The sequence below is a fragment of the Terrapene carolina genome, unplaced genomic scaffold (genome assembly GCF_002925995.2).
Source record: "Terrapene carolina triunguis isolate 2854851 unplaced genomic scaffold, T_m_triunguis-2.0 Scaffold139, whole genome shotgun sequence".
Classification (NCBI taxonomy): Eukaryota; Metazoa; Chordata; order Testudines; family Emydidae; genus Terrapene; species Terrapene triunguis.
The window spans coordinates 11,323,010-11,395,098 of record NW_020664490.1 but is presented as its reverse complement, the minus strand read 5'-3'; the positions used below and the strand labels follow the sequence as shown (position 1 = coordinate 11,395,098).

Sequence of the window (72,089 nt, the reverse complement as noted above, 5' to 3'; positions counted from 1 at the left end):
TAGTACAACACTACTTCACAGTGGCTATCACTAGACTTGGAAATTGCCCAATTCTGTCTAATGCAGAACTCACTACAGCTATTCCCACGTTCCTCACTTCCTGGCTAGACTATTGTAATTGAATCCTGATTGGTCTTTGCTTGAATCTGATCCAGAGGCTACAATGGCTGCAGAATGCAATGGCTCTCATTTGCTTCATGGCATAGGGCAAGGCAGTTAGCGATGCCTGGTTTCCACATTCTGCCTGTAATCCATCTGATTCATTTCCAGGTCTTGCTGACTGTATATTAGTCTAGGCCTGTGTGCGGCTGTCTCTCCCCCGTCAAGGCAGTTGAGGTCAGCTAGTGTGTCTTTGCTCTCCATCCTCACCAGGATTCCATGTGAAGCGGGCTGGGTTCAGGGAGCCCACTTATGGAACTCCACCCTTAAGATGGATGCCAGTCTCTTTCCATGGAGTTTGGGTTTGAGGCCAAACTAGGACTGGATGCAGACTAACCAGTGCCAAAATCAAAGCTGAAATTTCTGTCATCTTGGGTCACATCCAATCTGTATTTGGAAATTAGGGCCTTTCTGCCTTTGGACCTGACACAGAGTCTAAACCGTAGGGACAGGTTCATCTCCAGAGATTTGAATCTGAAACAGTCTTGACCTGGAGTTTGAGGAGGGCAGAGGTTCAGACTCGGATTCTGTTTTGGACCCTTCTCTAGTTAAAACTATGCTGAAGTAGAGTTGAATAGTTCCCAGGCAGACCTGGGTAGAATTTACCAACTTGCTGATCTCAGTGTCTTTCTGTTTTTTAGTTGAAACACCCCCACCTTACAATGCAAGAGAAACACCAGGAAACCAAAATGGACGATCAGTGGATGCAACAGCTGACAATCAGTTAGTGCTATCATTGCCCAATGGAGGTAAATCTGCTGCTGGAGAAACTGAAAATATACAAGTATTTGTACTGCTTCCCAGGGAAAAATTCTTAGCCAAAGAATTATTATATATTCTTCAGAGCAGGAAGGCCTATTGTTCTTTTTCGAGTGCTGGTCCCTATGTGTATTCCACATGTGGGTATGCATTTGCACCGTGCACCCGAGTCTGGAAATTTTTCAGAGCAGTGTCCGTTGGCCCGCACATGCACAGTAGATCTCCTTGTGCTCTTGACTTAGGGTATAAGAGGCAGTGAGGGTCAACACCTCTCCAGTTCCTTCTTACTCCCACATAGTCTGAGTCAGACTCATGTCCTCCGGCGCTCAGTTGTATAACTTGCAAAGAAAGAAAATATTTGTAAATAATTATATATTTTAACTTAGTAATTAGTAGTTAAATTTGTAGTTAGCATAGAGTATTTCCTTTCCCAGGTTGGGGAACCTCCAACCTCAGGGACTATGCTCAGATTCCCAGGATTCAAGAATTGCATCCCCTGCCCTTGCTCTTTTCCATCAGATTGAACATCAGCGGTGCCTGTGTTTGTCTGGGTGAGGCACATATCTCTGCAAAGTGCAGGATCTGTCACTCCTTCCCACCCAGAACTCGAAAAGCCTGTGAGCTTTGCCTATGAAAGCACCTGAGGGAGAAGTCTAGGTGGCCCTCATCTGTGCCCCTCCAAGCACATGCTTTGGAGTGGAGCCTTTGACATATAAGCCCAAGGACTCTTCTTGTAGGGCTCCCCATGAGAATAGAGGGCACTCCTCATGGGCACAAGGACAGATCCCCGCCGAGGACTGTCCACAAGAAACACCCTTCCTCCCTGAGCCTGTCCAGGTGAGGTGAAAAGTCGCCTACAGAACCGGCTCTGCTGATGATCCCCAGATCGGAGGACAAGGCACATCTGTAACAGTGGGCTTTGCCAGATCTGAAGTTAAGGAGGCAGCCCAGGCTTGTCATTCAGTAGCAAGAGAGGGATTTAAGAATTCAGTGACTTAGGTACCAGGACAAAAGATTCTGATTTTATTTGCATCTGTGGGGTCACAAAAGTTAGAAGTATTAATGAAAACAAACACCATTATCCAGGTTGTAGTGATGAATATCAAATAAGAGATGAGGGGAGGGAGGAATGTGTAACGCAGCAAGAGCTAAGTCAAAATCAGGACCGATTTCTTTATTGACTTCAATTTGGGGTGAGTTACTTATCCATCGTAAAGCACTCTGTTCAGAGGCTTTAGTATTTCCATCTTTTTTTTTTAATGTCACATTGCTGTAATACATACTTATATTTTCTGAATAATAAGTAGTGTCACTAGTGCACAGAAAGAGCTTTACAGAAGGTCAGATCTTCCTCCCCATGCTCTGTGTGGGAGACCTAGTGAAAGCTGGGAGGGTTGTAAGCCCCCATCCCCATGCTAAAGGCTAGGGCATGGAACAGCTTTAGAGCCACTTTGCAACTATTCTTCTTCGACTAGTGTCCCTATGAGTTCTCAACTGTAGGTGTATCTATGTCCCTGCGCCTCTAATCAGAGATTTTAGGTAGCTGTGTCCGTTCAGCCCGCGCATGTGGTCTGCCTCAAGGCTATCTAGTGCTGCGTGGGCGAACCCCCCGCTGGGCTAAAAGAAGAGAAAGAACTTTAGTTTCCGTTGCCTGCCCTTTTGGGAGGATCCTCCTTGTCCCTCTCCTCACCCTCGGAGTCTTTAGAGGTTATTCTAACTTCTCTTGGTTTAAAAAAAAAAAGAGAGAGAGAAGACGAGGACAGAACATCTTTTTTTCTGCATTCCTCACTGCTAGAGGGTGATAGCTTCCACCTCCCCGGGGCATGGCTGGTTCTCCCAGCTTCAAGAGGTGCCTCTCCTGCAAGGAGTCGATTTCTGTAATGGACAGACACTCTCACAGTGTCCGGTGCCTGGGAGAGTCCCATATCCCTCAGAAGTGTTCCCTCTGCCACCAGCTAAAGCTGAGGTCTCGCAAGAACTGGGAGCTGAATAATAATAAATAAATAATAATATATGGAGATATTCTATCTCCTAGAACTGGAAGGGACCCTGAAAGGTCATTGAGTTCAGATCCCTAAGTGATCCCCTCAAGGACTGAACTCACAACCCTGGGTTCAGCAGGCCAATGCTCAAACCACTGAGCTATCCCTCCCCCCAAGTTAAAAGTCCTCCTTATGGAGAAGGCACTTCAGCTGCCAGGGGACTCCGGTGCCAACCCTGGATCCTCCCCAGAGCCTTCAACTTCAAAGGGAGTAGAGATGCAGAAAAACCAGCAGATTCCCCCCATAAAGGCTCGAGGAAAAAGGGCTCCAAGCACTGTTGGCCTGTCAGAGGGATTCCCCAGTGCGATCGGCCACCTCAGTACTGGCGGCTCCGAAGTGCGGTACCCAGAAGCATCAGGGTGCCTCCGCTGTGAGCTCAGCCGCACCGCCTAGAGAAGTCAGGGCTCAGGCTCTGAGGCAGTGGTTCTGTCCCCTGAGGAGAAAGATAAATACCGTATTGCCTCTAAAGGAGTGGCACTGAGTAAACCTTTGTTACCAAATGTGTCAAAACTCACATCTAGGGAGTGCTCTGCATCTTGGCAACCATCGGTACCAGCAATGTACCACAGACACACTCTGTGGTACCGAGTGAGCCGACGATACTGCAAGAGTTACAGTACCCTAGCGACCTGATGGTTGGTTGAAGAAACACAGTCGCCATTACTCAGTATCGGGGCCCCGGTACCGAGCACATCCCGGTGCCCGGAATTGTCCTCAGCACCAGGCCTTATGCCACCAATATCTCGGTCAATGCCATCCTTACCCAGTGATGAGCCTGACAGTGACCAGGAGGATGTCATTTCCCTAGCTTCTCACCGTGGCCTGCCATCACAATACAAGGGTCCTCAATTCCATCGAGCCAACCCATGCTATGGGCCCCCCTTGGGCTTCTCCGCCATCCATGCCTTTCCCTCGCCTATGTCTGTATTGGGATCCTTGGGCGACATACACATCCCACATGTCAAGGGTGTCCATTGTCTCTCAGAGAGAATCCACCAAATGGTCCCCTCCGGCCTCTTTGTCCAGATCCCCTGAGCCAGTGGAGGAGGAAACTTTGGAAGAACAGGAAGAAGGACTTGAAGGAGAAGCTACCCCTCCTGAAATCTTCTCCTTATCTTCACCAGACGAGGCTGTACTGCCCCCCCACCACCACCAATCACTTGGTGATGATTTTAAGACCAAGAGAGTGGCAGATGAGCTGTAAATTCGCCTGCAGGAGGTGACAGACACATTGTAAACTGGTGAATATTCTGCACACTGCCTCTTCATCCAGAATTGCGCTCCCAATTAACGAGGTGATTCTAGATCCTGCCAAAATCATCTGGCAGACACCAGCCTCCATTGCACCAATCTGCGAGAAAGCTGACAGGAAGTCCCTCCCAAAGAGGCAGACTTTTAGAGTCACGAACTACCAAGCTGCCATGGCCAAATAAGATTTTATTAATTATGTGAAACTCAGTGTATTTGTGGATCATCTTCCAGAGGTACAAAAGGAGCAGTTTCAGGCCATTGTCAGAGAGGGCCAGTTAGTAGCTAGAACTGTGCTACAGACAGCACTGGGTGCAGCCAATACAGCGGTCCACTCGGTCTCCTTGGCAGTGGTAATGAGGCCGGCTTCCTTGTTACACCTTTCCAGGGTTGCCCAAAGAACTGCAGACGATAGTGGAAGATCTCGTGTTTGAAGGGCCCAAGCTCTTTGCGAATAAGACATACTCCTCTCTCTACACCCTGAAGGATTCCCGGGCCCCATTACGCTCTCTGGGAATCTACACTGCAGGACAAAAGAGAAGATACAGCTCTCAACCACAGCAGAGGTCATGACCTCCTCAGTACCCACCGTCACAGCACGATTACAAACTGCAGCACAAAAAGCCCACAGTACAAAAGTGGAAGCAGTCAGCATCCCAATCCGCATCCTGTCTGCCTTCCTCTGCTGAACACTTTTAACGGGTTGGTTGAGGGTCCAAATAGCTATTTCTTGCAACATCAGATGCCTTCTGCCTGTCATGTCCCTTTGGAAGTCGCCTGGCCCTCTTTCACAGCAGTTGGGACAATATCCCCTCCGACAGATGGGTCTTTGGAGATTATTTCAAAGGGTTATGTCATTTAATTCCCTTTCCCTCTTCAGGGACCCTTTTCATGAGAACTTACTTCACCATGAAAATAGATGTATTACACTTAGGGGCCATAGAACCAATCATGACGCAACTCAGAGGCAAGGAGTTCTACTCATTATTTCCTGATTCCCCAAGGTGAAGAGAGGGTAGGGGCCCATTCTAGATCTAAGGGCACTAAACAAATACGTGAAGGCACAAAAGTTCCAGATGATCACCCTAGCAGCCATTATTCCAGCTCTGGAGTAAGGAGATTGGGTTGCAGCCTTTGACCTACAAGATGCCGACTTCCAGATCTTCACCTTCACGAGTCTCATAGGGACAGTCCAGTCCAGCCCCCAAACATCAGCTAGGAGCTTTCTGCAGCTGCTGGGTCATAGGGCAGCATGAACCTTTGTCACTTCAAATACCCAGATGTTCATGAGGTGTCTTCAGATGTGGCTCAGTTCAGTCAATTCTCCAAACAGGGACAGACTAACCAAACTGCTATCAGTGCCCTGCATAGTAAAATACTCTCTGGACAGGTGGAAAGACCCATCCAACTTTCAAGCAGGTGTTCCATTTGTGCAACCACCACCAACGCTGACTCTAACAACAGATGCTTCCCTAATAGGCTTGGGAGCCCACCTACATGACCAAAAGGTTCAGGGCAAGTGGTCTTCCACAGGAGCGGCCCTCCATATCAATCCTTTGGCCGTAACAGCAGTCAGGAACGCCTGTGCACACTTTCTGCCATTCATCAGAAATACCCACACAAAAGTCATGATGGACAATATGACTATATGTTTTACATAAATCACCCAGGGGTCACCAGATCTCTCTCTCCCTCTGCATGGAAGCACTCAAACTTTGGAATTGGTGCATCCATCACAATGTGCTTATCTCAGCTGTGTATCTGCAGACTGCGACAGCTGACAGTCTGTTGGAACTGTTCTCACGACTACGAATGGGAACTGAACTCAAAGGTGCTTCGCAACATATTCACCCTTTGGGGAACCCTGACTACAGATCTTTTTGCTACTTACTGAAACAAGAAACGTCCTCGCTACTACTCCAGGGTTGGCCTGGGGACACATTCACTGGGAGACGCAGTCATCCTCCTATGGGACAGGGGCCTTTTGTATGCCTTTCCCCCATTCCTTCTCTATCCAAAGTCCTGTTGAAAATCCGACGAGACGAAGTGAGAGTTATTCTGATTGTCCCCTTCTGGACAAGACAAGTCTGGTTCCCTTACCAGACACGCATGACGGTATACCCTCCGGTTCCTCTTTGGCCCATTCCTCGGTTGCTCTCTCAAAACAACAGGATGATTCTTCACCTCAATCTGCGGATCCTCTACCTCCATGGTTCACTCCTTCGTGGTTCCAAGACTAAGAGGTAGAGTGCTCTGATGAGGTGAAAGATGTGTTGCTATACAGCCGAAAGTTGACCACTCAACGTACTTACCTACAAAAATGGAAATAATTACAAATTTGGTGTCATTCTAATCACATATACCAGGCCTTGTCCTCTCTCCCTCTGGTTTTAGACCTCAAGAGGTCAAAACGCTCGCTCCACTCCCTTCAGGTACATCTTCAGTCGTAACGGCCTTCCACCATCAAGTAGACGGATACTCGGTGTTCGTTCACCTGCTGATGCATAGATTTCTTAAAGCATTGGTAATCTCTTCCTGCATATGAGACCACCCTCTCTGACCTGGGATCTTAACCTAGAATTAGACCTCCCTTTGAGCCCATGGCAACTTGCTCTCTCTTTCACCTGTCGATGAAGACAGCATTTCTAATTGCCATCACCTCAGGTAGGCGCATAGGAGAAATTGCGGTCCTGATTGTACACCCCCTATTTGTGGTCTTTTTTAAAGACAAAGTAACCCTGAGGCTGCATCCCAAGTTTCTCCCTAATGACTAAGGACTTTCTTTCATTCGCAGAAAGACACAAAGGTTCCGTGATATTGGCTCAAAGACTACCCAAAAGGGTCTTGGGTTGCATTAATCTCTGTTATCAAGGACTCAACCCGTTGCCTCCATCCGGACGTACGCACTCCACAAGGTCAATTTCTACCTCAGTTGCACTCTTTAAAGATGTCCCTATCTCGGAAATCTGCAGAGTAGCAACTTGGGCCTCTGCCCACACTTTCACAGAACATTATGTGATCGCTGGAGATTCGGCCTCCGACGTCATCTTCCGTTCCTCAGTACTCTCTGTAGTAACAGACTCCACTGTGAAGCCCCAGCCCTCCATGGGGGATACTGCTGTGAAGTCACCAATGGCGGAGCACCCATAGGGACACTATTCAAACAATAAAAAGTTATCTTGTGCAGTAACTGAGGCTCTTTGAGAGGTGTGTCCCTATGGGTACTCTACAACCTGCCCTTCTCCCCTCTACTTCGGAGTTCTTAATATGGGGCTCTGCGGTAGAGAAGGAACTGAGGGGGGGTTGCCTACGCTGCGCTAGAAAGCCTCGAGGCAGACCACAAGGGAGGGAGAGCGCATGTGCGGGCTGAACAGACCTAAAATCTCCAATTAGAGCCGCAGGGTCACAGATACACCTGCAGTGGAGCACCCTTAGGGGGACACATCTTGAAGAACCATCATTACTGCAGAAGGTGAGTAACTTTCTCTTTCTACAGTCTCTGGGCTGCAGTAGTGACTACCGACCTCAGCTTGCAGACCTACTGACTTGCTCCTCCCTTAGCCACACATTCACCTGTCTCAGAGACCACCACCGTGGAGCAGTGCCCCATGGAATCTATGGTATGAGGAGTCCTTCTGGTCTGGTTTCCTATGGCCTGCTCTGAGTGCAGTTGTTACGATTGCTCCTTGTACTGCACAGACGCCAGGTTCAGGGCCTGGCTGTTGCTGAGCACTGTGCAAACACATATTAAAGGACAGTCCCTGCCCCCAAAAGCTTACAATCTCAATTAAGACAGGAAGTAACAAGTGCATGTAGCAGACAACTGGAGGGGAGGGAGGATCAGGGTAACCATGCTAGGAACATGTGACAGCCACCAGGTTTCCAGTCATCTTTCCTCTCCTCTCCCCCACCACAAATGAATACTCCCAGAAACATTAAGGACATCATTGATTCCTGCTGGCCACCTGCCTAGCTACTCTCAGTTGGAAACATATTGTACATTTCACAGCAGGAGAGGGTTTCACTGCTTTTTGGGTCTTACATGCCCATGGCAGGGGGACAGGTTAACTAATGCTCATGGGACAAATAAGATTCAGTTCAAATAAGCACCCAGATGGATCCTTAACCAGACTTTGAGTCTGCAAAACTTGGGGTTCCAGCAAGAACGGCCTTTCGTGTGGCATTTTGGCATTTCTGCCTGTACTCTCAGGTGGAAGCAGGCCATCCTGAGGTGTGTGAAAATGAAAAATAAGAAATAAAACAGAGGAATGATACATGCAAACCTCCTTGCTTGGCGTTAGGTTTAATCACACATTGCATGAAGGCTTAGCTCACTTTTTATTGTAAAACTGAACCAGTTTGCACATTCCTGGCTCTTGTTGTTTGTCAGAGATACAGTGCACATAACTGCCCGGGCACTGCAAAGCTAACTCAACTTGCACATGCTCTACTTTAAGCATAAGGGTTGTCTCACTGGAGTCTCAGTGGGACTACTCACATGCTTCCAGTTAAGCACATGCTCAAGTTCTCTAATGTTCTCCCTTTGGGAGCACTAGTCAGCAAACTAAGAAGAAATGGAATCTGCTGTTGAGACTGCCCCTGACGAAAAGTGACTGATTAGATGGAGATCATGGTCTGAGAGAGTTTAGATAGAAAAACAAGCATTACTGTGACCTAGGCACCTGATTTATTTTATTTCCTACAGACTTTCGACCTGTTTGCTATGAGGAACCCCAGCACTGGTGCTCAGTTGCCTACTATGAACTCAACAACCGAGTAGGGGAGACTTTCCAGGCTTCTTCTCGGAGTATTCTTATAGATGGATTCACGGATCCTTCAAATAACAGGAACCGATTCTGTCTTGGACTGCTCTCTAATGTCAACAGGAATTCTACTATAGAAAACACCAGGCGACACATAGGAAAAGGTAAGAGCAAATTTCCTCTTATTGGTAAGGAACAGAACTTGGAAGAACGTCCATGGTCTAGAACTAGAAAAGTCTGTCTGTCCATTGTATCTGTCTATCTACCTAACAAACACGAATGTAAAGCCACCTGCTCGGCTTCTTTCTGAAGCAGTAGATGAGGCATTGGCTCTTTACTGGGAAGAGGGTAGCTTTTTACACAGATTATTTACTTGGCCTACATGGAACCCATAATTAAAAACAAAACTTTGCTCTAACTTAGAAGTATGTGTTTTCATTTGTATTTATCAGAACTTCTGGCAACTGAGAATATTGCCATTGAAATGTCACTAAAAAAATAATTATTGGTCCCTGGCTGCTGGTTTTTCTATCACCAGAAAGCAGGTGGAGACAGACAACATGCTAACTAACTGAGCTATAAATTTAGATAGCACTGCTAAAGTTTCCTCTGTTGCTTTTTTTTCTCTTGTTAAGGAAACCAGTTCAATCTGATTCTGTGTTTCTGGGAACTTTTACCAGTTAAATCTAAGAGAAATATAAGGTTCTTTTTCAAGTGATTGCCCACATGTATTCCACTTCCAGTGAAGTGCACATGTGTTCCATTCACACAAGACTGAATTCTTTTGGCCAGCAGTGTCCATTGGGGCCATGCCTGCACTCTGTATGCCCTCGTGTCCCCCTCCTGAGGCCAGAAAGAGCAGAGCAGGTCCAGCCGTCCATCAGTTCCTTCTGATCGCCTGTGACAGTAAGACCAAACCCCTGCAGTGTCCGCTTCACTGTGCATTGTGTGACTTTGCCTACTCATGTATATAAATTAATTGTAGATAACGTCATTAGTCTAGTTGTCATTTTTCTCTTACACCTGCTAGCTTTAAAACATATATATATAATTTTTTTTTTTAGTGTCCTTAGAGGCTTCTCTGGTATCAAGATTTAACTGCTGTAGCTGAAACAAAATCCCTGGAGTTCAAAACTTGCCCCTCCTGTGATGCAACTATTCTACTCAATGATGAGCATTTTAGGTGTCTTTTTGCCTTGAAGAGGGGCACATCCCCATCAGATTCTCAATCTGCCCACCCCTTCTCCAAGAAGACACAGAAGGCTGCTCCTTGCTGCAGCTCATCTCTGTTAGCAAGTTCCAAATTGGGTAAAGCTTGCCCAGTTGCCAGTATTTAGTGGAAACTTCTAGTCTGTGGCAGCCAGGTTGCTGGTCATCTCTTTGATCTGTCATGTCTTTCCTCCCTGGGAGCTTGGCATCGGGACATCCTAGCTTGCCTGGAGTTTTTGCAGTTGTTGCTCCAACAGAGATTTGACAGCCCTCAGCCCTTTCTGGGAATCCTCCAGATGCTGCTCTAATTTGTTTTGTGAAGCTTCCAGGTCTTGTTTTAAATTCCTTTGAGAAAACTCCAGCTCTGGTTGTATGTCTTGTTTAAAATCCCACTGGTCATTTTTGATTCTGCAAGCACCTCCTTTATTTGTTCTGTCTTGGTTCAACAGGAATCCAGCTCGCAGTCTCTTTCTCTCTCCTTGGAAACTGGATGCCGCTCTTGGCATCAGTGTGGCCCCTTTTCAACCCGAGCGGCTAGTCACATTTATGGGACCCTGAGGATGTTCCAGCTGGAAGTAGAAGTTGATGGATTCTGATATTCTCTTTGATGCAGTCTTGTTTATTTACTAGGAATGTACAAAGTCCTCCTTCTCCGAATGCAGGAGGAACCCAGAACAAAAGGAGCAGTTTCTTAGTTTACAGATCCAAGCCTCTTTAGTCAACAGCCCCAAAAAATCTCTCTAGCTTTTTCCAGGGTCACATGGTGTTCATAGGCTACTGCTTGGCCTTCTTGCTTTTTTGCCTCTCTCTCTCTGTTCCTGTCTTTTTCAGTCTTGTATCGCTTCTGCCATTCCGCTCCCTCCCCCATACACACCTACCCAAAACAATACTCAGCCAAAAGCTTTTGGGTGGATTCACACTCACCTACAGTCCTCAGCTTAAACCTCTCCAATGCATCATCAGTGATCTACAACCCATCCTGGACAATGATCCCTCACTTTCACAGACCTTGGGAGGCAGGCCAGTCCTCGCTCACAGACAACCTGCCGACCTTAAGCATATTCTCACCAGCAACCACACACCGCACCATAACAACTCTAACTCAGGAACCAATCCATGCAACAAACCTCGATGCCAACTCTGCCCACATATCTACACCAACAACACCATCACAGGACCTAACCAGATCAGCTACAACATCACCAGTTCATTCACCTGCACGTCCACCAATGTTATATATGCCATCATGTGCCAGCAATGCCCCTCTGCTATGTACATTGGCCAAACTGGACAGTCACTACGTAAAAGGATAAATGGACACAAGTCAGATATCAGGAATGGCAATATTCAAAAACCTGTAGGAGAACACTTCAACCTCCTTGGCCACACAATAGCAGATGTAAAGGTAGCCATCTTACAGCAAAAAAACTTCAGGACCAGACTCCAAAGAGAAACTGCTGAGCTTCAGTTCATTTGCAAATTTGACACCATCAGATCAGGATTAAACAAAGACTGTGAATGGCTAGCCAACTACAGAAGCAGTTTCTCCTCCCTTGGTGTTCACACTTCAACTGCTAGCAGAGGACCTCACCCTCCCTGATTGAAATAACCTCGTTATCTCCAGACTGATTCTTGCCAGCATATTTATACCTGCCCCTGGAAATTTCCATTACATGCATCCGACGAAGTGGGCATTCACCCACGAAAGCTTATGCTCCAAAACATCTGTTAGTCTTAAAGGTGCCACAGGACTCTGTTGCTTTTTACACTCTCCTTGTATCTTAGATGGGGATTTATGCTCATAGGCATGTTAATTGAAGGGTGAGTTCACACCTATCAGTCTCAATGGGGGTTTAACTCAACCCACAATAAGGTTTCACCCAGCTCATAACAATATCTTCCTGCCACTTCTGTGACCATCAAATGGATCACCAGTTTTAATCTTCTCAAAATAAAACAAAGCATGGAGTTTTGGATTTCCTTCTCCCTCTTCATAGACCACTGCTTTCTTTTTTGTTACTTCTCTCTCTGAGGGGATCAGAGTAATTGGGACATTTTAACCAAGGCTATGTCTACACTACCACTTTTGGCATAGTTACTGCCACTCTTGGAGGTGGTTTTATTATGTTGATGGGAGAGCTCTCTCCCACAGACATAGAGCAGCTACACAAGTGATCTTACAGCGGCACAGCTGCAGCGATACAGTGTAGACATGGCCTAAGGCTCAGTTAAAACAGGCTCCTACCGTCTACGGAAATCAACAAAAGTTAGAAGCCTAAATGCCTTTGTGGATTTGAGCCTAATGATCTTCTGTTCTGTGATTGGTCCTCTTCCTTGTTCACACAACCTTGAATCAGCACTTGCTATGAAATGATTGAAGATCAGACTGGAAACCAGGAACTCCTGAATTCTGTTCCTGTCTCTGCCACTAAGTCACTTGGATGAATTGCTGAAACTCTGTGTCTTGGTTTCCCCTCCGTAAAGCTGAAATAATAATACTTATCTAATTGACATTAGTTGTCTGAGGATTAAGTAGTTAGAGTCCGAATGTCACTTAGAAGATCTAAAACAATTTATGGGTAATGATGTTGACATTTATAAAAAAAATAGTGGAGATATCCTATCTCCTAGAACTGGAAGGGACCTTGAAAGGTCATCGAGTCCAGCCCCCTGCCTTCACTAGCAGGACCAAGTACTGATTTTTGCCCCAGATCCCTAAGTGGCCCCCTCAAGGACTGAACTCACAACCCTGGGTTTAGCAGGCCAATGCTCAAACCACTGAGCTATCCCTCCCCCCATTTAGTCTTATAAAAGTTGTGATATAGGTCACTGATGCATTGGCAGGCCAATGGCAGAAACGGAAGAAATGTGAACAAATTTGGCCCTGCCACAGAAAAATAAGCAACCCATCTCTACTACAAGTGTTTCCAGGAGAATTCTAGCCTTTTAAATAATGTCTCCTTTCCTGATTGGGATCCAGAATAATCAATAAACATACATGCCCCTGTTGGTATAATCCTAAATGCCTCTATTGCAGTCTGCATTTAAAAAGCAAACAAACTCTGAAGCGTTCAGTTATGGATTTCCCCCTTCCATTGGAATGGCTTCTGTTGGAGGACATAAAACAGCCAAATTGAACCGGACTATTCCCTGCTGAAGATACACTCAAGATTTTTCAGGTTGTAATTTATTTAGTTGCAGTAGTAAGTCTTGGTCAGAAGTTTTCATTCAGTAATGATCAGCTAAACTACATTTCCTTTTTTTTTTTTTTTTTTTTTAAATGAGAGTCTAACAGAATACAACTCTCAATGGCCCTACCCAGTTCCCAATCTCAAAACAATATTTTAATTGTCTCTAGTCCAGTCTTGAGACTGAATGATTGAATATGGTAAAGGCCTAAGCCAAGTAACAAATCTGATATGCTTGGTACAAAAAACAGCAAATCTGAAGGCCAAATGCAGGGATGCCGTTCCTCAGCCTCCCACCTTTCTACGTACATCTCTACCCCGATATAACGCGACCCGATATAACACGAATTTGGATATAACGCGGTAAAGCTGTGCTCCAGGGGAGCGGGACTGCACACTCCGGCGGATCAAAGCAAGTTCAATATAACGCGGTTTCACCTATAATGCGGGGGTAAGATTTTTTGGCTCCCGAGGACAGTGTTATATCGGGGTAGAGGTGTATTGTCCTTTGGAACAGTTAAGATGTTGTGATGCTTCGTGAAACCCCAAATAGTTAATATTTCTTTTTGAACAGTGGAAATGAGTCGTCCAGTTCCAGTTTATCTAAAAATGAAGACAAAGACTGTATAAGAACATACGCTAGTAGTGTGTTGTAGATCCATAAACAACAATTGCTAGGCCTCTCACGGTTAAGATTCTCATTTGAGGCAGCTAGTTCCTATGAGTTTCTGCCCAAAGGGGAAGAGAGGAAATGATCTCCAGAGCAGGAAGAAAATGTGGTAAACACTAATGGTTCTCATCTGTTCAGATTTGAAGATCTGTCTGTGTTGATAAAAAATCCTAGAACCTTACATTAGGAATCTACTCAAAGGAAGAAAGCTAATTGCCCACGGAGGATCCTGATCCAGCCGAGACTCTTAATTTCTCTGCATTTCCCTATTCATCCAACTTGAAAGGAAAATGCCCAGAAGGAGGGGAAATGCCCTGAGCACAGGACTGTAGGACAGGTCCAATGATTCATAGTTCCTAAAGCATGTCAGATAGACAGATGAAAGCTGTTGAAATGGATACAACTATCTCTTCTGTTAACAGAAAAAACAGTGAGTAAACAAGATTAGGTCACTAGGATAAGTGTATGTAATAGAATTGTCATCCAGTGTACCAGCATGAAACTGTTTCCTGGAAATACCACATCAAAGCAAGTAATAATCCAGAGCACAGTGCAATTATCTGCTAGAAATTGGTCCAATTTCAGCAGTCAGACTTCAAAGACAGACATGAGGCTTCTGATCTGTTTACTTTGTAGTACCGAAAAGACCTGGAGGATTCTAGGGTGCCAGATCTCAGGGAGCTGAAGAGATGAACGAAATCCCATAAAAGCATGGGAACTCCTGATTTGGGGATTCTGGAAGTGAGTGCAGCTGACTGGCTGTCATTGAAAGTGCTTGTCTCCAGTGAATGCATACTGGAGAAATGGAAATACTTACTGGCATTTTAGTTTCATTATATTCATGGGTTTTTTTAAAAATCCCCAAAAATAAAATACTGTCACCTAAATGTTCAGAAGTGACTTATGAGTTTGGTTGTCTTTCATGTTGGATGCTCAGTTTGAGATACCTTTAAAGGGATTTGATTTTCAGAGGGTGGGTGCTCTGCATTTTCTGAAAATCAGGTCCTTTAAGTTGTCTCAAGTTGGGCACCCAAAATTACTAGCATCTGCTGAAAATTTAAGCCACAGTGAATATTTCTATTCCCAGTTTTCTCTTCCTGCCCCGAGGCTGGTCAGTGGCAGTGTTCTCGCTCTGTCTGCCTATATCACATACTTCTATTGCCCTGTCACTGTAGTGTCTGAGCAGCTCACTATTATTACATGTATTTATCCGCACAACACCCCTGTTGTTCCCACTTTACAGATGGACAAAAAAAAGAGGCACAGAGGCTTGTCTTCATTGCAACAGGTAGCTCCACAGTTACTACACTTGAGATAGCTTAGCTTGAGTGAGAGCAGCCACACTGAGCTAGAGATTAACTCTAGCTAGTGCCTGTGCAACATTAATTTGGCTTCCTTATGCATGTGCGTTATGATACAGTCTTTAATTACGTGATCATATAGTGTGTTTTCCACAGAACCCATCTCATTCAATGCACAGGCTGGACCTGCTCTGGAAATGAATCAGGGCTGTGTAGTGAAGGCAACTGTTGTCTGTGTGACTCCTGCTTCATTTATTGCCAAAGTTGGAAGGTGTGTGGTGAATGAGGCAGGGGACTACAGGAAAAGAAAGCATGGTCTCATGTTGAAGGCAGTTGAATGCTGCCCTGAAAAATTGGATTCTGCCTCTGCCCCAGTGCTCCTGTGTGATGTTTGAACTCATAAAGTTCTATATAATACTAAGTAGGGCTGTCAAGCGATAAAAAAAATAAATCATGATTAATCGCGCGATTAAAAAAATTAATCACTCGATTAAAAATAGAATATCATTTATTTAAATATTTTTGGATATTTTCTACATGTTCAAATATATTGATTTCAATTACAACATATAATACAAAGTGTACAGTGCTCACTTTATTACTTTTATTACAAATATTTGCACTATAAAAAAAAAAGAAATAGTATTTTTCAATTCGCCTAATACAAGTACTGTAGTGCAATCTCTTTATCATGAAAGTTGAACTTACAAATGTAGAATTATGTACAAAAAATAACTGCACTCAAAAATAAAACAATGTAAAACTTTAGAGCCTGCAAGTCCACTCAGTCTTACTTCTTGTCCAGTAACCCTTGTGTTGCCAGGGGCCTGTGAGCAAGGGGGCATGGCCTCCCTTGGAGACTGATGGGGAAGGACAGACATGCAGTCCTACATTCAGGTACCAGCCCATTATTACTCCATCCATGTAATTACTGTATCTCACCCTAATGGTAGTTACTGTAAACTCACAAATTTCCTATACAGAATAATAAAATATTGCTACTGATACATATAAACATCTGCATACATACACTTTAAATATAACATATTATCATGCACAGAACAAACCTTTCAGTGATTTATGTCACAATTCTATTCCATACAAAAAAACTACATCAAAAGAACATTATTAAGGTTGCAAATTCAAGCATACTACAAAGTCAGGAAATGCCAGAATTAAGGTTGCCTGCGGAGTCTTAATTTCCTCCCCTGCACTCCCAATGCACACTTGTTATGCCTCATTCAGTACACAGAATGGATGGTGCTCTCTTACTGAGCAGCCATTCAACAGGTCGTTTTATCCTCATTGTTCAATGTGTGGTCCCTGCCTTTTTTACACTACTCAAACCCTGCTACAAAGACAACAGTATTAATTTCCTCATGCGTTTTCCACTCATTGCTACAGCATCTGAGTGTTTAAAAAATATTAATTAATTAACTAATTTTCCCAACACTCTGAGAGATGAGGGAGTATCACTTCCACCTTACAGATGGGGAACCGAAGCACAGACAGTATTCACTAATTTTGAGTGCCCCAGTCTCTGAGGCCCTGGCCCTCTAAGCAGGGCCAGGCAGCAAGTAGTCCAGGGCTCTGGCCTCAGGCAGGGCAGAGAAACGAGTGGTCTAACAAGCTCAGTTCCTCAGGCAGGGCAGAGCAATACGCAATCTAGGGCTCAGGCCTGCAAACAGGTTAGAGCACCAGTCTAGGGGCTCAGGCCTTCAGGCAGGGTGGAGCACCAAAGAGTCTTGACATCCTAGCTCTGGTAAACAGCAGACAAACGCAGGCTTCTTGGCCTAAAGTGGGGAGGCTGCCACGCTGGGGTGGGGTTGGCAGTAGGGGGGCCCCAGGCCCACCCTACTCCACCGGGTTCCAGCCCAGGGCCTTAACATTGGCAGGCCTTAACATGGTTCCGTCAATGGGTCGCGGTGATCCAGCGAAACATGCTGACCTGGATTCAGGCAACAACACAACTGGATTATAGTCAGCTGTCCCTGGGCTACTTGCCTTCACTGTGTACCTGGGTCTTGGGGTTGTCCTCAGTCTCCCCAGAATATGTCGCCAGCAACAGTCCCAGCAGCTCCTCGGCATCCTAGTTGGCTGGCAGCTCTGGTGATCCTGGTGAGTTAGCACAGTTGAGGTCCTCTTCAGGCTCCCGTTCTAGCAGCAGGTGGGAGGCATCTGTCTCCTTTGGTGGCTCTAGCCCCACTGAGCTTCAGAGCCCGCCCTTTATACTTCCTGTCCCACCCCTCTGCTTCCAGCAGGGTGGGCGTGGATGTCCTGGCTCCATGGACCAAGGTGTGGACGGGGATTCCTTCCCATTAGTCTCCGAGGGAGGCCACGCCCCCTTGCTACACTGTACAGAAGTAAAGTAGCCAAAGCATAAAGCCCTGATATAATATGTGTCAAGGATTACAGAGAAATAACTTGTGGTTTTGTCCTTTCAAGGTGTCCATCTCTATTATGTTGGTGGCGAGGTGTATGCAGAATGCGTGAGTGACAGCAGCATTTTTGTACAGAGCCGCAACTGTAACTATCAGCATGGCTTCCACCCAGCCACTGTCTGCAAGATCCCCAGCGGCTGCAGCCTCAAGATTTTCAACAACCAGCTCTTTGCCCAGTTGCTCGCCCAGTCAGTCAACCATGGCTTTGAGGTGGTGTATGAGCTGACCAAGATGTGCACTATCCGAATGAGCTTTGTTAAAGTAAGGATTCCTTTTCTTCTGTTGCCTTTCTGGAAAGAAAAGGGAAATCTCAGGGATTAGTTAACTGTGTTGATCTTTTCCAATAGAGTTTTGTCTAGCCACCAACATAAAAAAATGCATAAATGCTACTAAACAATTCACAGTCTGTAGTTGCTGTAGAATGAAAGTGATGGGGCCTAGCTGTGAGGTGCTGAACACCTTCAGTTTTCATTGAACTTGATAGGAATTGATGGTGTTCCACACATTTCTGATCTCTCGCCGCAAGGAACGAAGAGAATCTCTTCAAAGCTGTTCATCCATCCCAGCCATGTTCAGCTAATGAGTTAGCAGCTCCTTGTGATCAATAGTATTGAAGACAACTGCCCACTGACTTGAGGAGACTGTTGACCACTGAAACTATTGCTTTTCTGGGCCATGGCCTGGTCTCAAGCCAGACTAACTGCTCTCCAGAAACTTGGAACGTATCAGATTCTGCTAGAGTTGATTTTTCTACTGTCTTCTCAATGCCCTTTCCCAGCAAGAGGAGACTAAGGCCAGATTTTCACATCTAGGTACCCAGAGTCAGACTCCATAATCTGTATTTATGCACCTAGATAAAGGTGGGATGATTTTCAGAGTGCCCATCATTCCCATTCAATATCCTTTGGAGTTGGGGTTGCTCAGCACCTCTGAAAACCAGCCCACTGTTGTTTAGGTGCAGAGTTCGAAGCCTGACTTTAGGTGCCCAGGTTTGGAAATATCGACCTAAGTGAAAAATGGCAACGCTTAGGAGCAAGGGATAGAATACAGAACTTTTTGAGCTCTGCCGGCAGCTTGCCCTCTCATTTACAATTATAGTTTATAACCTCACAGGCCCATCCATCTCCCATTAGCTTGTCCTGACTAAGGCCATGTCTACACTACGCAGCTTTTAGTGACACAGCTGTGTTGATACAGCCGTGTCGCTAAAAGTCGGGCAGTGTAGCTGCTGTTTGTCGGTTCTTTTGCCAGCAAAATACTTTAACACCTCTGTTAAAGTTTAACACCTCTGAACGACAAAAGTTTTGTCGTTCAATTACCAGTGTAAGACATAGCCTAAGAGGAGCCTGGTGACTTTCAGGTGGTTGAACAAACCTCTCCCAGTGCCTCTCGAGCTTATGATTGCAGTTCTGGGAGAAAGCTAACCACAGAGGACTGGAAGTTTTTCTCTGCACTTCTTCAGCTCTGGAAGACTCCCCCAGTCTAGTGGATCTTGTTTGTAATAACTGACAGGTCTTTGCAGCTTTATACAAGAAGTGGTGCTGTCCAAATGACTGCAGTAAGCTGACTGTATTTATGCCAGAGGGGATGGGGCTTTGGGGCCAAGAATCAGGACTGATATGCCTAGAATGAATATCAGCAGGGTCAAACCCCCCCCCCCCCCCCTTGCAAAGTGTCTAAACAGCTTTCTGAGTGCACACCTTTCCTATAAAACCTTAAGGACCAAAGTCCTATCTGCATTTTGTGGACATTAAAAATTCCCTGGCCCTTTTTTCCTAAGGCAAAGTCTCCCAAACCATGACCTGCACTGTTCTGCTATGCTCCAGTTTGGAAAGGAATTGAAGTCTTGTACAACTCAAGTATTAGTAGCGAAAACAGTGTTCTTTGTTAGTGGAAGACATGAATGGGCCTGTTTGTTCAGGAAGTGCACGCAACACTTTCATTATCTCAGTAACTCGCTGGCGCTCTCTTTGATGTGTTATCTGGAATCAAACCTGAGTGGCAGGGAATGCTGTTGTGTTTTCATGCTGAACCAGACTGCTCCCATGTTATCATCTTGCGTTGTTGAAACAATTGTAAACACTATATCACCCTTTTGGCTCCCTATCATCAATGTGTGAGAGGTCCATTTCCAATCTTTTCAAACCTCATTGCTCCTTTTTATTTGTTCCTTGGAAAACTGCTTTGGGAGTCCTCTTATGGTCATTTTGGCAGCAAAACCTTGTCCTCTCCTCCACTGGGGACGGAGGGTGCAAGAAGCCACTTTCTGTCCCTTCTTCCCCCAGTGCACCCATGCAGCAGCTGGTTAGGATTACAACTGTAATAATACTAAGAACTTAACGAATGCTTTTCATCTGTAGATGGCGATGTTCTTTACAAAGGTGGGTATCATTTTCCCTGTTGCAGATGGGGAAACTGAGGCACAGAGAGGTTAAATGAGACCTCTACAATCACACAGCTTGTCAGTATCAGGAACAGGAATCAGGTCTTCTGACTCCCAGTTTGGTTCACTTCCTCTTGGACTACACTGCCTGAGGCCGCAGTACTAAGGAGAGGACCTGGAAAACACACTTACTGTGGTGCTCCACAGCTTGAAGGGACTGCATAGCTTGCTCATCTGGGGCATGGCCAAGCCCCAGGCTCCCTTCACGTAGGCTGCTGTTGACAGAACCTGCTGGGAGGGGCCTGTGCTGCTCCTACTTGGAGCCGCCAGTATGGACTTCTGCTGAGTTCATTGCCTCCAAACCCCTGAGCCATTTGCTCTATGCTGGCAAGCTGGCTCTTGGACCCTCCACTTAGTCACTGCCATCCCCATCGCAATCATATGGCAGTCAACAAGGCGAGGATTTTGCCCGTAGTTTTGATTTCACTCCCTTTCTAATCACTTCGGAGAGCTTCTCCGTCTGCTTAAGCTTCCAGCTTCATTTTAGTACTGGGAGCCAAGAATGCCAGCTGCAGCCCAGGGCAGCCCGTTCATAAGCAGCAGTGGAGTTGGAGTAACTTTCTTTGATAGAAACACAAGCAGAAGTCACAGTTCCTTGCCATTTTAGTCACGGTGGGTTTGAGTGTGCAGCATGAATAGTAACAAACCCATGAAAGAGCCTGAGAATGTGTTCAAGCTGCCACTAGAGGGAGCTGTCCAGCCACCTAAACATTTGGCTTACTGCAATGTAAGTCACTGTTCCATGCACCAAACTGGTCTGGTGTACACAAACTTTGATTTCCCCCTCCCTCCCCCCCCAGATTGGCAGTACTGCCAATAAAGTGAGGGGCTTAGGCACTTCTGACATTTGTTCTACTGTCTATGCACTTTCTGATGAAAAAAGAGTACAGAACACACCAGTATTACAGATCCAGGAGATCCGGTAGATAAACTGGGGCCAATGTAAAGAAAAAGAGTTTTTATGAAAACTTTTCCAGAACTTTAATGTAAACTGACTTCACTGCAGCCCAGAATGACACTAATTGATTAAAAGGAGCCTGTTTGAGGGGCCCCAAAGCTTACTCTTCTCCCTGTAAAAATTCCACCATATTAAAGTAAATGTCTCTTTGGTGATGACAAACCTATTAGCCCTCCAGATCAACAGCAACATAGATAAACCTCAGCATCTTTGCTCAGTGACCCACTAAAAGTGCCTGCTCCTGCCAAACCCACTCATGCTGACTAATATCTTAGTTTGTGCTTAGTCCTACTGATATTGGAGTTCTGTTCCTGACTCTGACATTGCCCAGAAGTGTGACTTTGAGCTAGTCTTGTAATCTCTCAAGCCACTTAACTCAGTGAAATCAGCACAGTAAGGTACTACATAGCCCCACTAGGTGTGGTAGAATTGGGCCTTCTGTGTTTGGGCTGAAATTAGGCATAGTAGCTCCACTAGATTTCATACTGAACATTGTGGTTTATTTTATGCAGCACAATAAGAACTCAGTTCTGCACCCATTGAAACAGACTTGCTAGTTGTCCTGGTTGCTCCAGGACTCCAGTGCATTATTAACTCCATCACACTCTCTTGGGGGTCTCTCAAACCCCAGCCAGAGTCCTGGGCAGCTGGCAGAGTGGACTCCTGCTACAGGATCCACGGTGGAGAACTGTTGAGAAGCCTGAGGCTTCTTGTATATCCTGTCTCCCTGCGGTGGGGTCTGTGAGAGCCAGGCACAGAGAGGAACGGAGAGAAGGTGTGTGTATGCCCCATATGCCTTATCTTAAGGTGAGGGTGTAGTTGATGGAGGAGACAGAGGGAAATAAGAAATGAGGGACATGGGAAGATTGAAGACCCAAAGTGAGAATGGTGGAGCAGGAGATGAAGGGATGATAAGATAGGGAAAGGGAACATACACAAATGGGTGAAGAAATGTTCCCCTCCCTAGAGGAGACTCAAAGAGAGGTGGAACCCCTCTACTCCCCATTAGAAGAAAGGCATGGGGAGAGAAACCCGTTGCCTCAAAAACCCAGAATGAGAAAGCTATGGAGCCTCCCCATAAGGGACAATTGCAGGTCAGAATCACCAGAAGAGGAAAGGGGTTGATGGAGGATGGAAAAGCCTATAAATAAACTAAGTGTAAATTAGAAGAGGCTCATGGGGCCTTGTAGGAGTCTCAGTATTCTGTCTGAACCACAGACTTTTAGATAATCGTGTCACCAATAATCTTAAATTCACTGAAATGCACAGACAGCTCTGGCCCTTAAGGCTCCCCACTTGTTGGAGAAGTTGTCCCTAGGAAAATGTATTAAATGCTGGCAACTTAGTTGACGTCGCTGGCCACTTTCCCACTGGCTGCAATGAAGCCGGGCCTTTAGTGGTGGAATTACAATGAAAAAGAAACTCACCTTTTGATCCTTTGGTATTTTTGTAGGGCTGGGGAGCGGAGTATCATCGCCAGGACGTTACAAGCACTCCTTGCTGGATTGAGATTCATCTGCACGGACCATTGCAATGGCTGGATAAGGTGCTCACACAGATGGGCTCACCTCATAACCCCATCTCCTCAGTCTCTTAAGAATCATCTCTAGTATTACCTATAGGATGGATGCTATTGCAGGCAGTGGCTTATAGAATCTCCAATTAAAAGAAGTTTCTATATGTAGATGTAAATATATATACATAGTCTACTATCCCTATTTTTTTCATGGTATGTTTTGTCATTTCTAGTTAACATGATGCTAGTATGACAAGGTTAGATTTCAGGGTTAGCATGTCTGTTCTCATATGAAATAAACCAGATCCCTGCAAAGAGCTAAACATTTCCTGTGAGCATCTTCACTTCCCACCCAAGTCTTCGAGAGGTGAGAATACTCAGCACGCCATATGGATTAAGAACCCTCAGCTGCAGAGAACCAACACCAAGCTGTGCACCACTTAAATCCATTTTAAATTCTGTGGGCTTAAGCAGGACCAAAGTGGCCTGCAGGATTTGTGCAGAGGGTGAATTGCAGCTGGTGAGTTAAAGGAATAAACAGCAGTTCCAGTCTGCCTCCCTATTTGTGACATTCCGCAGGGTACAATCTGGACTGTTGAACAGCTGTGTCCCCTCATTTCTCAACCTGGCGTTGCCTTTTACACTGCTTTGCTGTGAGAACAACCACTCCTGGCCTGTTCAAACACAGCCTCGAGCATGCAAAATCACTCCCAGCTGAAAGATATGAGTGTTCTAGCCAGTCACTCCTGAATTATATTAGAGTGACACCAGCAAATTCTCAGTCCCAAACTTGTCCCCAGAAATGTGCGGCTTGTACTGCCCAGCACCTTCCTGGACAATACAAGTTCATAGAAAGTCCGTCATTTCATTAATAGAAAATGATATGCACAAGCACTGTTATCTCAAACGGAGGTTCCCAAACACTTCAGTCCAAACACACTGGTTTAGATAAAACTAGTTTATTAACTACAGAAAGATAGATTTTAAGTGATTACGAGTAATGAGGTATAAAAGTCAGAATTGGTTACAAAGAAATAAAAGGTAAAATGCAAACTAACACCTAACTTATCAAGCTGAGTGAATTCAAAGCAAAGGTTTTTCTCACCACATGCTTTTACTGGCTGAACTCCTTCAGTCAGGCCCGCTCCCCCCATTCAGTGTTTCTTCAGGTGTCATTAACGCCATGAGCAGATGGAAAGGGAGGAGAGAGGTGATTTCTGTCCTCTGTTCCTCATTTTTATATCTTTTCCTCCTCTTAGAGAATCATCTCCAGCTGGGGTTCAGGTGGCAGCAAATCTGTCTCCCAAGATGAAAATTTATTGCTCACACCCTTCTTCCTGCCAAAGAATGGCTGTTTACCCAGGTGATTGTCCAATTGATTTTGTTGACACCTGGCAGAGGCGTCCATTTTCCTTTTGTGTCTGAGGAACTGGTTTGGGCTGCTTCCCCAGAATTGGAATATGCCATATAAGATTCCACTGTTCGATGTTACTAACTTTACATACAATGTTGCCAGACATATTCTATCAGGACGGTAATGATCAGCGAGTTATGAGTTTTCAAACAATACCTCACAAGGCATACTTTGTACAAGATTTATCATAGTTTTGTAAAAGTGGTGAACATACGAGTACAGTCTATCACACTATTGCAAAGCATTATGGGCTAGATCCTATGAGGAGCTTAGTTTTCCACATCTACCCTTGATTTCAGTGGGAGCTGCTGGCTCACAGGAGGTGTTCAGCCCTTCATTGTCAGAGCATCCTGGGCTAACCCAAGTAGTCAGATACTGCTGACACAGTAGTGTATGGTACTGTTGCACTGAAAAACAAGAACAATTTCATTTAAACAAAACCAAAATCTATGCATATATGTATATATATATTTAAAAATGAGTTAACTTCCACTGCTTTTTGCAAGATAAAAATAAATAAATACTTATCTGGCATGTAAACTTCATCCTCTCCACTGAGCAGTATTGATGTATTTTGTTTTTAAATTAGAACTATCTGTAGTTAGACTATTGTGCTGCTATCCATGGTACGTCTAAAAGGGACTTGGACTGTGAGTCACAAAAGGGAAGTGAAGTGTAAATTGTGGAATTACATAACTAGCTTATCATTCCCTTTGAGAGAGCCTCTGTACTGGGTACATGGCAGAGTTGGGAGCAGCAAACATACAAGGGTGGGAGTGGGATTGAGTCGGATACATTTACTGTATTGATCGTGCCTTGCTTCAGGGATTGATTCTGGGCCGCTGATTATTCAGGGGTTCAGCAGATGATGCTCTCAGCCAGTCTCAGGGGGTAAAGGACACAGTACCCATCCCTACAGTTGCTGGAACAAGCTGTTTACCATCTTAGCCATAGGCCTTGGCATTTGAACAGTGGTTTTGGCTATGCTGCAGGGAATGGCCAGGGCTGCAGGGGGAACAGGAAGTCCAGAGCAAAGCAGTGGGCAAAAATATTTTATAAGCTTCCAGTCCACATTCCCTCTGCAAGTGGGACATGCTGTTGCCTACACTCTGGTGCATGGAACCAGCCTGGCAAAACTCCACTCACCCAGGGCACATCACCTTTTCTGAAGGGCACCAATCCTTTTTCATGATCACCACCACCATGTGAAAGAGGTGAGCGAATATTTGATTATGCCTAGGCAGGACAGCTTAGCTAGCTGCCAGGAACCAGGTTGCTATAAGGGACAGAAACTCCAGTAACTTCATAGATCCTGCTTTTTACTATAACAGAAGTGTTACCCTGAAACTTCTATTGAACAGAATGATTTTTCTTTTCTCCTTTCATAATATCTAGAACTAAGCATTGCACTGTCTAATTGTAAGAAGAGGATTTCTGAAACCTTTAAGTATATTTTGCATAAAAGCCAAACGACATCTGTTAAAAATACTTCTCACAACTTCTAGAAGCTGTGTAATACCTATTATAAGGTGATAATTATGAATGTAGCATAAGAATTTTTAATAAACCAACAGGGTTACTTTCTTTGAATACAGCTTCAAGCATTTCCAACAGTGTTAGTGCACAGAATAATAAATGATCATTAAATTCTGTGCAAGATAGCAAATTTACATGGGAAATGTGTATTGGTGAAGAGCCCCATTCTGTCACCACTTGATAGCAGCAGCATCATTATCTGATAGGAGAAGCTTTATAATCTCCCACAGCAATGAAATCAAGTAATATTGGTACAGAGAAACTCTAGACATGCCATTTACTGCTTAGCAGAGTTGAGAAAATTAGTTTGAAAAGACATTTTCATCAACTCTATAATCTTCTCTACACAGCATCCTCTGTATCAGCAATGTCACCCTACTGGGGTCTTTGAACTGTGGTTTTCAAAATACTCATTGTTCAGTTTCTCCACCAATGTTTCTGTGCTTTTCTGACTGCAGCTCCCCCTCCCTTTTTAGCAACTGAGAATGGAGAAAGCCCACTTGTTCCATTTCAGCAGCTAGTTACTTCCCCCATTCTGTATCCCAGGTTTGTCCTTTCCTTCTGCGCTGCCCTTTTCAGTGAAAGACAATTGACTCCCTCCAGCCCAGAGGGCAGAAGTTGCAACCTCCTCCTCAATCCCCTGGTAATGCCTGTATAGAATGGACAGCTGGGCTTGATTATAGACATTCTCAGCACCTTCCTCTTCTACTCAGAGAGTGAACATGTCCCTTCCAAGGTGCACCTGGTCTTTGTCAGCTTTAGAATCCAGTTGTCTCCTGCTGATAGTGCAGCAGAGCACCTGACCAGCTGCACCGGTCTCTTTTCTAAAATATTTTTGGTTCGTAGGGGGTTTCACCTCTGGAAAGCAATGGCATTTGCATAGTAATAACCCATGTGATTTGTGTGTGATTAAAACACCAGTCACCTCAGGTTGGCTTTTTCCCTCCTGCATTCCACCCTCTGGGAGTAATCCTTATAAAAATAGCCCCATTGACTTTAGTAGGACTACACCCCTGAGTAAAGGCTGCAGTACCAAGTTCCTAGTGTGTAAATCCCACTTGCCTTGTTAAGGTATTTCATCAGATTTTAAAGCACTCACAGCAGACCTGGCAAAACCCTAAATTACACTCAGGCCAAATTTTACAAAAGCAGCCACTGATTTGCAGTGCCCAACTTCAGCTGCCTTACAGCAGATCCTCCAGGATACTTAGGTGCTTATCGCCATTAATTTCAATGGGAGCTAAGGGCCTAAACATCTTTGAGAATCTGGGCCCTTGGGCCTGAATTTCAAAGGGCCTCAGTGTGTGCAGCCCTCATCGACTTTAGCTGAGTGGTCAGCCTATTCTGAATGATAGGCCCATGTTGTCTGAAACTGGGCATAAATTTCCCATAACTTATTGCAAGGTAATTCTGTATTTCACTGCAATGTTTCCCCATTGTAAACAGTGATATTTTCTGCCCAAAAGTCCTCATGAATCTGTCAGCTAGTATGCAGTTAAAAACCTTTAAACAAACTCATAAATACTCCAGCTTTTGATAGGCTGCCAGAGAGATTTAAAAGCCACTTAGAGGAAAACTAATTCGCAAAGACAGGTTTTTTTAATGTTTTTTTTTTTTTTTTTAAAGCTTCTGGGAATCAACAATTCAAACCATGTTTAAGGTTCCTACTGAGAAGTGCAATGTATCAAGAGAGAGTTATGAGATTTGAGCTGCTGGTGGCACAAAGAACATTCATCATGGTGCTCAGACCACTTATTTTCCTATTAAGAAATCTGTGCAAGAAAATTGTTGTGGGTTGATGATAGTTTAATTGCTGCCAGTACTTCAGAAATACCAGTATTAATATATCACCTTTTTTCAGAGCCTGTTCAAGCAAACCTTGCATCCCCCATGAAGCCATCAGTTGGCCCCTTCTTTTTCCCACCCTTAATCCCCATTTACCCCACATCAGATGAGCAGGTATGTAGTGTGGCCAGACCTGGTCTGTGTGTGTGTTTGTGGAGAGAGTTAGGAGGTTTCCTGTTTAAACAGGAGCACAGAAGGCCTTGCAGTGCAATAGTTATGGCTGCAATAAAGGGGCAGACATCCTCATTCCCCTTAGGGCCCAAGGTCCTGTTGTCCCTGCTCCACAGAGGATATGATTGTGACACAGCTGCCAGCTAGGGATCTCAAGTCCAATCCAACACCCACAGAAGTCAGTATGTCTTGCCAATGAGTCCAATGGTTGTTCAGTCAGGACTATAGTCCTTTAAGTCAAACTGTAGTGAAGTGTCCCACGCATAGCTCTGCAGGTTCATCCCTGGTGGTGGCCAAGATGGTGGTTGCGACATTGTCACAGGAGAGCTCTGCTAAGGAGAGGCAACTTGTACTCCATACCTTATGGCACTGAAGCATGAACATCAGTGGGCCCTCCTCAACTTAAGGGTGGAGGGAGAGGCATCTGTGTCTAGCTTTGATCTGACCCTGCTCTTTCATGGCTGACAGCATTTATCTGCTTGCAAAGCTATGAGACTCAGGAAGCATCACTTACCACTTGCTGCTTAGAGAGATGTAGAGTTCCTTAGATTTATAGTGACTACTATGGGAGAAACTGCATCTGTTTCTTTTGGTTGAATAGAATCATTAATAAAGAAGCGTGGCTTAATTTATTTGTTCTTGGAATGAATCTCAAGGGGAAAGCCAGTGTTCTTGGCTCATTATGGACTTTTTTGTATTCAACTTTAAGAATACTTAAATTCTCTCTGATAAAGCTGGGGGGAGATCTATAGCCCATTTGAAATGTAATGTGTGATATCATCCCTAGCAGTGCAGGGCATTTTGTGCTGGAAGTCAAAACCATAGACAAGCATTTAATCCTTCTTCCTATTAATCTCTCTCTCTCTCATTACTGATTCCCAGAAAACTAGAAGCAGATGCGGTAAATAAAGATTGGGGTGCAATGGAGTAAACTCAGAACACTCACTAAAGTGTCATTTTCAAAGCTGAGGCATGTTGCCCATAATACAGATTGTGCCGTTACCTGGGAAGCTGGTTTTATCCTGGGCGTCTCCTGCTTTTGAGTTGGGACAGGCAGCTAGTCAGAACAGTCTGCAGGTGCAATTGGGAGCTTTAGTGAAAGAGCTGAGAAGGGTCCGTGTAGGGCTGCAGCTTTCTAAAGCTCTTAGGACTAAATTCTGCTTCACTGAGGGACCAGGAAGAATGGAGATGTAGCTCATGAGCAGAATGCCCCATTTCCCCAAGGAAAGGTGTGATGGTAGGGAGCATGCTGGACAGTGTTCTTCTGTGTGCTGCAGAAATGTGCAGCTATGCATGCCTCCCTATCCTTCCATCTGAGTCTGTGCATGGGCAGAAGGGCCTAACCATAGTCCCAGTCTGGCTGGGCACTGCACAAGGGCTATGGACGGCTAGCTGCCCCCACACTATTAGGGAGTTGTGTTCTGCCTGGCTCCTGGATAGAGGAGAGAATCCCTCTACCCTCTTTCACCCAGTAAGCTGCTGGAATGACTCAACAGGAAAAAAAACCAAGTCACAGTCAGCAAGGCCTGTTTCTTAAGGCATAACCTTTCTAACAAGAAATCAAAATAAGTTCATGTGAACAAAATATCTCCCCAGCTTGGGGGCTGCAGCATAATGCCATGGCTCCTTGTGCAGAGCGCTACCTTCTTAATGGCATTCTCCTCCCAGAACAACCATTCTCAGAGCCCCTTCCTTTGAGCACCTCTGCAAGAAGATAGGCTGAGGGGTAGTTAACCCTTTGTTTAGCAGGGGTCAGCTAATACTCCTGTCAAACACCCACTTTGCCCCAGAGCACCTGCACAAGACAAGACAACATACAGCTTTTATTTTAAAATCAACTGCCTGTGCAAATTAGATCAAATACTTCCTCCTTAAATTGATTCCCTGGGTTAGAACATAAGACTGGCCATGCTGGATCAGACCAATGGTCCATCTAGCCCAGTATCCTGTCTTCCGACAGTGGTCGATGCCAGATGCTTAGAGGGAATGAACAGAACAGGGCAATTATTGAGCAATCCCATCATCCAGTCCCAGCTTCTGGCAGTCAGAGGCTTAGGGACTGCCCGAGCATGGGGTTGCCATCTTGGTTAATAACCATTTTGGGGTTGGTTTGTTTAATTCTGTTTTAAATTACACACTGTGTCCCTTGAAGTCAGTTGCACTTCCCTCATTGCCAGTGTGAATACTTCCAACTAATTGTGAACTTTTTTCTGATGTGCAGTCTTGGGTTTTTTTTGTTACATATGTATACTGCTATTTTGTATTCTGAGTTAGTCCTAAAATGGTCATGTACAATAATAGCACAGGAAAACTAGACCAACCAGTTAATTTCAAATACATAATTCATCATAAATTGAAATCCATGGAAGTTTGGTTAATCCTAACCCCTTGCACTTTCAAATACATTATCATGTCATCTGAATCAAAATGTTTCTGATATTACAATGTGCTAAAATATTACAGTCTCATTAATTCACACTCATGCCTGCGAGACACTGCAGATTAGTGAGCACGGGAACAAATTTAACAAAGCAGGGATAAGTCATCACTACATTTTCTTCATTTATTTTGGCAATTTTAGTTGTTTTAATTATAATTCTTTCTAAAATACAAATAAATTTACCACAGCATATTTTGTAAAGATAATTCATTGTTAGTAATTCAAAATCTCATTACAGCACTGCCTCTGCTATTTAAATTTTGCTGATAAATGGGGAGATTAACCCCTTTCTGTGTGGATTATAAAGTGTGTATAGTAATGAAGGCTCTAATCCTCCAAAGATGTATGCATGTGAGGGGCAAACCTATGGATTTAAGGGGTTCTTTGCTGTTTATTGGTATGTATTAGTTATCATACTTGAGGGTAAAACCAGTACCAAATGGAATATATAAATATACAAAGGTTTGGAAGGATTAGATTTTTATTGGTGAATGTCAGTAAACATCAATTTCACAGCACACACACAAACCAGTGGTGAAAATATCCATCTATAATAATCAAAATTTACAGATAGGTGAAGTAAGAAAAATGCAGTTTGTGAACCTATGAGAGTATATTTACTTTGTATATTTTCATATGTGATGTTGAAAATGTGTGTTCTAGTGGTTAGGAAAGCTTTACTTTTTTGGATCTCAATGTCTGCTGTCATTAAATAATTATTGTCTGACACCCCCCGCCCCATAATTTCCTGCAACTGTGAAAATTTAAATTGATAGAAATTAAAAAATGCTTAAAACCCATAATTTTGTGCAATTGTGAAAGTTTAAATAAATAAAAATTGAAAAAATGCTTAAAATTAAACATTATCTGTCAAAATTATTTCTAAAACAACGAATTCTGCCAAGCCTAAATATACAAGAGTAAAATACACAAGTTCTCTCTCTGGTTGATTTCTGCCCTTTCTTCCTCCCACTATCACAGCCTGAGCAAAACTTCATCATCCAGTAAAAAGGGATTTAGGGTACGTCTACACTTCAACAATAAACCCAAAGCAGCAAGTCTCAGAGCTTGTGCTCATGGGGCTTGTGCTACGGGGCTAAAAATAGCAGTGTTGACATTCCCACTTGTGCTTGAGCCTGGGACCCACCCTCTTAGCTGGCTTTCAGTCTGGGCTCTAAGCCAAATGGGAACATCTACTCTGCTATGTTTTGCCCAGTAGCACAAGCCCTGTGTGCCCAAGTAAGTTGACCCAGGCTCTGAGACACACTGCTGCAGGGGTTTCTTTGCAGTGTAGACGTACCCTCAGTGTCATTCTCAGGCAGATGTCCTTGGCATTCCAAAAACTTGCCAGTGCAAATTAGTGCATGGATAGTGCCACTTGTACTCTTGCCTCTTGAGACAGAAGTAGTAGCCTTCATAAGCCTGGGAGTTCAAAGCCACGTTAAGACCTCCAACTGGCAAACTAGGCCTTGCTATCACATTGAGAAAAACATTATGCTTGCTACACAGTTAAGTAGCTTTTCCAAATCCTTTGTCCTGTCAAGGGTGACTCGGGCTGCCTGAAAACAATGTACTTAGTCTGATGTTTGAACAACACACTTTTTTATCAATCTTTCATTTCTTTGGATAGAATTATCCTAGTGTAATAGTGATCATACATGTCTTGTGCTTACTGTTAATAAAGTTACTTCCAAACAGAGAGCAGTTTTTTGGTGTGCATTTTTCTGTGTGGCTGAGATTTACAAATTAAACCTTGATAAGGGTCTAGGGCCCAATCCTGCTCCCATTCACTACAGGTGCAGGAGCACTCCCCTAAGAAAACTCTCAATCAGATGACAAGTATCAGAGGGGTAGCTGTGTTAGTCTGGATCTGTAAAAAGCAACAGAGTCCTGGGGCACCTTTAAGACTAACAGATGTATTGGAGCATAAGCTTTCGTGGGTGAATACCCACTTCGTCAGACGCCCACGAAAGCTTATGCTCCAATATATCTGTTAGTCTGAAAGGTGCCACAGGACTCTCTCTTGCTTCAATCAGATGAGTAAACCTTATACACATAGCCCACTGGAATCAGTGGTTCTTCTTCAAGTGCTTGCTCATGTCAATTCCATTCTAGGTGTGTGCGTGCCCCTGTGCACAGCCGTCGGAGACTTTTGCCGTAACAGTATCTGTAGGGTCGGCTGCGGCGCCCCCTTGAGGGCCGTGCTCATGCATCAGTATATCAGGCACCCCCGGCTGTACACCCTCTTAGTTCTTTCTTACCATCCATGACGGTTAGTTGGAATGCCTTGTCTTGCATTGCAAGAACGTTAGCGATTCTTTCAGCCCATTGTTCTGTCTCCTTTGTAGTTAGTTTTTAGGTACTTAGTTTGACCATTAAGTGTCAGATAGTTTTAGTAGTTAGGAGTCCCAGCTGGGAGTTCATAGAATCATAGAATCTCAGGGTTGGAAGGGACTTCAGGAGGTCATCTAGTCCAACCCCCTGCTCAAAGCAGGACCAATTCCCAACTAAATCATCCCAGCCAGGGCTTTGTCAAGCCGGGCCTTAAAAACCTCCAAGGAAGAAGACTCCACCACCTCCCTAGGTAACGCATTCCAGTGCTTCACCACCCTCCTAGTGAAATAGTGTTTCCTAATATCCAACCTAGACCTCCCCCACTGCAACTTGAGACGATTGCTCCTTGTTCTGTCGCTGCGAAGTGGGGCATGCCCCATGCTCCAGGCTTTAAGCCATGTTCATTGTGTATCCAGCTGATGCCCATCGTGACCCCCATAACAGCTGTTTCAAGTGTCTAGGGGAATCACACAGAAAAGACAAGTGCAGGATCTGCAAGAACTTTCGCCCTAGAACCCACACGGAGCGGGATATCCGCTTGAGGGCCCTCCTCACGGAGGCTGTGCTTCATCCTGCCTCAGAGCCCTCCGGTCAAACTCCACGCCTAGTACTTCAGCATCAGTGTGCAGTGCACTGCTGGCTACGGAACACACCCAGCACCATTCCCCTTTGCCGGTGCCCAAGAAACGGCTGAAGCCCAAGGGCCCGTGGGCACTGCAGGACAAGGGGACTTTGGGCAAAGGACCTGTGTTAGGCCACGTGCCTGCCCCAGAGCTACACAGGGGTACCGCTGTGGTCAGACCCCCTAGCCCAGCCAGGGATCCACCTCTGTCTCCCACAATTTTAGGTGTCTAACCGTCAGGCCCTGCTAGGCAGGTACAATTTCAACTTGTGGGACTCCATCAGCAAGTTCAAGAAGGGCCTTCCATAGGATTAAGCCGAGGAGTTTGCCACCTTAGTGGCTGAGGGTAAGCCAGTGGCGAGAGGCGCCCTCCAGATGGCCTGGGACACTACGCACTCGACAACCAGGGTGGTTGCCTCTGCAGTGGTCATGAGGCACAACTCCTGGTCACAGTCCTCCGGGTTGTCCCAGGAGATGCAAACTACCCTCCACGATATCCCGTTTGAGGGAGCAGGGCTCTTCTCAGAGCTGACCGATGCATGGCTCCACAGCCTTAAAGACTCCTATGCCACCCTCGAGTCCTTGGGCCTGTACACCCCTCAACCAGCTAGAAAGCCATTCCAGCCGCCGCCTCCATCTAAGTCGTGGGGCGTTTCCCGGTCCAGCTTCTACATGAAAGGAGAAAGACAAGGAGTTTAAGCAACAGCACCTTTCGTCTTCCCGCTCCTTTGCCGAGGTTGGCCCCTCTCGAGATCAGGGCAGCCAGAAGCAGGCATTTTGAGGATGCGCCCGAGAACGGCGCCCCAGCAACTGCCAAGGATCCACCCCCCTGCTTTTTCCTCGACCGTCTACCCCCCTTCCGTTCGGCCTGGTTGTGGCTGACCTCGGACCATTGGGTGCTCGACACAATTTGGTCCCGACTCGATTGTTCACTACACATCAATGTCAGGGAGCTCAAAGCGGTCCACTTGGCCTGCCACGCCTTCCTACCTCACCTGAAAAACAGGGTGGTCCAGGTCCTGACAGAGAATACAGTGGCTATGTTCTATATCAACAAGCAAGGCAGAGCCAGGTCATCTGCCCTTTGCCAGGAAGTTCTCGGGCTATGGACGTCTGTGTGCAATATGACTTCCATCTCGTAGCCTCACACCTCCCTGGGGCCAGGAACGCTTTGGCAGATTGTTTCAGCAGGACTTTCTCGTCTCGCCATCAATGGTCTCTCCGTCTGGAGGGGGTCAGCATCATCTTCTACAGGTTGGGTACTCTCTGAGTGGACCTGTTTGTGTCCAGACACAACAGGAAATGCCACGACTTCTCCTCCTTTCAGGGGTCTGACAGAGGCTCTCTATCGGATGCTTTTCTGCTCCCATGGTTGAAGGCTTTAATGTATACCTTTCCCCCAGTTCCATTGATCCACAGAGTCCTCATGAAGATCAAGCAGGACAGAGTGAAGGTGATCCTCATAACGCCAGCTTGGCTACATCAGCACTGGTTCGGCACTCTGCTGGACTGCTCGGTGGTGGCTCCATTTCAGCTACCGCTCCGGCCGGATTTTCTGTCACAAAACCACGGCGCCCCCCTGCACCCGAACCTGGCAGCATTGTATCTGATGGCTTGACTGTGGCATAGCTAAATGAGGAGGAGCAGGAGTGCTCGGCCAGAGTCCAGCAAGTCTTGCTGGGCAGCAGAAAGCCCTCCACTAGAGCGACTTACACGGCTAAGTGGAGACAGTTTACGTACTGGTCCTCAAATAAAGGCATTCGGCCCGGGCGGGCTTCGCTGCAGTTAATCCTGGACTACCTTCTGCACCTCAAGCTCCAAGGCCTGTCTTTGTCATCTATTAAGGTCCATCTGGGTACTATTTTGACTTTCCATCCGCCACTAGAGGGCAGATCGGTTTTTGCCCACAGCATGACTGCCAGGTTCCTCAATGGCCTTGAGCACCTCTATCCACACGTCAGGGACCCAGTCCCTCCGTGGGACTTAAATCTCGTGTTATCCCAGCTCATGGCACACACACCCTTCAAGCCTCTGGCTTCCTATTCTCTCCTCCTTTCTTGGAAGGTTGGGCTCTTGGTTGCAATAACTTCAGCCCGCAGGGTCTCTGAGATTAGGGCACTTACCTCAGAACCGCCCTATACAGTCTTTTACAAGGACAAGGTCCAACTGCGTCCACACCCAGCCCTCCTGCCGAGTTTCATAGGGGCCAGGAGATTTATCTGCCCATCTTTTTTCCAAAGCCCCATAAGTCTGAGGAGCGTTGACTGCATTCCCTAGATCTCAGAAGAGCACTAGCCTTCTACATTGAACGGACCAAGCCATTCTGCAATCTACGCAGCTGTTCGTTGCAGTGGCCAACAGAATGAAAGGTCGTCCGGTGTCTGCTCAAAGAATTTCTTCTTGGATCACTGCCTGCATTCATTACTGCTATGATCAGGCAAATACCTGGCCTGCTAATGTGGACAAACAAACTAAACTGATAGAGAAATAGGAAGCCTCTGTAGAATGTTTAATATAAATTGAATAGATCACTACAAGGGCTCAGCCCCTTTCAAGGACTATGGAGGCACCGTAGTGCCTGGCCTGAGAAGACTGAAAACTGGAATAGTAACCTGATCATCTTCTCTCACAGATGAATGTGACAGATTCAGTACCATAAACAATACTCCATATCCAGGTCACTCCATTCACTCAATGATTATACAGCCTGAATAGATGTTTGTGAGCCTTGATAGGCCATCTGGCAGAACATTTGATCTAGGAAATGGCATCAAATAATGGCTTCTGTGTGGATGATGATCAGCCAGTGTCACAGCATGCAAACACGGTAGAAAAGAGGTGGGATTGGACATAGATCAATGTGACCTGTTGTGAATCTGGTTTCATTTTAACAGCATGAGTATGTTGTTGGTGGAGCAGTAGTGCCAGTTTTTCCCAATCTGGTCCCTGACTTGGAGGAGTAGCGAAGACTCCTATGCAGCGGCGGCTCCAGGCACCAGCGCTCCAAGCGCGTGCCTGGGGCGGCAAGCAGCCGGGGGCGCCCTGCCGGTCCCTGCGAGGGCGGCAGTCAGGCAGTCTTCGGGGGCTTGCCTGCGGGAGGTCTGCCGGTCCCGTGGATTCGGTGGCGGGTATGCCGAATCCACAGGACCGGGGACCTCCCGCAGGCATGCCACCGAAGGCAGCCTGCCTGCTGTGCTTGGGGCGGCAAAAAAAGCTAGCGCCGTCTCTGCTCCTATGTACATAGAGTAAGTGGTGTATACATTTGAATGCTGGGCATGTCACACTCCCCCCATTCTGTATATCATCTAATGGTTAGAGAACTCAGCCAGAATGTAGAAGACCAGAGTTCTAATCCCCACTCTGCCTGTTTTGGGGCACACACTTGAACCCAGATCTTCCCTCTCAGACAAGAGCCCTCGCTACTGAGCTAAATCATATTCTGGGGTTGGGCTCTCTCAATTTCTCCAGTAGAAGCTGTATATATTTAAAAAAAAAAAAACACCTTAAATATGGAGAATGACTCTGTCGCCCCATGGTTGGCACAAACACTGGAGACCCGGTTCCAATGCCTATTCCAAAGACTATTTATTTTATTCAAAATGGAAGAGCTTCAACAGAAGATACTGAGAGAAATCCATAATGGAATATTCCATAGCCCAGTGGTTAGGGCATATAGGTGGGAGACTAGGATTGAAAATTCTGTTCCAAATCAGGCAAAATAGGGATTTGAATCTCTGTCTCCAACATCCCAGTTACTGGGAATAAAAGCCCACTAACTTGTTTGACCAAATCTTCCAGCGAGGCATCCAGTCTGATTTGAAGATTTCAAGAGATGGAAAATACACCATGTCCTTTCGTAGCTTGTTCCAATGATTAATCACCCTCACTGTCGAAAATTTGTGCCTTTAGGTAAGCTAGATCTATTAAATATACTTATTTGATATGTCAACCTCTGAAAAGTAACTATGAAACACACAAGAAAGACACTCTGCCCCAAATAGATGTCGTATGTGAGAAAATGAAGCTAACAGATACTAAAATAGCACAGTTCAGTCGGATTGCAATATGGTAGATAACAGATATTTGAGTTGTGATGTGCTTGCAAAATGGACTTGTATGCATACGTTATTATTCAAGGAAGTAGCCTATTCAACCACTGCATGCAAAATTCTAATTTTCAGATGCCAGTATATCTCCCACAGTTTAAGGAAGGCATATGAAAAATATAGCTTTCTTGTTTGATTGCCTTTGACAGTCTGAGTGAAATCTAATCACCAGCTGTTATGTCTATGTACTGGGAAAGATAACAGTATAACAAGTTATCAAGATAAGGATGACAAGCCTCACAAAGATGCTGCTAGTCCCAACATGACTTCATTCTGCTTTCCCTTTTTTATATTTTATTTTATTTTCATCCCATATATTTTATTATGTTCTGAGTTAAATCAACCTAGTTCTTGAAGCATAGTTCTTCTCACTGAAGTCATTTTATGTCACATCTTTAAATTGTAAGGCTCCTAACATGATTTGCAAGCTCAGTAAATCACAAACAGCAAACTACTTCCTAAGTTATCACTTCACCTTAATAAATTAATGTCAGATTGTTTTTAACATATAGGAATATCACACTCTTCTAATGATTTCAGCTTCACAATATCCAAATGCTGAAAGTTACTGGTAGCTGTGTACATGGAGGATTTGCTGAATCAGACATTTGATTTAAACATTCACAAACATAATTTAGATAGAATGAGTATTTTGAGTGACATTTTGGAAAGACACCATTAACAAATCAAATTCTGATAATTATGTATTATTGTAACAATTAACAATCATGTTAACTATTACTAAAAGATTAAAAGAAAAATTTCTAATTTACTTCTGCATTTGACAGCACTTTGTATAGTCCATTTCCAGATCTACTCTGTGTAGACCAGTTTCTTCTGGTTGCTCCATCTCAAAAAATATATTAGAATTGGAAAAGAGAGAGAGAAGGGCAACAAAAATGATTAGGAGTATGGAACAGCTTCCATATGAGGAGAGATTTAAAAGATTCAGACTTTTCAGCTTGAAAAACAGACTATGGGGGAGGGGGGAATATAATAGAGGCCTATAAAATCATGTATAGTGTGGAGAAAAAGCACTCTTTACCCCTTCATATACAGGGCTGGACCACAACATTTTGGCATCTGAGGCGGGGAGCACAAATGACGCCCCCATGCCCTCTCGCTTGGGCCAAAACTTTGAAAGGTCTCAATTCTGCCTTCTTCCTGTTCTACTCCTCTCATGGTACTGCTCTACTATCTACCCCCAATAAAGGAGAACTAACAACTTAAAATGCCTTGTTCAAAAATTTTAAGTAACACAACTTTCAAACGCCTGAACAGCAAATGTAACTTTTCTTGTCTCCATAGTAAACACTGGCATTTTTATCTGTTTGAATAATCAAAGTGGTGCTTTCTGTGCCTTCTTGGTTGCAAAGATTTGAACTGCTTCCTGCTGAAGGTCCACAGTCTGGGCCAGCTCATGCTCTATTGATATGGTTGCAAGGCCGACCAGCCTCTCCTGTGTCATTGTGGAGCGTAGATGTGCTTTTATTAACTTCAGCTTGGAGAAGCTGCGTTCTCCACTGGCAACTGTTACAGGAAGTGTTAGAAGTATGCACAGAGCAACAAAAGCATTTGGAAAGAGGGTGGTCATCTTATTTGTGCACATATATTCCAGAACAGCCTTTAGAGTTGATTCTGCTGAAATGTATCTTGAAAGGGCTTTCAGTTCATCACCTAAATCACTCGCATCAATATCGCTCATGTCATCATGTGTCAACGCTGTCTCTAGTGCTCTGCATTGCTGGTGTAGGTCTTCAGGTATAGTGAGGAGTTTTGGAATATCATACAACATCCCAAATATACTGCTGTGTTCCTTGAGCTGCATGAAACATTGTTCTGCATGAAACGTTCAACTGACTGTATTGCACAATCTAGCACCCGGTTAAAGAATTCAACTTTGAATTGTTGTTTGGGGTCTCTTATGGGATTATCCTGTGCCTTGTAATCAAAATGTCTTCTTCTTCGGTGACTCTTGTATTCTTGAATGGGTGGGAAAATAGCTTCAGTGTGAAGTTCCTCTGCCAACTTCTGTGCACTCTTCAGAACGTTTTGAAATCCCTCATCTGTCCGGTAAGACTGTAGGTATGACTTTGCTTTATCCAGTTGTTCCATTGCTCCAGATATATCAAGGTCAACACCTTGGAGTCTCTTTGCTTACAATATTTATTTCAAAAACAGTATGTCATGCCACAACACTAAGCCACACAGAAATTTGAAGTTATGTATGTTTCTGGTGATTCCATTTCCCTCTGCCACTGTTCTCCCACGAACAGTTCCTGTCATAGCATTATCCTCCATAATGGCAACTATGGCATCTTCTATCTTCCCAATTTGGTGTTTGATAGGCTTTATCGCCTCCACTTGACTTTCCCATTGTGTGGCACTCAGTGGTTTCAGTGTCAGAGAGGATGTTCCCAGATGTTGCTTCAAAATTTGCCATCGATGAGTTGATGCAGAGAAAAATGCTTTGAATTACATTAAAAAATTCAGCAGCCTCACTAGAAGCTGATGCTGCATCACTGACCACCAAGTTCAATGAATGAGAACTGCATGGGACAAAAAAAGCTCGAGGGTTTAACTCTCGGATCCATGTCTGCACTCCTCTGTTCTTTCCTCTCCTGGTGGCACCATTATCATAGCCCTGACCTCTCATGTCAGCTATCGCAATTCCTGTATCTTCCAACTTCTTAAGAAGCACATTTGTCATACCAGCTCCTGTAGTATCATCAATGTCAATACATTCTAGAAAATGCTCTCTGACAGTCACTACTGCAGGGACATTTTCACTAGGTTCTGTTGTTGTTACAAAACGCACCATTAAAGTCATTTGTTCCGTATGGCTGATGTCAGGTGTGCAGTCCAGAACAACAGACTTGCTGACTTCAGATCTGCCACAATCTTCTGTTTTTTTGTTGCCAGTAACTGTATGATCTCATTTTGAATTGTTTTCCCAAGGTGGTGGTGTGTGTACATTTCTTGGGTGGTGACTCTTCTTAGATGCTCCTGAAGTACAGCATCAAACTCAGCCATCAGCTCCACAATTTTAAGGAAGTTTCCATTGTTTGGCACATACAGCTGATCTGAAGTGCCACACAGTGCTAGGTTATGGGTAGCAAGCATTCTCACAATGGCAATGAGCCTTTTCAGAACATTTTGCCAGTAGAGACTCTGATGCAATCTTCTCTTGATGCTGATCATCTATGGTGGCCTTTAACCTTAGTCTCATCTCAAGCTCTTTCCACCTATGGAATGCTCTCTGGTGATTTGCTGCCTTCTCATGGCATGCCAGATTTCTAGCCAGATTTTTCCAGTCCTTTTGTTCCTGTAGAACCCAATGTGGCTGAAACATTAGACTGGAAGAGTTTGCAACAAACACAGTATGCAGCATTCTGGGTTTTTGAGTACATAAGCCATGGCCTCTCCACTTTATCACCATTGGGGATTTCACGCCAGTAGTGCGTTGGATGGAAACTTCTATTTTCATTGTCTTTGGGGAACATGAAGTTTTTCACTTGCTGTGGCCCATGCAGTACAAGGAAGTCCCTCAGGCTATTGCTCAAGTGGGTCCAGAGTCCTGGATCATCTAGATGTAAGGATCTAAACTCAGCAGCAGCTGCTTCTTGCGCCTCCACCACACTCCTCTGATCTACACTTTTCTTCAGGAATGTGCATGGTTACATCCATTTGAGATGGAGATATGGATGCTGCAGTAGCTGTCAGGTCACCTGCACTCCGACTACCTGGAAGATCAGGCATCTCCTCACCACTCACATCCTCACTGGGGCCAGAAGGCTCACCGTGAACATTCGTGTCTATGTATCTCAGGAGAGCTCCTTCCTGCTTCAATAGAAAAGCTTCCTTTGCTTTCTTTCTTTTTCTGAATGCTGCCCCAGTGGGGCGTTTTCTTCTTTCACTCATGACTGCTGTTCTGTGCCAGCTATAGTGGCTCTCAACACTCAATTGAAGGGGACAAATAAGCAGGCTGGTAGCAGGGCCTGAGTGAGGGAAGATATCAGCATCTTAAGGGCCTAACTGGCTCCTACTACTCCAGTTGACTGCCTGTTCTCCTTAAGTGGACTTCAGGGAAGCAGCAGGAAACAGGAAGCTCCCTGAGAAGCTGGTGTTAATCAGTCCAGACTTCTGGGAGTGCTAGAGAGGTACATAAGAGGCTCCTCTTCCTCTCTCTCCCTGCAGCTCCTGCTGCTTTCTGTTACTCCCTCTCACCTTTTCTCCTGCCTGCCATGTCTCTTGTGCCCTCCTTCCTCCAGCACAGCACTCCACCATCTCTGTGCATCTAGAGCAGCGAGAATACATATGCACCAGCAGCAGACAATTTTCTACACTCTGGGTCCTAGTGGCGTCCCCCCACAGTCTGGCACCTGAGGTAGCCGCCTCAGTTCGCCTCATATGAACAGGGCTGGCCTTACCATAACACAAGAGCCAGGGGTCAATGAAATTAACAGGAAGCAGGTTTAAAACAAAACAAAAAAAATAAGTACTTCACACAATGCAGTCAACTTGCGAAACTCATTGCCAGGGGATGTTGTGAAGACCAAAACTATAATGGTTCAAAAAGATTCAGATAAGTTCATCAATGACAATTAACCAAGATGACCAGGGATGCAACCCTATGTTCTGGGCGTCCTAACCCTCTAACTGCCAGAAGCTGGGAGCGGACAACAGGAGATGGAGCACTTGATAACTGTCCTGTTCATCCTCTCTTAAGCATCTGGCATTGGCCACTGTCAGAAGAAAGGATACTGGACTAGATGGATCACTGGTCTGACGCAGTATAGATGTTCTTATGTATGGGCCCAGCAAATTGTTAACAAGCCAGAAAACTTTAAAAATAAGAAAAAGAGATTGTATAAAATCACAATAATTGGCATGGGAGCTCTGGGGCAAGTGTAGTACCTAAGACTACTGTTTAAAAAAAAAAAAGTTAACTGAATGGCAAGTTGTCTCCCCCAAAATGTTTTCACAAAAAACCCTAAAAAAAAATTAGCCAAATTAGACAAAAAAAACCCACTACTTTCTTCTATATATAAATATCAGAATAAAAATCTATAAAATTGGTATTTATTTTTAATTTTCATATAACCATTTACACCCTGAAAACACAGTATCTGATTTTTTTTTTTTTTTAAATGTGAAGTTTCTCTCTCTGAAAGAACACAAGCAGTTTGGAAATGCAGCAAAGTTTAAGGCTACCTAACCAGAGCTAGCTATTTGAATACAGAGACAGAACATAAAAATGAATGTACAATAAGTTCAAAGAAGAAAAAAAATGAACATGAGTTTTTACAAAAGAGTTGCTCAAAGAACACTTATTGGTCCAAAATTTTTTATACAAAATTTCTTAAAACATATTTGAAATGAGAACCACCTGCACAATTCCAGACACACAATTGCTGTTTAATAGATCGCTATCTGAACAATTTCTGTAAATAAATATATCTTACACAACACCCATACAAGAGTAACAGAAATATTATTGAATTGATACTTATTAAGCTGTGACTTTGGTACAAACTTTTAAGGTCCACTAATAAGTACCTATGCTATTACTTAAAAACCCTCTACTAGAAAATTAGTTTTAATACTAAGGAAAACTCAGGATTCATTGTTTTGTGATATGTTTTGATTCTTAAACAGGTAAACCAATTGTTAAAATGAACAATTTTAATTAACTAGAAACCCGAGTGGATTAGATTCTATTTCTTTTGTATTAAGCTCTTTTTAAAAGGTTTGTTTTTGGAGGAGGAAGATTACTGATAAGGAACAAGTGATATGGAATTAACTTTACTCTTTGCATACAGCTGCTGTTATAACTAAATTCAACAACTTTAACTCTAAATATTTCATTTTATTCACTTACAGAGAGGAATGAAAGTCACTCATGGTTTTCAAATCCAAGACAAATAAATAATAATTAATATAATTCTTAAATTGGTTCATCCATGAGAGGTCACTTTATTCTGCTATCACTCAGCAAGCTATGGTCCACCACTATTGACCACCAGTTCTTTAAATATTACTTTTTGTAAAGTTCATGAGCATTGGATAGTGGAAGGCCATGTAAACAATGAAAAAAACTTAGGTTATTTTCTTTTTTGCCTCTAGTTCTTCCTTTAAATGGCAATTTCTCCTTTCTATTCATTCTGGGGCTATTTTCCACATCAATTCCTTCAAACTACCTATTACGCTGGTTACAGCCCTGTAGCACTTCTTTTAGAGAGAATGGTTAAACACTCCAATCCAGCTAGACTTGTGAATTATGGACACACCAACAGGATCAACCAATGATTTACACAATTAGCCATTAGTGCAGCTACTGCGTGGCATTATTTTGTCTTTAACTGTTAGTGCAACAGAAGCTAATGACTCCAAGCCTCCTATATCCCTGAGCAATATGCTACTATGTCATCTTACTGGGCTGGCTCAAAGTCAGTACTTTTTATTTCACAACTTCCACAGAAAGTAATTGCCTCTATTTCTTCAATGATTGTCATCAAAGAGTGACTACACTGAAGCTATGAAATCTTTCACATAGCAAAGTGTTTAGTTTATAATGGAAGACTTTGGTAGGAGTAGGGGGTTATGTAAGGATTACTGATACAATGACATTTACATAAAAAATTATGAATAAGTTACATTTCTGAAACAGAATGGGGAATCAGATTCCTCCTAATTTGCTCACAAATTTGTGGACATCCATGCAGCTCAGAACCCCAAAAGTGCAACCACAAAACAATACAGGTATAATACAGCAGCAACAAGTTTTGTCTTCCATCTTAATATTTAACTCGCCTTTTTTCACTTATGTAAGATACATATCCCTCCACCACTTCAGCATAAGATTCTGCTGCAGATCTTTGTCCCCATCACACAGGTGCTCCTGGAAACTGTTGCTGCTGCCTTTGTTCCAAAGCTTGTTGACTTAGCAGCTGCTGCTGTTTCTGCAGAAACTGTACCACCTCCGGACTTCTTAATAATGACTTAAAGAAAAGAGGATTTTTTAAATGGACACCAAAATATTTAGAATAGAAAAATATCCCATATTTGTGAACTATACATTATATCAGTTTGTTCCTTATATTTTATAAATGGGAGTTCAATAAAATTAACATATTACAAAACACACCAAAGTGGGAACCATTTTCATCATTACAATACCTCCAGAAAAGAAATGGAGTCAACATTAAGGTCACCTCCAGTTAACTGAATCAAGACTGAAAGATGTGCATGATATGCCACTTCATAATACTATATACTTTTGTTTATTAAACAAAAATAAGTTACTGTCATATAGACAATGTAAACATCTGCTTTAAAAATGTTTAACTGCAGTTTAATTTTGAACTATACTTCTTGTATTCCATATAGCAAACTACCTCAAATCCCTGTTCTTTTGGAGAAATACAGAGCCTGTCATTGAAGTAAAATTTCTATAAATATAAAATATTTATAGTTTATCATACTAACTGGTCACCAGATAGAAACAAACAACCCTTATGAAAGCATGAAAGGAAGCACTGTCTTGTGAAGAGCACTGTCTTGTCAGGAGTTTTGGGTTCTATTCCTGGCACTATCACTAACTTGTTGTGGGCCTTGGCCAAATCACAACTTTTGTGCCTCAATTCTCCCCCGTTCCTCCCCCCAGCCCTTCCACCCCCACCCCCCCATCTGCAGCATGGGAATAATTATCTAACTCCCAAAATGAGTACTTATAAAATCCTTTGAGATCCTTGATTAAAAGGTGCCATAAAAGTGCTAGACATTATCTACTATATTAGGAAATGTTTTCATCCTTGTGCTACTTGAAGTTTTCCAAAAAGCCAGTTCTTTTTCCAAGATGTATACAATAACATTCCATTTAAAAATACCCTTATGGTTTATGAGACCATGTCCTCCTCCTTCCCATATACTTTGCCCCAGGTGGGATATATTAAAAACAAAGGGATCTTTCCTAAAGGAATATTGCTGAATGAGAGAAAGGGTCAAAGCACTGAAGAAGACAGCAACACAGTTCAAGGAGAACCTGTGCCTCACATTTCCTGTTTGGTGGGCAGAACCAGGAATGATAGAGCTTCAATCTTGTGCAAAGGCCCTTAAAAGAAATATTTACTTTTCCAAGAGCATCTGGTTGCTATATTTCTAGGGAAATCATAAAAGTGTTTTCAGTTTCCATTACTAAAAGGACCTTGTCAAGTGCAGCTAAGAGCTGTGAAGGTACTGTCAATCAGGCAAGGGAGCCAAAGAGGTGCAATCCAATAGCAAGACTCAGAGAGCAGCAGCCAATGGGCGGCTTTGTGACTCCAATTTTTCTGCAGGCTACTTTAAAGAATTAAAGAAAATAATTTCCTTTTCATGGACACTATTCCAAAGTTTATTTCTAGACTTTAAATAGGTGCTTCTTCTATATATTGTATATCACTGGGAGAAGGGAGACAAAATAAGGTTATTTTGCTGTAAACCTAGCATTCTGAGGTCTTTTCTTTAAAGACTTTCATCTTCAGACTATCTGGGATCTGGAGTCCTCCATGCACATAGGTGCCTAAAGAGACCTGCAGCACAATAATCAGGGCTGGTTATGCTGCTTGTCATAGTTAATGGGGGCAGTAGATGAACAGTTTGATTCTCTTTTGATGGAAAGAGAATAAAACACAATGGTAAAGGTACAGTAGAAACATTCACAATAAAAGCCAAAACCACCAAATATATTAAATTCTCTCCTCCATGTAAGTGACATTCAGGGAAGGCAGCTAACGGAGCCACAAAAATGATCTTGTGTTTACTAGAATGTAAAACAGATGTTAGTGTATACCAGTGGTTCTCAACCTATTTACCATAGTGGGCCACATCCAATACTACCTGTATGGCCCTGAGGGGTACCACAGCTCAGTGCTGATTGGGTCACACGTTGAGAACCACTGGTGTATACAATATCATAGTAAGTGAGGTAGTGAGTCTAAGACTTCTACTGACTTTATTTCTTACACTGCCATGACTGAAACTTGCACTGGAACTATTTAAAGTGCACATCTTACTGTTTTACTGGAGACTTTACAGCAAAGTTGGGTTAACACAAGGATCGGCAACCTTTGGCACACAGCTCTCCAGCGTAAGCCTCCTGGCGGGCCAGGCTGGTTTGTTTACCTGGCGCATCCGCAGGTTCGGCCGATCACTGCTCCCACTGGTCGCGGTTCACCGCTCCAGGCCACTGGGGGCTGCGGGAAGCGGCGCGGGCTGAGGGATGTGCTGGTCGTGGCTTCTCGCAGCCCCCATTGGCCTGGAGCGGCAAACCGTGGCCAGTGGGAGCCGCGATCGGCCGAACCTGCGGACGCGGCAGGTAAACAAACTGGCCCGCCCCACCAGGGTGCTTACCCTGGCAGGCCACGTGCCAAAGGTTGCCGATCCCTGGATTAACAGATTAAACCATCCTAGATACATTATGAATGCTATCTGCCCAAAGAACTACACACTTTTCTAATAGTACAGAAATGTCCACGTTCAGCTAATGTAACTGTGATTCACATACTCATGATTATTCATATTTGTGTTCTGTGCAGATGTCGAAATGTGCATCTTCCATGTCTACTGTGATATTTCAGTTTTAAAAACTTGTTTATATAACTGTGTAATGCACAACAGCAATCTACTGACTTCCAAGTTTCCAGAGAGGCACCAATAACTTTCAATACATATTCTATCTGTATCTTTAAGAAAAGGAGTGAGCAATTTACAAAAATTGGTTCTCAAAAAGCAATCCTACTATCTTCAGCCTTGTGAAGCCATGGTACTTACCAGCCTTTTTTGATTCAATACTTGTTCTAAAAGAGTAGGTCTTGCTGGGCGATCTCCAATAGACCCTGTTCTTTGTTTTGTAACAGAAACTGAACCTTCAACGCAATCCTGGACATAAGAGACAAAATACAAGAGGAAAGATAGATGTTAATATGTTCTCATTACAATGCATTTTTATTTCTACAGGGGAGATCTCAGAATAAAAGGGCCTGCTTCCCCTTCCTAACCTGTGGAAGGAAATAAGGTGTGCCAGAGAGGAAAAGAATCCACCCAATGTTCTGTTTTTCCCCTTTCCCTCCATAAAGCTTCCAGTCTCCACTTGCCACAGTGAGCATGACTCCAGAAACTGGTGAATTAGACTTCTAAATTAGACTCCTAACCAAGTTACCACAGCTAGTTAATAAAACTTTAATCTATTTGATTAAAAATTAAGTAATTTGAAACAGCCCAATTATTCCTTCCACACTTTTTAACCATATTTCCCTGAAAGTAATGTGTGTCTAAAGCAGGGGTTCTCAAACTGAGGGTCGGGACCCCTTAGGGGGTTGTGAGGTTATTACATGGGGGGTCGCGAGCTGTCAGCCTCCACCCCTGATCCTGCTTTGCCTCCAGCATTTATAATGGTTTTAAATATATAAAGAAGTGTTTTTAATTTATTTTGGGGTCACACTCAGAGGCTTGCGATGTAAAAGGGGTCACCAGTACAAAAGTTTGAGAACCACTGGTCTAGAGAGTCTCAGGTTGGAGGCTAGGTCAGGCTATAGTCACAGCTGGGGCAGTTCTAGCCACAGTTCAGCACAGATAAGGTGCTGCAGATTCCTCACTGGTTTCTCTCTGGCCTGAGGCATCCCAACCTATAAAGTTTGTTAACTATTCTTCCAACTGAAAGGGGTCGGACAAATATCTATCCTAGCATCTACTACTTCAACACTGTTGAAGAAATGTCAAAAGGCTCAGCCTTTATTAGATGCATATATGTGTATTCTACCTTGAGTCTCACTAATCTTCAAAGGCTAGTGTAGACACTACATAGTTGTGGAAAAAGAAAATCCTGCCCCTTCCAAAACCACCCCCTCAGTACAAACCGCCTCCATCATCATTTTTTTTTAAACTCAGTAGAAGAAATGCAGTTTCCCCCTTCCCAAAACTATTCCAAAATACAATGCATGCACAAAATGCAAAATCTGCTTGAAAACTCTTTATAACAATTATGGCAACTATCAGAGACTACATTGTATAGAGTTTGGAATTGAGAGCCAAAACTGCTGAAAACAAGCTGAGTGCTAATACCAGTTCTGCCACTGATTTACTGTGTGATCCCTGTGCCTCTGTTTTTCAATCTGTAGATAATATTTATGAAGATGTTGTGTGGCTCAATATAGCTCTGAATGTTTAAAGTATTACACAAGGCCTAAGCATACTTAGAGGATTTCATAAGTGTAACAAACAGGGAGGAGGGAGCAGGAAAGCAGATGGCCAAAAAGTTATTCTCTGCAAGGCTTTCCCTGGCACAGTGGCCTCGGTCTATAAGATGGGTGTGGATTTCTCTCTGGGACAGGAGAATTACTACTACTATTATTGGAACTACCTGGGCCACCACAAACATGCTTAGATAATTGGAACGCAACCGGACAGGAAATCATACCAGGCTGACAGGCTCGTTAGAAAGAACTCACTTTGTGCGGGGAGTAGGAGCAGACAAAAAGCTAGGCAGGCGATGTAAATAACTAATGCCATTCTGCACTGAATCTGTACCTTAGTGGAGAAGAGAACTAGGAGAGTTATGTGGCTCTCCAGTGAGGGAGGTGCGCTCCCACACACCTGTAACAGCAGCAAATAGTGGCAGGCTAAGTCTCCCCCCTCCAATGGGGGACCCCACCGAAAAGCTGATTACCTGCAACTCACCCTTAACTCAAGTGATTCGGGGTGTTGTTAGCTGGGCGCTGCACAGCGGGCTACCCTTGCACACAGCGGTGAGGGGCTGATGTGTAGCCTCAGCTACCCCCCCACCCCCAAATCTCTGCCCTAATACCTCGGCACTGTGACACAGCGGTGAGCCGGGCACTAACCCCTCACCTCGGCCCGCGCGCTGCCCCCCGGGGTGGCAGCCCCGCCCTGCGCTGGGGGCGCCTCGGCCCCGCCGCCGCCCAGGGCCTGGTCGCTCTTCTTGCGCTTGTACTTGTCCTTGTACATCTTGTTGCGGTGGCGCTTGCACATCCAGGGCTTGCGCTGCTTGGCCACCTGCGTGGTGGTCTCGCTGCAGCCCTGGTACGTGCAGCTCTTGCAGCCCCCGCCCCCCGCGGGGCCCTCCCCGCCGGAGGCCGTCGCCGCCTCCTCGTCCTCCAGCTCCTCGGGGCTGGCCGTGCTCTCGCCGCCCGCCGGCTCGCCCTCCTCGGCCGCGTCCCCTTCGCCCTCGCTGGGGCACACCTCGCACAGGAACACGAGGCCTCCGGAGGTCTCCGGGGCCTGCGCGGGGCCCCGGTGCCGCCCGATGCCCCCCGCCGCCTCCTCGTCGCCGCTGCACGGCTGCATCACCAGCAGCGTCAGCTGGGGGGGCGAGGAGGAAGCGGCGGCGGGGCCGGCCCGCAGGGCCCTGCTGCTGCTGCCGCCCTGACCCTCCGTCCCGCTCTCCCACCCACCGAGCGCCGGGCGGCTCTGGAGCGGTAGCCACAGAGCAGTGACTGCGCAGGCGCAGCGGCCCTGACAGGCGACCAACTGTACACGCTGCGTGCCAGCACTGAGACCTAGTGCGCGTGCGCGGCTACACTGTACGCCTCCCCAGCTGCCTACTACGCATGCGGACAGGCCCGGGAACGCATGCGCCCTGAGGCCGGGAGCTGTGACGCGCGACTACGGCCGCTTTACGGCGGCAACTGTTGAGGGGAGTGTGGAGTGAGCACGCATGCGTATTATGGAAAACTAACTTGGCACGTAGGGAATTGCCACACCAGGGTGACAGAAAATCAAGTGCGCGTGCGCGGCGATCGCTCTGTCGCGACCCCAAGACGCAATTTACTGCACGTGCGCAAACCCGATATGGGCGAAGAGTCGAGGAATGAGATGAGGAGCGCGCGCCTGAGGCGTCGTTAAGCCTCCGAATAGCTGGGGTGGTCACGTGACAATGCAGCCTCCGCCTCCTCCGCGGAGGGTCATATGTGTGCCGCGTGGTGGGCGGGGCAGCCCCACTCCCACCTGTGTTTTCCTGCAGGCGAAGTGTGTCACCGGGCACCAGGCCCTGCTGGGGCTACCCGTGCATTAGGGTACAGCCCAGACTGATGAGTATGTCACAACGCGCTGCAACCACGAGTGCCTTGCAATGCCCTGCTAAAGGAGCTCCCAGCATGCAGGTCACACCCTGAGTGTCTGTGTGCAACTGCCACCTGCCAGCCACACTTAGCTTACCCTCTGGCGCTCTCCAGCCTGGGTCATATTGTGGGGTGACCCCCAGTGCAGCCGCTCCTCCCCCAGGCCTGGATTTCCCCCATTGTGTACTGCCCAGCCCTCTCCTGGACAATGCAAGCTTATATGAAGGCCCTCCTTTTATTAACAGAAAGGATATGAACAGATTGTGTTGTTCCAAATGGAGTTTCCCAAACACTTAAATTCAAACACATTGAATGAGATAAAAAAAAAAAAGTGTATTAACTACAGAGAGGGAGATTTTAAGTGAATACAAGTAATGAGGCATAAAAGTCAGAAATGCTTACAATAAAAATAAAGATAAAATGCAACTAGTGCCTAACTTAAACTATGTTAAACTCAAGGTAAAGTTTTTGCACCACATGCTCTCCTCAGACTTCCTGGCCAAACTTTTTAGGCCAGGACCCCTCCTTCTGTTTTAATGGCTGCTTCCTTTGTTCCTTCTGATGCAGTGAATCAATAGAGAGAGCAAGGAAGAGGGGTGCCTTGGGTGTTTTCCCTTTCTTTTTATAGTCCTGTCTTCCCTTTGAGAAGCATTTCCAGCTGGGAGTATGGTGACAAGCAGACTCTGTGAACAGGAACCCCATTCTGTTTCTTCACTAAGATGTAGATCTGCGCCACAATGCCATCCAGAACCGCCTGGTGAAAGCCATCGCACCGCGCCTGGGGCAGGTGGCCGTAAACTGCACCATCCCCGGTACTGACAGCCAGCTGTGACCTGACGTCATTGTCACCAACGAGGCCCAGGAAAAGATCATCCTTATTGACGTCACGGTCTCCCTTGAGAACAGGACCCCGGTCTTTCACAAAGCCTGAGCTCGTAAGCTGGAAAAGTACGCTCCCCTGGCCGACACCCTGAGAGTGAAGGGCTACGAGGTGCAGATGGACACCCTGATCGTCGGAGCCCTGGGTTCCTGGGACCCCTGCGACAAGTGTGTGCTGTGGACCTGCGGGATTGGTCAATGCTATGCACGGTTCATGTGGCGACTTATGGTCTCAGACACAATCCGATGGTCCAGGGACATCTACATCGAACACATCGCCGGCCACTGACAGTACCAGGAGGCGTGAGCCTGAGCGACATCGTGCATCGACTACGAGAAAGGGACCGAGATACTTTTTCCGTTGGACCATATGAACTGGAACAATAAACTCACTGAACCTTAAATCTCACCAAATGAAGGTCAATCCATCCTCATCATCGTATTCACTTATTATACACTTGAACATAGCCATTATATGAACAACATACCCTCGTATCTCAATGTCTGTACTTTGACCCGTTAAGCTTTTACCTCCAATCGGGGATATTGCAGATTATGTATTCTTTACGCCATCCAATCTTAAACCGAATTTGGCACCCTTTGATAATCTGTACGTTATTCCCTGATAACCAGACACTTCTATGCTTAAACTCTGTACCGTTCACTTTTTTTTTTAAACATCATCTTAATAAAATTTTTATTTCTGCCCATGCCCTTTTTCTTGCCAATGAATAGCCACTCACTCTCACACTCATGCCCGTCACCCCAATCGGGGTATGGGCCGCCAACCACAGATCTCCAGAGTCCTTTATCCTGCCTGGGCCATTTGCTCTAGCTGGTTCCAGGTATAGCCCATTTTTATGCTATCAGCCTGAAGGTCGCGTCGCCAGGTGTTTCTTGGACGGCCTCTTTTCCGCTTGCCTTGGGGGTTCCACCGCAGTGCCTGTCTAGTGATGTTGGTTGGCTGCTTGCATAGTGTGTGTCCTATCCAGCCCCACCTTCTCCTTCTAATTTCTTCCTCTGCTGGAAGTTGACGGGTCCTCTCCAAGAGGTAGATGTTGCTGATGGTATCTGGCCAGCGGATCTGGAGAATCCTTCTAAGGCAACTATTTATGAAGGTCTGGATCTTCCTGATGGTTGTTTTAGTTATCCTCCAGGTTTCAGCTCCATACAATAAGACTGATTTCACGTTGGAGTTGAACAGTCTAATCTTTGTTGCCAAAGACAGCTCTCTGGAGCTCCAGATGTTCTTGAGCTGTAAGAAAGCTGCTCTTGCCTTACCGATCCTTGCTTTGATGTCTGCGTCCGTGCCACCCTGTTGGTCGATGATGATGCTGCCTAGGTAGGTGAAGGACTGCACTTCTTCCAGAGGGCTTCCATTCAGTGTGACTGGGTCATTACTGATGGAGTTAATCTTGAGGATCTTGGTCTTGTCCTTGTGGATGTTGAGGCCAACCTGTGATGACATTGCTGCCACTACGTTGGTCTTCTCTTGCATCTGCTGTTTGCTATGCGAAAGGAGTGCAAGGTCATCGGCAAAGTCCAGGTCATCAAGCTGGGTCCACAACATCCACTGGATTCCGTTCCTACGCTCATAAGTGGATGTCTTCATAATCCAATCAATGACAAGGAGAAAGAGAAATGGTGACAACAAGCATCCTTGTCTGACTCCGGTTCGCACCTGGAAGCTGTTTGTAAGCTGCCCTCCATGGATCACTCTACAATGTATGCCGTCATATAAATTCTTAATCAGGTTGACCACCTTTACTGGGATGCCATAGTGCTGAAGGAGCTTCCAGAGAGTCTCTCGATCCACGCTATCGAATGCTTTCTCATAGTCAACAAAGTTGATGTACAACAAGGAGTTCCACTCCATAGACTGCTCGACTATGATGCGGAGCGTTGCTATCTGGTCCGTGCATGATCTATTTTGCCGGAAACCTGCCTGCTCATCTCGTAGCTGTGGATCGACGGCATCCTTCATTCTCTCTAAGAGGACTCAGTTGAAGACCTTCCCTGGCACCGACAGAAGTGTGATTCCTCTGTAGTTGGCACAATTGCTGAGGTCTCCTTTCTTGGGGATTTTAATAAGATATCCCTCTTTCCAGTCTGCCGGAATCATTTCTTCTTCCCATATCTTCTCAAAGAGGGGGTACAGCATTTCCACTGAAGCATCCAGATCTACTTTCAGGGCCTCTGCTGGAATATCGTCAGGTCCAGCTGCTTTCCTGTTCTTCATCATAGTGATGGCTTTTCTGATCTCATCTCTGGTTGGTCTGTCACAATTGATTGGAAGGTCTTCGTTGGCTGGGTCAATGTCTGGTGGATTTAGTGGTGCTGGTCTATTCAGGAGTTCCTCAAAGTGCTCCGCCCATCTATTCATCTGTTGTTCTATTTCTGTTATAGACTTTCCCTGCTTGTCTTTGACGGGACGCTCTGGCTTGCTGAACTTTCCAGACAGTCGCTTGGTAATGTCATACAGCTGTTTCATATTACCGTTGTATGCTGCCTGCTCTGCTTCTGCTGCCAGTCCATCCACATAATCTTTCTTATCCTTCCTAATATTCCTCTTCACTACTCTATGGGCTTCAGCATACTCTTTTTGCACTTTAGCCTTTGCTGCTCTAGTCCTGCTGTTATTAACTACTGCCTTCTTCTTCTTTCTATCTTCTATCTTAGTCAAGGTCTCTGCTGTGATCCACTCTTTCTGCTGGTATTTCTTGATTCCAAGCACTTCCTGGCATGCTGACCTAAGTGTCTCTCTCACTTTCTGCCATCTGTTGGGTACACTGTCTTCCTCTTCCTCAGACCGATCCTGTAGTACTGCAAACTTATTCTTCAGCGTCAGTCCAAAATCTTCCTTGATCTTATGATCCTTCAAAAGGCTAACGTTGTACTTCACTCTTCTATCTGACACGTCTATCCAGTTCTTCTTCAGCTTCAGCTTCAATCTGGCCACCACTAAGTGATGGTCGGACGCTACGTCTGCTCCTCTTCTAACTCTAACGTCCTGCAAAGATCTTCTGAACTTCTTGCTAATACAGACATGATCGATCTGGTTTTCTATCGTGCCTGCTGGCGATACCCAGGTACTCTTGTGGATCCGCTTGTGAGGAAAGATGCTATCTCCTATGACCAAGTTGTTAAGTGCACACAGATCCACAAATCTCTCTCCATTCTCACTCATCTCTCCCAGAGCGTGGGTCCCCATGCCTTGTTCATATCCTGTGTTGTCAGGTCCAATTGTGGCATTAAAGTCTCCCATGAGGATGGTGATGTCTTTGTCTGGGAGAATCTCTAATATTTTCTGAAGTCTGTTATAAAAATAATCTTTGTCCCCCTCTTCACTGTCATTGGTTGGAGCATAGCACTGTACAACATTCATCTTAATCCTCTTAATTTTAGTTCTGAAGGATGCTGTGATGATCCTGGAACCATGTGCCTCCCAACCAATCAGTGCTCTCTGTGCCTGCTTGGACAACATGAAGCCTACTCCCTGTGTGTGAGATGCGTCGCTCTCTTCATGTCCAGAATACAGCAACAGCTCTCCTGTCAACAGTCGTCTCTGTCCAGCTTGCGTCCATCTTGTCTCGCTAATGCCTAGTAGGGTCAGGTTGTTGCTCCTCATCTCTGCTGCGACCTGCGCCATCTTTCTTGACTCGTACATGGTCCTCACGTTCCATGTACCGATGGTAATCCTCCTGGTTGCAAGAAGGGTAATCGGCTTAGTGGCTTCCTCACGACTTTCACCACCCAGCGTCATGCGTCTTCGAGTTGAAGACCCTTCTTTTTCCAGGCTAAAAGTCTCTGTTATCTCTATTGTTGGCTTTTCTGTCGCAGGTTGATTTTTTTACGGGGTGGAGTTGCTAGCCCCACGCCCAACCCTCCTCCTTTATCCTGACTTGGGACAGGCAGATGACCCCAAAGGACCTCTCTGGTGGAGTTAATGAATAGCCAGTTAGCAGGTAATGACCCATTGACCTTATTTACACCTGGCTGAGGTGTCAGCTTTCCCTCTGTCTTTGAGGAACTGGTTTGGTCACTCCCCAGACTTGAAACATATTTTAGTAACACCATACAGTGGAATGTTATAGTTTTACATACATTGTTGCCACACATATTTTACCAGAACAATAATGACCAGCAAATTATGAATTTTCAAATGATACCCCATAAGGCTTACTTTGTACGAAGATTATTACAATAGTATGCAAGGGGTGAATACAGGAGTACAGTCTGTCATAGGCCCTTAATACTGTGTGTTTGTTACAGTGTTTCAAAGAGTGACAAGGAGGAGGAGGTGAAAATGACCCAGAAATGTGCTATGTAACTTATGGACAGCCCCTCTAGGCACCTGCTCCCCCATGCAGCGCAGCCACAAAACCAAGCCACATGGTGATCCAGGCAACTGTCCTGCTCATCTGCCCCACGAATCAGCCTGTTTGCAGCCCTACACCTAGGGCTGGGCAGAGTCTTGCCTGCTCCTTGACCCATTGTTACCCAGCTCTATCTAGAATGCAGTGGAAAGAACTAAAACATGTATCAACAGCACCGACACCTTCCATTGTTGAAAAGCACTTCTTCTTGCATGCACGCAACAAGAGCCTCGCCACATTTGTAGCCCTCTGAAACAACCAGCTCTCAACTGGTACCTAGAGTGAATCTTGCTGATGTATATATAAATTGTATAGAAGTTGCCTATTATTTTTTTCCCTTCTCTGATCTCTGTCTTTAGAGTGTGAGCTCTGTGGTGCAGGGATTATTCATAGGTGTTTGGAAGAGTCTGCAAATAGAGGGCATTACTGCAAATATGTAGCAATAGTAATGAGAGTAATAATACACACCTCAAACAGTTAGGGCCATACTCAGAACCCTTTTACTCAATGGTGAACTTGAGTAGTTCTGCTGAAGTCAAATAATTTTGTTTTGATTTAAATGCAACTAGAAAGAATGCCTGTCTGAAACTCTAGATGTCCTTCCGATTAATTAAAAACACAATACAAAAATAATGACAAAACCAGAATACTACCTCATTTCTTTCCCCCCTCCCCCAAAACCATATAATAAGTAGCTGGAGCATATTTTATACATCAGAGCCCTTCACATGCCCAACAAGCAAAGACAAAACTCCTTACCAAATACCCCAGCCCTCCCTAAGAGCCCTGTCAGACAAATGGGTTTTGCAACATGCCAGGAAGGCCAACAGGTATGGGCTATTTCAGACCAAAGTGGAGGATTATGTCCAAAATTAAGAGGTCTTGGCGAAGAACATCCTGTTAGCAGCTCCCTCTGTTTTCACCTGAGGAGGCTGTATCTCAGGCACGTTCACTGATCTCAGTTGCAGCACTGGAGTTCTCACCGGAGGGCTGTGCTTTAAAGGCACAATTTGGCCCTTAGTTAGTATAATTGTTCCTCAATTTCTACATCTGAAAAAATGAAGATAACAATACATAAGAACATAAGAATGGCCATACCGACGTTTGGTCTACACTACAGCTCTATATCGGTATGCCCGCATCGCTCAGTGACCTAACCCACTGTGTAGACAGCGCTATATCAGTGGGAGACCTTCTCCTGCTGACATAGCTACCGCCTCTTGCGAAGGTGGATTAACAACACCGACGGGAGAACTCTCTCCCATCAGCTTAGAGCATCTTCATTAAAGCGTTACAGTGACGCAGCTGCACCCATGTAGCGTTTTGAGTGTAGGCTTGCCGTGGGTCAGACCAATGGTGCATCTAACCCAGTATCCTTTCTTCTGACAGTGTCCGGTGCCAGATGTTTATGAGGGGATGAACAGAACAGGGCAATTTTTCAGTGATCAGTTCCCTGTGATCCAGTCCCAACTTCTGGCAGTTGGAGCTTTAGGGACACACAGAGCATGGGATTGTGTCCCTAACCATCTTGGCTAATAGCCATTGATGGATCTCACAGGGATGTTGTAAGGCTTAATTAGTTTGCAAAGCACTTTGATATCCTTTGATGAAAGGCACTTTAGAATGCAAAGCAAAATATTATATTATTATGATGCTTCTACTTTGTATTAACCAGAAGGTTGCTTTTTGAATGATTTGGAATGTTTGTGCATAAGAAGAAACAAATGGAAAAGGAATGGGTAGCTAATCAATTTAGCCTAACTTTGAATTTATGGAATATTATGGGTTAAAAATTGCAATCAAATATTGTTTTGTTCCCGATGTGCATAGGAGAGACTGTAGAAAATGTTGAGCAAGAAAGGTTCAAATGCAAAAAACGAATGTTATATTCCATATTCTATTTGTACCAGCCATGATTTTGGGGAATGAAGGTCATGTTTTGACAATTTGGTCCTTAACTTACGTGTCCCAGCTGCCCAGCTGGGAACAGATACACAGTCTTTGGCCTTCCCAGGTGTGTCTAACATCAGATGCCAAAAACTGCATGCTTAAATCATAGATATTCATCTGTGTGCAGGCTGCCTACTCATGGTTTGAACAGAGTCTGTATATTTCTGCAATCTACATTAGTGCTCATAAAGTGGTTCATTTTGATGTGCCAGAGCTTTTGTGCCAATTTTTCAGTACCTAGTCCTCAGTCACTATCCTGGTGAGAAGTATTCATTAGAAAAGCAGTCACTGGGGACAGAACTCAAGACGATCGTGAGAATACTGGTGATGGTGAGAGTATTGGTGGCACATCATCTAAACCAGTGAACTCATCCCATAGTCACCAGTACAAGTTACCTCTCCTGGCTTCTGCTGCCAACAGCACAGAAATCTACACAGCACTGGTGGCTTTTGACAGTTTTGCATTGTTTTGATTTTCTTGGCAAATAACACATTTTTCAAATTTCTGGAGAATCTTTTTCTCTTTGATGTAAGATTTGAAGGCCTTGTATCCTTCATGTCTTCATATACTATAACTTTCCAGCAGAGGTAAAATTCCCAAACTATATTATTAGCATTACTACCACCATTTTTCATTTTGTACAAATGTATAGACTGGTGATAAATTAGATATAGATGGTCATCATAATTGAGGAACTGGGGAAGCCATTATCTATTGGAATACACTAAGAATATATTGACAGACAGTGATGTTTATTCCAAATATTAATTTAAGGGTGCGAATTAAGTATTAGCACATCAGCCTGTCTTCCACTACCCATACGAAGTGATTAGGCCACTTGAGCTGACCTAGTTCTGGGATAAGATGGCACTGATGTGTATACTTGCAGCTGCAGCAAAATATTCCCTTTTATGAGGACAGAGGGTATGAGATCTGTTTGCTTATTGTTGTTTAAGAGTGTTTTGCACACAAAGTGCTTTTGCTGTTATCTAATGTGTGTATCTCATGAAATATTAAGAACTTCAGTGGAAAGTGAGATGATGAAATTCATACATCCAATGTTAAGGTGGCCCTACAGAGAAACCATAATCTAAATGCAAATTATCTTGTAACTGTATTACACCATTATAAAATGAAAACATCAAGTCAGGAGAGTGCCTGAGATTTTAAAACACAGCTTTGAAAGATACATGAATGATACAAGGAAACAGAGCCTTCTGAGGAAAGCTGTGATAGGGTTGCCAATTTTGGTTGGATGTATTCCTGAAGATTTCATCACATATAACATAATCTTTAATTAAAGATTAATCTTTAATTCCTGGAGACTTCAGGACAATCCTGGAGGGTTGGCAACCCTAAACTGAGAATTAATCTCATTTAAAGCACATTTCTTAACAAAGACATTTCTTTTTAAAAAGGATTCAAAAGTTGGTAGCAGAAAAAAGGCTTCTTGTCCTTTAGTTCTATTGCTCATTTTACTGCTTAACACCATCCATAGTATTGAGTCGTATAACCTGGTGAGAAAGCCATGAGGAGATTCAAAAGCCTGGTAATAGGAAAACCTGATACACTCAAAAAAGACAAAACAAACAAAATGGTGAAATGTGCCTTATGAATATTAATTCCTTGAAAGCAATGAATGTTGAACTCCCATCAATAGTGGCAATGCAAACTGCGTTAGCCTGCCAGTGGTGATCTTCTTAAGGTTTGGTTTTGATAACAAAAGTTTTGATGCTTATATTATCAAATACTATAAACAGCCTTTCTCACAGGACTGAAGTGTTTCTGTTTTCCAGACAAGACTGGAACGTGCAGAAGGACATAGCCTTTCAAAAATAAAAATTGACTACATTTTTGCCAACCTCAGTTTGACAGAGTATACCCCTGTGTTCACCCTACACACTATTGTAATAATGTTTGTACAAGGTATGCCGTGTGAGGTATTATTTAAATAACTTGCTCATCAAGAATATCATGACAAAATGCACGTAGCAACATTATATGTAAAATTATAAACATAAGCTGAAATCATGATAGAAGTATGTTTCCCAGATAAATCTGGGGTGTGGCTAAACCAGTTTCTCAGAGACAAAGGGCAAGCTCTGATGCCTCAGCGGGTGTTAACAAGGCTGATGGACCATTACCTGCTAAATGGCCATTCTTTGGCAAGGAACTGGGCAGGGACAAAAATCTACATTTTAGCAAAGAAACAGTATGGAGTTTTCTTTCTTCACTAGACTGCCTGTTGCCTTGCTCCCAGCTGGAAATGCTTCTCAAAGCGGGGAAGAGACTCTAAAAAAAAGGGACAGACACCCTCCCCTCTCTCTCCCTGCCCAGCACATTCTCGGCACCTGAGAAAACAAAAGGACTTTGTGGGAGGGATCCTCACCTGAAGAGTTTGGTCAGTAACCTTGCTGGAAGCATGTGGTAAGAAATTTTGCTTGGCTCTAATATAGAATCATAGAATATCAGGGTTGGAAGGGACCTCAGGAGGTCATCTAGTCCAACCCCCTGCTCAAAGCAGGACTAATCCCCAGACAGATTTTTGCCCCAGATTCCTAAATGACATCCTTAAGGACTGAAGTCACAACCCTGGGTTTAGCAGGTCAATGCTCAGCTATCCCTTAGGCACTAGTAAATGTTTTATCTTTATTTTTCTGACTTTTATGCCTCATTACTTGCACTTACTTAAAATCTCTCTCTTTGTAGTTATTAAACTTGTTTTACTGTTTTATCTAATGCAGCGTGTTTAAATTGAATTGTCTGGATAACTATTTAAGATAATAAGCTGGCATGTTATTCCCTTAAAGAAATAACAAATTGAATATGTTGAACTGTCCAGGAGAGGGCTGGGCAGTACAGGACATACATTTCTTTGGGGAAATCTGGGACTGGGGGTGTGTTGGGGGTCACCCTGCAGCATAACTCAGACTGGTAAAAGCCAAGGTGTGGCTGGCTGGCTGCAGCACACACACACAGACATAGCTGGGAGTAACTTGGAGGCTGTTTAAGACCAGTCCAGACTGGAGGCTATAGCAGCAAAACAATGTAAATGGCACCCCAGGTTACAGGACAGGGGTACACAGCCCCCGACTAGTCTGGATTGTGCCCTGGTATGTCACACTCAGAAAAAAGTTTGGGATCAGTTTGATCTGAGTTGTGGACAAAGGTTCAGGTTGTAATAAAGGTGTGACATGTCAGAGTGCTGGTAAAATGCTAGTTTTTATTTCTTGGTCTCAGGCACATGACATTTCTCAGAGATACTTCTGTCCTATGGCAGGGCACATCCACTGATTCTAATGGTTACTGTTATATCTTCCTCCTCCCCTACATTTATTTATTTTATATTAAATGAAAATAAAATGATATCTCATTAAAATTAATAAAACACATAAATAGAAATGTGCAGGAGGGAGGTCAGGGAAGATTATCTCAATCTCCTGGAGAGAAAAGGGGATTATTTTGCCTCTTATCAGACACCTGTCCTGAACTACTATCGCTGAACCTCAACTGCTTTTTGGTTACCTGGCCACTTCTTGTTCTCAGCACAAAGCCTTCTGTAATGGCCTTTTCAGCAGCTGGAGTGAATCTGACAGCTGGAGCCCATGTTTATTGCTACTGCATTTTTCATTGTCTGTGACTGGGTGGGCATATGTTACTTCTTTTAGCACAGGAGCACTATAAGTAGCATTTTGGATGTCCTCAACAAATGCAGAGCCAGTGTCCTTCTTGATTGTGTTTAGATGTCTTCTGTTCCTTTTGTGTGGGTATAACATATGACTTTGATGTAGATAGCATAGCTGTTACTTTGGCAATGGTTGATATCCCTAATTCTGATGACTATTGTTACATCAGTTGGCTCTTATTTTTCTAAAGCATTTAATCCATTTCCACTTTACACTGAAAACGCAGAAGATCTCAATGTTTGCAGCCCAAAGCATGTGAGCACCAAAAAGAGAGAAAAATTATCATGTATGGTAAAAGTAGGCATAACTACTGTGCTTGATGAAGTGGTAAGGCTAAATAATGCAATGAAATGAAAAAATGAAAAAAATGAGGTTGAATGTCAGGAAAATTAGTGAGGTCCATTAGGCTGTGAAACATTCTCCCAGTAGAAGTGATGAAAGCCCAGTTGATTTGGACATTTAAAACTAGACCGAATAAAGCACTAGGAAGTGTATTGTAAAGAAGCAATCCTGCGTTGTCACAGAGATGGAACAGATGATCTATGAAGTCCAGCAAGTCGTTCCACTTCTAACATCTATGGCTTTGGGGAATTTCAGTTGTTTACGTTCTCTAACTCGTAATAATGGTTGGGCCAGGGGGTCATCTTTTTGGCTTTACTACTTAACTTCTTTCATGCACTGATTATGGAGCCATTCATATTTAATCAGAGTCTCAAGCCAGCTACCAACAAGTTTTGCCCTACATAGACCTATCACCTTCATTTTAGTCAGCCAGAAAAATGTTGTCTGTGAGACTTATGTAGTACATACATGGGCATTCTGTGTCAGGGCAACCAATATTTCCATACAACTACTTCTTACAAAGTTTTAAAACTTCTTTCTGATTGCATATTTAGCTTAGCAACTATATTTTTATTTTGTCTTCCTGGTCTTATGCAAAGAATTTCTCACATATAGGTGTTTTTAAAATCATCCAATTTTTCTGATTTTCATGATTTATTTTTGTGTGTGTAGCATTCATGATTCACCTCCATGGGTGAGAATTGTTTCATGTTATGTACAGAAAGTTCTTTTCTTGGACTGCAATTATATTTCTTCACCTCTTCCTACTGCCTCGTTCAAGCTGTGAAATAGCAATTCTGCAAATTCTTATGTGCAGGTACAGATGTTTCAGTTACTTGTTTGTCCTTAGGAACCTGCTTTTTTATTATTATTAAATTGGTTGTCATGAATGGGTATCAGGAGATCACAGACTGCTAGTGGGGAGGGAGGTTGTCTCAGCTAGACACCAAGTAGATGAAAGGGGCTATAGGGAGGAAGGGTGGTCCTGGTATGGAAAAGATTGAGAGTTGTTGGCTTATGCAGTCACTATTACTGTCACTAATTAAGATTTATAAGTTCTTCATTAATGTGTTTTTCCAGCCAGCTGCTCTCAGGGCTTTAACTCTCTTTGCCATTAGCTGGTCAAGAGCCTGCCAATGTGAATAGCAAAAGCTTCTATTGACTTCAGTGGGATCAGGTTCAGAGCATCTCAGAAGGAAAGAGCTCCCCCAAGGGAGAGAAAGGTTCACACTATTCACAGGACTGAATCACTGAATGATCCTGAGAATGTAACACATCAGTGCTGAAGCAGCTGTGTGCTTCTCCCCTGGTTTTTTCTCCGGCTGATGCTACACAATGAGTTTTCTGTCAAAACATGCAGAAATGGGTGATGGAAGGAGAAACAGACTAATATATGTATGTGCTATGTCCCTGCAGCTGCTCTTTGACTGTGCCTTCCATCTTGGCAATCATATCTCATCAGACCCTGTTGATCTTCAAATGAGCTGTGTTGTATAGAGAGGCAACTGGGAGGGAGGGGAAAACACACTGCTTAGGCTGCTTTCCCCTCCAACCTCAATTTTCAAACCAGTTTTCAGGAAGTGCACAATAGAGGGAAGCATTTGGCTCTAAATTGTTATACACTAAAAACATGGAGTTGGGAATACTTTAAAAACGCATCTTGCACAAGCTCAGAACATCAACAACTCTGCTTTTCTCCTCACAGAAATTACAGTAAGGTGGGGATAGTAACATACTCCCTCGCCCCTTGAAGGCATCACCAGCTTCAATGTGCCTTGTCACATTACAATAGCACATTGTACAACTGTACAAAAAAGAACTTAGTTACTGCAGCATTGATTCTTTTCCCATTTATAAATAATTTCTGTTACATGAGCTGAAACCAAGCATATGGTATGCCAAGTAACATTCCAAATTTGATTAAGGATCTAATTAATAGTCAGATCATAAACTTTAATCTCATTCTGCTTTTCTGCAGTTATTATAAGGTAGAGGGGTATTTTCTAAAAATCTGAAAGCACATGATTCAAGCCATGTTAGTCTTTTGCTTCTTCTGTCACTTATTGTGGACCAAATTCTGCCACCGTTACTCACTCTCCGTAATAACTTCCTCTGTAAGGAGTCATTGTAAGGGAGGCAGAATCTGGCTCTAAACATTTGGTAAAAGAGATTTAGTGTACGTGTAGTTAAGGGTTGAAAGCAACAGTGCAGTGCTCAGAGGATAAATCCATTGCTGGTGCGCTGGTCAATGGGATCTGAATTGGGTGAACGTAGGAAGCGGAGATGGTGTGGATTTGTGATTTTATTGGTGGGGAGCAAAGGCTGAGCTCTGGAAAGTAAATATAATGACAAGATGAAATTTAGTTCAGTATGCTTCAGCTATTGTCACAAAAGATCTTTTGGAGGAAAGTATCTTGTAGTTCTGATCAGCTACCTCATCTACTGTGGGCAGATATTATTTTCATAAATGACAATCTTAAGCCATATTAATCTGCTTGTATGTTGTTACAAAGTTTTCCTGTGCCTAGGGAGGTTGTAGAATCTCCATCATTGGAGATTTTTAAGAGTAGGTTAGACAAACACCTGTCAGGGATGGTCTAGATAATACTTAGACCTGCCATGAGTGCAGGGGATTAGATTAGATGACCTCTTGAGGTCCCTTCCAGTCCTATGATTTTATGATTCTCTGTACCCCCTGGAAGATGTCTGCATACCCCCAGGAGTACGTGTATCCCTGGTTGAGAACCACTGGTTTAGTTTATCAAAAAGGAGATTAAGAGATGATGTGATTACAGTGTATAAGTACCTTCACGGGTACATTATGCTGGCTACTAAAGAGATCTTCAATCTAGCAGAGAAAGGCATCACAAGAACCAATGGTTGGAAGCTGAAGCCAGACAAATTCAAATTAGAAATGAGGTACAATGTTTTAACGGTGAAGGTGATTCACCATTGGAACAAACTACCAAGGGAAGTGATGGATTCTCCAACTCTTGATGTCTTCAAATCATGAATGGATGCCTTTCTAGAAGATACGCTTTAGCCAAACACAAATTATACTTCATCAAACACAAGTTATTGGCCACAATATGGGGACAAGTTGGTGAATTTTAATGGCCTGTGATATACAGGTCAGACTATATGAGCTAATGGTCCCTTCTGGTCTTAAACCCTGAATCTATAAATGTCCTTTGCTCCTGTATGAATACTATGATGTTTGCCTTGTGATAGTATCTGGGATATTATTATCAAGGACTACAGATCTCGTTACTACTACTGGACTAGAATAGTTTGCACTTAGGCCCATATAGTCTTTTCAGTATGTATATGGTGGGGCGGAGGGCCAAATCTGGTGGAAACTGATTCTGCAGATTGTTCTTCCCTTCACTTTTATCATGTGAAAAACCCTCCAAGACTACTATAAAGTGTCAGGCCTCCACGACTGTGGAAGAAGCAGCACTGTGAGAATACCTTCCATTCCACATACAGTATTGTCACACTGGTTTCCTTGTGCAAGATAATGCTGACCCAGTGAGCATTAGTACCTGTGGGTTTCCTCTCTGCTTTGCATGGTAAAGCCCCTAGAAGGTTTTTTTTGGGGTGGTGACCATTGGGGACCAGGTTGTGGAAGAGGGTCTGAGGAACTGTGCAGAGGCTCTGTGCCTCTGCAGCTGACCCTGCTATCCCCGGGGGTTCTGAGAGTTGCAACGTTTTCTCTATTAGACAGTAATAAGGAAATTCTGGATCTGTGATAGTAATTACCTTCTTCACTGCTGCCTCACTTAGCTGGTATGTGGGACAAAACGCACCTGCTGTGAATCGTCAGCACTTCAAATCATACTGCAGAATTGTGCTGCAGCAGAGACTCAGCAATGAAGGGACCGATAACACATTATATATAGTTAATTACACAGTTGTCGTACTATGGGTTCTATCAGTACTCCTTTCTGTATAACCATGCACAGAAGGGGAGGACTTAATGTAAAATATATATGTTTGCTGGGCTGACTCTGTTCCGTGCTTGGTCCTGTCTGGGAGGCTGAGCCCACAACAATGCAGGTCTGGGAAGAGGCTGGGTTACAGATCAAATGGGGGAGGCCAAGGATGCATAGGATTAGTGAGGGAAAACCCTGTGGATCTTCAGGCAGGGACCCTGGCTCCATTCCCCTTCTGCCCCTCCCAGCATTGGGAAGATGGCTGGCAGAGGCTGTAGAACTGATTATTAATGTAACTTCATAAGTAAAGTTTTATGAATGAAACAATATTCATTCATAAAACCGGTTACCCCAATAACTGGCTAATTAACAATTAAGATGCTTGTTAAGAGCCAGAGCTGTTCAGTCGGCTGCCTTTGTAAGTTTCACTATCAATCCAATTCCTGCTTAAATCACTGAGACTTGCACTGTTTCAGTATTGTAACTTCTGTTCACCATTTATTACACTTGCCTACAGTATAACTTCTGTTCACTGTTTGCCATCCATTATACTTGTCTATATTGTAACTTCTGTTCACTGTTTGCCATATTGTAATTCAAACCCCATTTTAAAACACTTACTCCATTTTGTAAGGGCTTGCTGCAACCTTCATTTTTGCAAACCCTGCTGTAATCTTATTAGTTTAATTTAGATGTGTGAATGAGGTATGTATGGATGATGGAATCAACCTCCAGCCCCAGCCTGTCCTGATTAAATAGAGTTCAAACACCAACTGCTGAAGATGCAGACAAGAGCCCTAACAAAGTAAGAAGAATCCACCCTAAAAAGAAAAGGTACAATAGAAGGAAGACCAAAGCCCGGTCCGAGGCTGAAAGTCATGTCTGCAATTGACGGGTGATCAATCACCAAACCTGGAGGCAGCGTGACACAGCAAGACCTATAGACTCTGAATTCAAACTAAAGCCTACAAAAAAGAATGGGTGAGATGGAAAACTTTGGAGGAGGGTAACATTCTGCTGCCAACGTGGAAGGGCATCGGTGCATGCCCAACAGAGACCCAGCTCGTCCTTGTGCTCGGCTTTCCTGTCCAGTTAGCCGCCACAAGCTACGAACCCAAGCTGCAAACTCAAGCCACAGACTCAAGCAGGACTGGTAACTATGCAGCAGCTGCAGAACATCTGATGGATGTGTGTGTGTGTAAATGTGTGTGTGTGTGTGTATAGGTATTAGGTATAATGTGTGTGTATAAGGATTAAGATATTAGTTATTGGTCATAAATCAAATTGTTATCATAATAAATGTGGCATCTTTATCTTGTCCCCTTTAATAAGATCCTGCTAGTTTTTATTGGTATAACAAAGTGTCATGCTGCCCTTGGCTACCCAATGTTAGCAGCACTCCCGATGGGAAGTATAATTTACTGCTATTTATAGCAACAGTAATTTATGAGACTTTTTATGGCTTAAATTCCATCACTTCATGAGTGCAATGTGTCATTTAGATCTCCAGCTTCTCGTCCTTCCAAGCCATCCATGTTTCCCAATACAGGGGCTCTGTTGAGTAGTTCACAGAAGGACTGCCACCAGCTAAGTAGTGTGAGAGGAGCACAACATATTTCTCAGTCCCTGCCGGCCATCATCTAAGACTTTAAAATCTTTCTCCTCCCCTCTGTGCCAAGGGAAGGAAACAGATGGGTTGGAGTCATCACTCCAAAAAACATTTTGCGTTAACTTGCCTATTAAAGGTGCTATATAAATGCAAAGTCCTTTCTAGTCTACTCTGTCACCAGTATTGCATTTCTCCCACTAATAAGGTTCCATAAGAGAAATTCATCTAAGAAATTTAATATGTTTAAACATTAGCTGTATAAATTTCTAGTGATGACTGCTACAGTTCTGGCTGTGAATGTGTGAGGTGCTTGCAGAAAAGGCAGCTGTGCTCCCACAGAAGAGACAAAGATAATCTGAACCTCACACTCCCTACTTGGCTGTCCATATCCAGGAGCCCCCTTGCTCCCTTTTAAACCATATGCTCTTTTCCTTGTTCCTAAATCATAGAATCATAGAACTGGAAGGGACCTTGAGAGGTCATCTAGTCCAGTTCCTTGCACTCAAGGCAGGACTAAGTATTATCTAGACCAGTTTTTCCCAAACTTGGGACGCTGCTTGTTTAGGGAAAGCCCCAGTATCAAAAGCCTTACTAAAGGAGTCCAAATCAATTCATCTTTATGTTAATTTTGCTCAAAATAGCTGTTAGTCTGATAAGAATGTATTTAGTGTTTAGACTGTGAAATGCTTGTAAACTGCTGCATGCATTAATCTCACTTGTAATGTCAGTATTCCATGCTATAAGAAAATATGTACGTTTTGCTTTATAACTCTCAGTTCTCTCTTTGCTCCAACCCTTTTACCTCTTGCTCTTAATTTTCTAGTGCATAGCTCCCAGCTAAAGTGACTAGCTCTTTCTGAGGGTGTATGTTTTAATTCTGCAGTGGTAAAGCATACTGTTAATTTGTGTTTCAACAGTCATATCTAATTCCATTGAGTCTTTGGATGAAAACCAGGAATGTGTCTATTACCATGATTTGTACAGGGAGCCTAGGCACCCAACTTGGGGCTGTGAATTGCACTTGGTGGCAGGGTGCTTAAAAGTTAGGTGCTGCACCGCTCAGCCTAAAGTCTGCTTGTAATCCCACTCTTTCTGTCTTGTTTGCAATGTTTGTCTTTGCTGGGGCCATTAGATTCAAAGTCGTTCTGGGCTAAGGGTGTAGCTACCTTTTTAACACAGATTTTCCACTGTATGGCTCCATGTACATTCTTGGTGCTATGCAATCATCATCATTTTAAAAATTCCCACTGATTTGACTTGCTCATACATCTTTATTTGTTAATTCCTCATAATTTGTCATCGAGTAGTCTTCCAAGAACTCTCACCTATTAAAATAAAACCAGTTGCCTTTGAGGTAGGCTACTCTCAAATGCTGTAGTTTGTGTCACCAGCAGATTATATATGTAACCCTTCTGCCCATCTAAGTTGGCAGCAACAAGGGCCGGGTTCTGTATCTAGGGGTTCCGTTCAATAACACAATGCAAAACCGGCTCGAGCCCCCACCCAGTGACCTGGGACAATTACATGCCACCCCCCTGGGTACCTCTAAGAGGCAATACTTCCCCTCTCGCAAGCACGGAGTCTGAGTGTAGCAGAAAATGTTTAATAACATGAGGTAAACGACATCAGCATAAAATTGGAAAAACACCACAAACAGGATTCACAACACAAACCATGAGCAAAACCCACCCCAGCAAATTGGGCTGTGTCCTTTTCCCTTTGGTTCTTGAATCCAGCAACCCAAAAATCACCCAGAGTCCCCAAAGTCCAACACCCCCAAAGTCTCTTGGGTCCAGCAACCACCCAAAGTCCCAAAAGTCCAACAACCCCCCAAAGTCTCTGTCCCTGGTCAGTGCAGCCCCAGAGTAAAAGGGGGGGCGCACGCAGGGTGTTAAGGGGCACCTTACGTGATCCGAGACCAACCGGCCGCCTCTCCGTGGGGTTCCGCCGCAGCCTTCACCACGAGCCGCTCCTGCCGTCCCACGAACTGCTCTGCTCTGCTCCGCTCACCGACCTGTGAGCCGCCCGGCTCCACTCCGCTCCGACCGTCCCCGCAAGGCTCCGCTCTGCCAGCTGCTCCTCCAGCTGCTCTGCTCCGCTCACCGACCTGTGAGCCGCTCAGCTCCGCTCTGCTCTGCTCCAACCGTCCCCGCGAGGCTCCACTCGGCTAGCTGCTCCTCCAGCCGTCCCCGCAAACTGCTCCGCCAGCCGCTTAGCAATTCAGGCTCCCCCACTAGTTAACACAGCCTCAGTGATCTCAGCTCTTAGTAACTTTAGCTCTTTTGTGATTTCAGCTCATAGTAGGGGAGCCCCAGTGCTGGTGCACTAGTGGCCCAAAGTGAACTCAGCTCAGCAGCCTGTAACTAGACTCCTAAGGGAATCAAAGTTAGCTCTGACATTCAACAGTGAAGAGAGGAGGAGGTGCAATTGGTGTTTCAGGCTCACGCAGGGGCCCCACACCACCAGGTACCAATACCTGCCCCCAACCTCTCTCAATTCACTGGGTTTTGTAACCCATGCCCCTTGACAAGCAAATGCTACTTAGGTAATGGTGACGGATTCACTCAGTCCTTCTGTCATACAACAGTTCCACTGGCCTTGATTCACAGAATCAGGGTAACAAAACTTTATTCTTCCTGCCCCAATAACAGAGAAACTGGGGATCCCACACCAGCCAAAGTAACCACTTTTGGTTGCTGTGGGCTCATGCTAGGCGTGTGGGTGTGCCTATGCAAACGAGATCCGCCCCTGGAGTTCTTTTCCACACTCGCCATAATTCACCACCAGATGTCAGGGTAGAGCTCATCCTGACTCTGCTTACAAGTGAGTAAGCAGGTCACCCAGAATCACAGTGGGGACAGAAACACCATTAACGTCAATGTTGTTCAGCAGGTGTAGAGTTCCTCTTTGTCCAATCTTCAAAAGTCTAGATTTGTGAAAATTCTAGCATGATGGAGTCTGCCTGGCATCCTATTGACACATCCATGAATCTTCCACAATGACCCCCAAAGCCTGAATCACTGTTGACCGTGCCTCTTTCTGTTACTGTACTCCTGGGATTTTGTACCACATGGGTTACCTCAGTGAAATCTGCACAGTTCAAGTACCCCAACTTCTTAATTCTCTCAGTGATCTCTGGAATGTTGGCCACCTTGATCTCCTCCCCCTGCAGCACACTATGGATTGCCCTGAAAACCTCCCCCACAGAAGCACCCATCATACACCACCCACCATAGGTGCTGGAACTAGGAGTGCTGGGGGTGCTGCTGCAACCCTTGGCTTGAAGTGGTTTCATTTATATACTGGATTTACAGTTTGGTTCAATGGCTCTCAGCACCCCCACTATATAAATTGTTCCAGCACCCCAGCTCCCACCTCCAAACTGTTGCCAACTGACCAGTGATTATCCACGAGGTGTTCACACCACTCTGTTTCATGAGGAGGGGAGTTCTCATCCTTGTGGTCTGGTACTGTAATGTTGTGGCTAGCTCACCCACGACACTCAGGAAAGTCTGCTTCCCCATTCTAAAGTTTTGCAGCTATGGCTGCTTATTCCATGTCATGAGTACAACTCTGCCCTACTAGTATGTGGTCATGAACAAGACCCCAAAGTAGTTCCCTGTGATTGTCTTCCCACTGAGGATCATCCACAAGTACAGCATGCAGTCATCTACTAAAGTGATGAGCTCCATGAGCTATGTATATTGATAGCGGTCTCTCCTCAGGAGTCACCACAAACATCAGAGAGAAAGTGCAGGCACACACACTTGGCCAACGGGGGCGCTCGCGAGAGGTGAGTGGACCCCATTACACTCCTATTGAAAATATTCGGTTCTAATTTACTCATTTCTCCTGCTCCTCCTTTGGCTAGTTTTTCCTTAATTTGTTGGTTGTTGTCACTGGACACACTCATCTCTGTTTGCCCCCTCCCCAGTCTCTTTATATAGTCCCATACAAATATAAAATTGCTCACTATTTTTCATTCCCGTAAATCCAGTCATGTCCCCTCAAACAAGTGTAGAGCACTAATAGTGCAGTCCTATTTTTGCCACCTGATTCATTTGATGTTAATATATTTCCCTGTGATTTTCCTAAGACACTTGCATTCCCTTGTTTTTCCTGATTAAAATTCTGCTGGTCAGGACTCAAAACAAAAAGCCTAATCACACACCAAAACTGCGAAATCTCACAAAAAAGTCTCCCTCCCCATTGCCCCTCATCCTGCCTAATAGTACCATGTGTCTTTATTGACTCCCACCAAATCCGCATGGAAAACATTGAGCTAATGGAATGATTTTAGTATTCAAAAGCCTTTTCCTGAATCAAAATGAGATCATGCTTGATCTCTGTAATTAAACTACCACCTGGCTGATTCATCAAAGTACTTTCTCACAAATGAAAAATTGTAATTGCTGGAGGAGCATTCCTCTGAGCCAGAAACTAACAATGGCAGAATGTGGTCCCAACACGTGGCCCAGCTTTTGTGCCAGGTAATTAAAGCTCCTTAGAAAGCTGTCCCAAGCTGAGAACCATAAAGTCTGGATCTTGCTCTCCTTCTGACTCAGTAAATTATGAAATGCCCTTCAAATCATGACCTTTGAAATGTCGCAAAGCTTTCTCAAAGCACTGAGCACTGCCTACATATAAGAAAAAAATGAGGTTAATAAAAGCATTATCACTTTTGTTAAAAAACCAGTTCCTTAGGGTTTACTAGGAGGAAATTATCTTTCCGTGGTTCTTGCAATCTGAAGTATAAAAGTGCAGTGGGTGACTGCCTTATCCTTACACTTTTAACTGCTTTGTTGCTACTGTGCTATGTATGAAGATGGAGTAGAATATACCTCTGTTCATGCACAACTGGTGCCATGGGATAATCCACGATCTCTTCTTGTTATTTCAATGAAATATGAGCATTAATTATTATTGCTAATGATTATGTTGTTATTTATATAGCACCATTGGTGTGACTGGCTCTTTACTGATACTAATGTTATGAGACTTGCCTTGCCTCAGAGACTTCATCAACATTAG

The 72,089-nt window shown here is 44.3% G+C and overlaps 2 protein-coding genes across 4 annotated transcripts in view; one reads left to right on the top strand and one right to left on the bottom strand.

Moving 5' to 3' along the window:
* Positions 1–23,515, top strand: part of LOC113406777 (mothers against decapentaplegic homolog 9) — a 41,069-nt gene extending 17,554 nt beyond the window's left edge. Inside the window, exons 3-6 of one of the 3 annotated variants that reach the window (XM_026653453.1) lie at positions 801–908; positions 8,914–9,135; positions 17,785–18,041; positions 22,635–23,515. In XM_026653453.1, coding sequence (XP_026509238.1) covers positions 801–908; positions 8,914–9,135; positions 17,785–18,041; positions 22,635–22,778 — 731 coding nt within the window. In that variant the 3' untranslated portion in view covers positions 22,779–23,515. Of the gene's footprint in view, positions 1–800; positions 938–8,913; positions 9,136–17,784; positions 18,042–22,634 lie in introns of all 3 variants that reach the window. The other 2 variants (XM_026653452.1, XM_026653454.1) reach the window with 2 other exon arrangements.
* Positions 23,516–44,052: 20,537 nt separating this feature from the next.
* Positions 44,053–54,880, bottom strand: LOC112121070 (LINE-1 retrotransposable element ORF2 protein; the record flags this gene model as incomplete). The annotated part of the gene is given in 5 exon segments (XM_029911963.1): positions 44,053–44,166; positions 46,976–47,083; positions 49,052–49,630; positions 50,963–51,175; positions 51,983–54,880. Coding segments are annotated over 5 exon segments (3,912 nt in total), but the record flags the coding sequence as incomplete, so codon positions are not given.
* Between the last annotated feature and the right edge of the window lie 17,209 nt (positions 54,881–72,089).